This window comes from Somniosus microcephalus, chromosome 11 (genome assembly GCF_052327205.1).
Source record: "Somniosus microcephalus isolate GS21.2 chromosome 11, FLI_Smic_1.0, whole genome shotgun sequence".
NCBI classification, from domain to species: Eukaryota; Metazoa; Chordata; class Chondrichthyes; order Squaliformes; family Somniosidae; genus Somniosus; species Somniosus microcephalus.
In genome coordinates, this window is record NC_140997.1 from 172241389 (window position 1) to 172307742 (window position 66354).

General features: G+C 47.0%; 1 protein-coding gene across 1 annotated transcript; it reads right to left on the reverse strand.

Annotated features, from left to right (window-relative positions):
- Positions 1 to 23880: 23880 nt before the first annotated feature.
- On the reverse strand, positions 23881 to 59088 carry LOC147110987 (uncharacterized). Its single transcript, XM_085999990.1, has 2 exons — positions 58995 to 59088; positions 23881 to 24615 (listed from the first exon to the last, which is right to left on the reverse strand). Exons 1-2 carry the CDS (start codon positions 59086 to 59088, stop codon positions 23936 to 23938), a joined length of 774 nt encoding a protein of 257 aa, XP_085856116.1. The 3' UTR covers positions 23881 to 23935.
- Between the last annotated feature and the right edge of the window lie 7266 nt (positions 59089 to 66354).

Here is a 66354-nt window from a genome sequence, read left to right on the forward strand (position 1 = left end):
AGGAGAGAGGTGAGGCGCAGCTCACAGGGGTTCCACGATCCACGAAGAGACGGGGCGCCTGAAGGGATCAAAACGCAGACTGGTTCAAAACCTTGCACTTCCTAGTTGGATTGGTGAGCATGTTTCTGGCCCTTCACAATCAGATCTAGATAGGTTTAAGGTGGTGGATTTAAGGGTACAATTAACATGAGTTGTCGTCCCTCGATGTTCCGTGTGTTTCCTTATTTCATGATGATCTTTGTAGAGTATAAGATGCCTGTATTTGCCTTAGTTAGTATTGTGTCATTATGATTTGTTTGTGTTTTTCTCTCCCATGTACTCTCTTATCTGCTTGCATTTGATTTATTTTTCCTTATGCAATAAAATTTCATTTTGTTTCATCAAACTTGGTCTACAAGAGTTTTCTCTACATTGTAGTTCCTGCCCAAACTTCAGAGTATAGAATCTAAGGGACGAGTGGGTCGAACCACTCAAGGTTTTACTGTGCAAGAGAGAGAGGCCTCTAGGGAGAGAAACCTCTGCAATCTAAAACCCCTTACGGAAGGCTGATGCAGGCTGTCTGTAAACGTGTTTCCCAGTTGTTAATAAAGTACTCGTGTTAATTCTAACATCTAGCCTCTTTGAGTTCCTTGTTCCACTTTCTGGATTTATCACAGTTGGCGACAAGGCAACTAAAGGACCCTGCATAAAGAAGAAAAGTCTGCCGGGACGTTTAAACAACAAAATCACGAGCTAAAGTTAGCTACAAGCTGGAAGAGAGCATGGCTGCCACGGTAGGAACGGTTTCTGCTTTTGATATTCAAGCAGAAACCCGGGAAGAATACTGTGAAGTGTTGGGTTATTTTTTCAAAGCAAATGAAATAAATGATGCCGGAAAAAGGAAAGCCATTCTGCTTAGTTCAGTGGGAAGCCAAACCTACAGGTAGATGAAAAATCTGCTCAGTCCTGAAAAGCCTGGAGACAAATCATTTGTTGAATTAGTGGCTTTGCTAAAAGAACATTTCAACCTTAAGCCTAGTGAGATTGTACAGTGGTTCAAGTTTAATTCAAGGAACAGGAAAGAGGAAGAGAGCGTAATGGACTATGTAGGGGTGTTGCGTAAATTAGCACAAGATTGCAATTATGGGAACAACCTGAAGGAAATGCTGTGAGATAGGCTAGTTTGCGGAATTATGGACAACCGAATGCAGCGTAGATTATTATCCGAGACTGGGCTTACTTATAAAAAAGCATTGGAACTTGCTCAAGCCATAGAGACAGTGAACCAAGATGTAAAAGAAATACAGGGTTCAGACAGGGCTAATGCTACGCAAGTTGCAGGTCAGGTTGTTGTGCACAAGTTGAACATGCATCAGAAACCACAACGTGAGCATGTGAAGGCATGTTATAGATGCAAGGGCGATCACCTGGTGAGTGAATGCCAGTTTCTGGAGGAAAAGTGCTACAGGTGTGGGAAACAAGGACACATAAAACGAGCTTGCAGGGCGAAATCACCTGTGGAGGAATCCAAACCAAAAGGGGGAGGACAGCAAAACCAAGGGAGAGAAGTGAAAAAACATGGAGCACACCACATCAGCAAGGAAGCTGAGGAAGAAGAGGACATGTTCATAATGTATAGCATGTTAGAGAACATTCCAAAAGTGGCTCCTATCACATTGCAACTGACAGTAAATGACTCTAAGGTGAACTTTGAAGTGGATACAGGGTGCGGCGTGACCATAATGAACAAGGCAGAATATTCAAAATTGTGGAACCATGCAAAAGTTCCAGAGTTAAAGCCTTGCTCCCTGCATCTTAAAACATATGCAGGTGAATGAGTAGCGACATTAGGTACAGCTAAGGTAACTGTGCAACACAGGGACACAGTGGAACAGCTACCTGTAGTTATAGTATCGGGTACTGGACCAAACCTGTTAGGTCGGGGCTGGATAAAAGAACTTAAATTAGACTGGGGAGCAGTACATCAAATAGATGCGGGCAAACAGTTGACTTTGCAAGAAGTGTTGAGTGAACATGAGAGTGTGTTCAAGGAGGAACTTGGCACATTTAATGGCCCCCCAGCTAAGATTTATGTAGACAAGGAGGCACCGCCAAGGTTTTTTAAACAACGACCTGTGCCTTATGCCATGAAGCCAAAGGTAGAGGCTGAACTTGACCGTCTATTGAGAGAGAACATACTGGAGCCGGTGAAATATTCGGAATGGGCAGCTCCCGTAGTACCTGTTTTAAAACCGGACAATTCGGTAAGACTCTGTGGAGACTATAAATTGACTGTCAATCGGGTGTCCAAACTAGAGCAGTATCCTATTCCCAAAACAGAGGATCTCTTTACAAACCTGGCTGGAGGAAAGAAATTCACAAAATTGGATATGAGTCATGCCTACTTGCAGATTACACTGGATGATGAATCAAAGAAGTATGTCATCGTCTACAAGGCGGGCAAGTACCATGGGAACGTAGATGCCTTGAGCCGTCTTCCACTGCCAGGCACACCTATCCGTGCAGCTCCAGAGGACAGAGTTTTGATGTTGGAGGACACTGACACGGCACTTGTGACTGCAGAGCAAGTAAGAACATGGACAGGTAAAGATCCAGTACTGTCTAGAGTTCGAGAATATGTGGTGAGGGGATGGCCACAGCATCCGGAAGGGGCTGACTTCACACCCTACAGTGTCAGGAAAAGAGAGCTGAGTGTGCAGGATGGTTGCGTGTTGTGGGGAGCATGAGTGATTATTCCACAGCCAGCACGACAGTCTATCCTAGAGCAACTACATCAGTGTCATCCTGGGGTCTCGCGTATGAAAGCCTTGGCTAGGAGTTACTTGTGGTGGCCAAAGCTAGATGAGGAGATAGTCAAGACATGCAGCACTTGTCAGGAACACCAGAAAGCACCAGTAGCAGCTCCTGTCCACCCTTGGAGTGGCCGGATAAACCATGGAGAAGATTGCACTTAGATTATGCGGGTCCATTCATGGGGAAGATGCTCCTCATAATCATTGATGCACATTCCAAATGGATGGATGTTTATCCTGTAAATTCTGCTTACACCACTACTACTATAGACTGCCTGCGTCGGAGCTTCAGTAATCAAGGGCTACTGGAGATCGTGGTGAGTGACAATGCCACTTGTTTTGTGAGTACAGAGACAAAAGAGTTCTTGAGAAAAAATGGCATAGTGCAGGTGACCTCGGCTCCATATCATCCGTCCTCGAATGGACTTGCGGAGAGAGCCGTACAAACATTTAAGGAGATGATGAAAAAAAGTGCAGAAGGGAGTTTAGCAGCCAAAGTGTCACGGGTTCTGTTCAGCTACAGAATAACACCTCAATCCACCGCAGGACTCTCTCTGGCTGAGATGTTATTAGGTCGTAGACTATGCTCCACTCTTGACCTTGTCCATCCAGACCTAAAAAGGAAAATGGAAAACAGACAAAACAAACAAAAAGAGAACCATGACAAAAGAACAAAGAGCCGAAGTTTTGGAGAAGGAAATGCGATCCTTACCAGGAATTTCAGTTATGGACCAAAGTGGATTCCTGGCTTCATAGACTCAATGACAGGTCCAGTATCATACAAGGTCATGTTGGGAGATGGTAGGGTAGTACGCAGACATGTAGATCAGATACTTCCCAGACAAGGGGAAATTGAAGTGAAGGTTCCAGATGCAATGACTGAAGACAGGGTTGCCCCCAGTTATCCAAGTGCATCTGTGGTGCCACCACCAGGGACAGAGATAATTCCACAGGAACCTATCCGTCAAGAGGAAACCATCGTTGCAGAGTCAGATACTCTGAGCACTGCTCAGGAGCAGCTGGTGGCTTCACCACAAACAAGCAGGGACTTTACTGTTAGACATTCACAAAGGCCTCACAAGCCACCAGAGAGATTGATACTGAACTGTTAGATTCGTCAAGTATGGAACATGATGAATGGAGACTCCTTATGTGACTCTCAGGAATGGTTGTTTGTTAAGAAATTCATACTGAAATCTTAAGGGGGGAGGGATATAGTAATCTGGGATGTTATGATTAAGGTTATCCACCAGTTGGTGCTGTAGCCAATGCTGCTACTAAGGTCAGAGGTTTGCTTCCTGTTAAGGTCAGAGGTTTGCACAAGGTGGAATGCCAGGAGGCTGATGCAGGCTGTCTGTAAACGTGTTTCCCAGTTGTTAATAAAGTACTCGTGTTAATTCTAACACCTAGCCTCTTTGAGTTCCTTGTTCCACTTTCTGGATTTATCACACCAGGTGACCACACTACTTTCTGACTTAATGTTCCCATTGATGTGTGTGTATGTGCGCTGGCACTTGGTGTGCATGCATCCTGTAATGGTGCACCCTCAGAGTTAGCGACCTCCTCTAAGGAATCTTCTTCCTCCTCTGGCTGGACTGGCTGTGGGACACTTGATGGGCCTGTGGGAGAGTAAAGACAGGAATTAGAATTGTTAGGATAAGAATGTTTTAAGTGAACATTATGCACATGATCATATTTCACTGGCTGCTGACATCAAGTCAACATGAGTGACTGTTGTATGCCATGTGGCTGTGTGATATTTAATTCTATCACGAGGTAGCTGGGAGCTCTCCGTCTCCTCTTCTCCCACTACCATCAACTGTGCATAGACAGAGAGGGATGGGTGCACCTGCAAGGTAGGTTGGTGTGAGTAGTGTTGTGTGCAGGAGTAGGCTTGGGAAGGCAGAGTGAGGGGGTTGGGGTGACACGCACATATGAATGTAGTTGAATGTGGCATTGTACATACCTTTCCTGACCTCATGAGGTCATTAAGTCTCTTCCTGCACTGTACCCAGGAACTCGCCACCACACTCCTGCTGCTCACTTCTGACACTATCTGCAGCCATGTCTTCTTGGCGTCTCTTCCTCCCATCAGCAGGGAATAGGACCCCCCTGTGGGTCCTAACTCCTTGCAACAGGAGCTCCAGGGCGGCATCACTAAATGTAGCAGAAGCTTTTTGACGCTGAGCCTGTTTTGTTTTCTGCAACAAAACAAATCTCTGTACAAACAAAGCACTCTTTCTCCAACCAATGTCTCTCCAACTCCACCAACCTTCAACTGTCATCTTTGCATTGCTCCTTTAAACACCTGAGCTGAGTTGGACCCATGCGTGATGTCATCATGCCTGCTTCCATTAATTAGTCGGGAAACCCGTTAGTCTGATGCAAATACAGTGCCTTTGTTAAAAAGCCACTGTAAAATGTGCCACTTAAAATTTCCGTGGTCCCCACGTGACCCAGGGCTCCCCCGCTGCCAGCTCATCGGAAAGGCCGCAGAGTCAAACCCAGGAAGTATAAATTAGAATATTTAATTCATTGTAAAATCGTGTACAGAAAGCAAAATAAAGAGTGGGAAAGAAATATGGTATTAAGAGAGAGATAAACGAGATAGAATGAAAAAAAAAAATTTTTTTTTAATTCTTCAACAATAATTAAATTCTGAAGGAATGAGACTCCACAATTGTAAAATTGCATTTTCAGTGCCAAAGAGATTGTGTGGCAGCAATTAAGACTTATCATACCGTTAAACATTCACTTACACCTGAATGCACTTGCCCTAACTTTTTGTGGCGTGTTTAGTGGGTATCTAGTGAGTAAGTACAGCAACTTCACGCCCTTACGTGTATTTTAATGCCAGGTCTCTTGGCGAGGTACTGGTGTAGCGAAGCTTGTGGAGGAGCTGGGCAAATCGGACAGCAACTTCCTGATTTCCGCATTTAACTGCACATGTGCGGACTCCAGAAGTTGCTGTCCGATTTACTCCATAGTAACGGTAAGCACTGATATAGCCTCAGCTTTATTATTACCACAAAATAGGGGCCTATAATTATTTTATTAAATTATTAATAATGGAGCGGTTGAATCTAAAAAGTTACACTTCCATTCGATTGAACCCTCCCCGAGCTCTGGATGGTGAACGAGCCGTCACTTCAGCTCTTAGATCGGGGCCGAGTGCCTGATTTGCTGCTATGCTAATCAGAAAACCAGTAAAACTCTGAGCCAGTTAGCAACAGTGGGATCGGTGTGCTAGACGGCGAGATTTATGGTGTACGTCGCCAATCTAACCGTTGCAGGAATATCTGGGCTATCAACACCTTGTACCAAAGTAATAGTTCCATATTGCTGAGTACACTTTGGGAATGTAGCTTTGCACATTTTCCATTGATGTATGGAGCTTTGTAAACTACTGTTGTCTCGTAACTTTTTTAAAAGCATTTTAATTGTAATCATGAATTGTAGCCTTTCTATTACAGAAAGAATACTGGCACAGTTTTATTAGATTATTGCTATATAATATGCACATTACAGAATTCAAGAAAAGATTTTACACAAATTAATGTAATGTGAATAGGTACATTTTTGCTTTTCTTTTAATAGTTATATCCAATCCTTGGGCAAAATGCAAAAAAAAAGCAACCCTGCTTTTCTAATTTGTAAAGATGATTTTCTGCTTGCATCCGGTTCAGACTTGCGTGTCAAACAATAAAATCAGTCTTTAACGTTTTTATTATGCAGGCTCAAATCACAGTTTTCGTTTCTTGCCTTCCAGTAATGGACACCACTTTACATCATTACTTAAGAATCATGAGGTTCGTGAACAAAATGGCTCACAGCAAAAGGTGATACAACCCACAGAACATTCTCTTGTTCAGTTTTGAATCCGCATTGCTTTAGGCAAGTGACCTTTGAATGGAAAGACTGAAATAATATAGGGTTAATGCTGAACAAACAGTCTTACAAGTATTAGACAAACACTAAAGGATTTATTATAGGACTAACATGTTTCCTGTAATCTGCTGGAGGTCATACAGGAATTAAATTAGATCAATGCTCACACACTGAATTCTTGAATAATACAAATCAAACTTGCCCTCACTGAAGTCTCCCACAGGACTTCCTCTTCAGAATTCATACAGCCTTGCGATGTACTGTTTTTTTGGCTGAGCAATACTTACCTTTTTATATGTTCTGTGTAAGAAATGGGTTACTGTTATAACAATACAAAGAATTATGGAAAATATGAACATTTTGATGCAATCTTGGTGCATTTACATGGAGCATCAACTTGGTACACTGATGAGAAAAGTTTAATTAAAGGAAAAATTTTCTTGTTCATTTCATGCAATTGTCGGCTTGGCTCCGTGGTAGTGCTTTCACTTGTGAGTCAGAACATTTTGGTTTAAGCCCAATTCCAAGACTTGAGCATGTGCACTTGGCTGACACTACAGGGCAGTACTGAGTGAGTGCTGCATTCCTGGAGGTTCTTGTCTTTTGAACGAAATGTTAAACTGACCCCCGTCTGCCTGTTCAGATGGGTGTAAAAGATCTCTGCACTATTTAAAGAAGGGCATGGAGTTCTCCTGGTGTCTTGGCCAACATTTACCTCTAAATCAACATCACGAAAAACAGATTCATCTCAATGCAGTTTGTGAGGGCTGCTGAATGACATCAAGGCAGCATTTGATCAAGTGTGGCATCAAGGAGCCCTAGCAAAACTGAAGTCAATGGGAATCAAGGGGAAAACTCTCCATTGGTTGGAATCATACCTAGCACAAAGGAAGTTGGCTGTGGTTGTTGGAGGTCATTCATCTCAATCACATGACATCACTGCAGGAGTTCCTCAGGGCAGTGTCCTAGGCCCAATCATCTTCAGCTGTTTCATCAATGACCTTCCCTCCATCATAAGGTCAGAAGTGGGGATGTTCGCTGATGATTGCACACTGTTCAGCACCATTCGAGACTCGTCAGATACTGACGCAGTCCGTGTCCATATGCAGCAAGACCTGGACAACATTCAGACTTGGGCTGACAAGTGGCAAGTAACATTCGCACCACACAAGTGCCAGGCAATGACCATCTCCAACAAGCAAGACTCTAACCATCTCCCCTTGACATTCAATGGCATTACCATCGCTGAATCCCCCACTATCAACATCCTGGGGGTTACCATTGATCAGAAACTGAACTGGACCAGCCATATAAATACTGTGGCTACAAGAGCAGGCCAGAGGCTGGGAATTCTGCGACAAGTGTCTCACCTCCTGACTCCCCAAAGCCTTTCCACCATCTACAAGGCACAAGTCAGGAGTGTGATGGAATACTCTCCACTTGCCTGGATGAGTGCAGCTCCAACAACACTCAAGAAGCTCGACACCATTCAGGATAAAGCAGCCCGCTTGATTGGCACTCCATCCACCTTCAACATTCACTCCCTCCACCACTGGCGCACTGTGGCTGCAGTGTGTACCATCTACAAGATGCACTGTAGCAACTCGCCAAAGCTCCTTCAACAGCACCTTCCAAACCCGCGACCTCTACCACTTAGAAGGACAAGGGCAGCAGACGCATGGGAACATCACCACCTACAAGTTCCCCTCCAAGCCACACACCATCCTGACTTGGACCTGTATCGCCGTTCCTTCACTGTCGCTGGGCCAAAATCCTGGAACTCCCTTCCTAACAGTATTGTGGGTGTACCTACACCATATGGACTGCAGCGGTTCAAGAAGGTGGCTCATCACCATCTTCTCAAGGGCAATTAGGGATGGGCACTAAATGCAGGCCTAGCCAGCCAGCGACGCCCACATCCCATCAATGAATAATAAAAAAAAGTAACAACAATGAATACGCTTCCAAAGTAATTGATTGGCTGTGAAGCTCTTTGAGATGTCCTTGGGATGTGGACTGTGCTGTATAAATGCAAGTTCTTTCTTTACCTGTTTCCCCTCTTTTTGTTTCCTTGCTGCTCCTCTCCTTGAGTTCCCCACACATGCTGAACTACAGTTCCATGCTACCCCACCCAAAAGGCCATTCTGCAAGAACCAGCACAGTTAAACAATTCACCATGATTGGGTGGGGTGGGGAGAGATGCTCTATTGTGCTCAATCCTGTTCTTACCTGATGTTTACAGAAGCACTTTCTTGGACAGATCAATGAATTACCAATCAGCAGTGGGAACCTGGGCTGACTTCTTGGCCGCTCCCGCCAGTCCTGAGGCATTCAGATTAATTTCAATGCCCACAACTACCTGGACCGATAACTGAGTCCAGTCTTCTGACATTTTATCAGTTTTGTAGTATGTGCAGATAACTCAGGGTGCATTGGGGAAGAGTAGAGATGACACGGCAGTGGGGGGGAAATTCCTGTTGGGGCTCTCCTGCCATAACTTCAGCAGAAGATTGGTGGAAACCCCGGCGAAAACAGCGTAAATGGCCATTAATGCTGTTTCTCTGAGGATACTGCGTTACCCACGTTATGGTGGGAGGTTGCAAAAGCGCCTGTGGAAATTCCAGATGCATCTGTATTGGAGAAGAGGAGAGCTGGTGGGGATTTAATAACATGAACAGTGAGCTAGAGCTAGACAAAGCTGAAACCTTGATTTACCCTAGACCCTCAATAGTGCGGGTAAATGTAATGGTTATGGTGCTGGTCTAGCAACTCAGAGGTCAAGTTCAAATCCCACTGTGGCAAATTTTGAAATTGAATTCAATAAATGACAATGAAAGCTGCTGGATTGACATAAAAAGCACAATTAATTTATTAATGCCCTTCAGGGAAAGGAACATAGCCTGTATGTGACTCCAGTTCCATAATACGTGGTTGACTTTTAATATTCTCTGAAAAGGGCTAACAAGTCACTCATTGTAAACCAGCTGTTACAAAAGAGAGCTTCTTCTTGGGAGTAACGTGCCCACTAGGACTACTGCGCTTTAAGTCCCAGTAAATGTAGCTTTCTCAGTCCTGCCAACATCTTGAGAACAAATGTAAAAAAAAATCCGGGAAATAGCGCTAGGCTTGCCGAGCAGCATCAGATAATCCTTATGTTTTGTTAAGTTTAGCATATTGTATTCTCAGCTGTGGTTAGTTATTTTCCACTTGTGTTATAATTTGACATTGCTTAATGTGTAACCTCTGACTTGAGCAGAGAAACATGTACTCTTTTAAATTCGCTGATAAGCCCTTGTGATGTAGAAATCGACTTATACATTTTTTTAGGAGGTGACCTCGTATTGTTTACAAGCAGTTGAGAATATGATCGCTGTGGTCTGTACCCACTCTAGTTTTGCGCATGGTTTTACCAGTTTTATCTGCGGTCGGTACAAATTGAAACAGTGACATGCTACATGTGTTAGCAGTGCGCAGTAATCATGTAATATTCATTGTTATGGTATGTCCCATTTTATACAGTGTTTATAACCACAGCTTGTGCCGTCCAAGGATAGAACATGATGGCTCCCTAGTGGCTCAGCTAGTTAAGGTGTTGATTAGCTGAGCCACATAGACAAGAAAGGAACCAGGTTTTGATCTGGGCTTGTGCTGGCTTAGCTATCTCGGCCAGGGCTAGGGGGGGGGGAGGCAGGGGCGGCTATGTTTAGCTGTCTGAGTTACAGAAGGGAACATTTGCCAGGGTTCGAGCTCCTTCCTTGCTGGCTCGGGTGAGGAATGTATTGGGCTCATTTGCGACAGCCCCTCTGGTCAAATAGCCTGGTGACAGTCACTGTCCAGGTTCACCTATGAAGAATGGTCACTTGAGCGGAATTACCAGAGTGAGAACAGTGACTGTGGAACCAAGGAGTCAAGGACTTCAGGGAATGAAAAGCCGGAGGGGGAAAGAACAGACATAACAACCTAGAAAACAAGCAAAAGCCAAACCAACAGCTTCAGAAAAGCTGACAACTCAAGAAAGGCACTAATTATAAGCCTGTGAAGTGTGAAAACAAGCAGTTCCATGCCTTGTAATCTAGCCTGTAGGTATATCCAACATTCCTTCACTTATATTGGAGCGAAAAAAAACATAAGTACATGAAAGCCTAAAGGAGGTAGTACAAGGCATAATTGTTGGTACATTTCTGGCAGATCCTGGAACATACCACACAGAAAATTTTGAATGTTTTTATTTAAAGAAAAATCATTCTGTGAGATTCTGCCTTTTAAATAAAAATGACCTCACCAATCGCTTTCCCATAGCCAACCCACCCTTTTCTGCCCCAGTTCACAGAGTCATTCTACCACCTCCAACTCCTCATACTTTCACAGACACTAGCTTTGATATTAATGCTGCACGATGGGCAGAAGAGGGTCGGGGGGGTTAAAGAGTTATATACGGGGAACACGACCCCGACTTGCCGCGCACACACCGCTGTGGATAGGCGGGGCACTCAATTAATATATTTAAATCATGCTCACCCAGTGGAATTTTAAAAGTTACTGTTGCTGCACAGTGTAAAGTCTGTGTGTTATATGGCGAATTAATACACAGACTACAAGAGTAACTTTAACAGGACTTTACTATTCGAAGGTCAGGGCGAATCTGCCCAATCACTCATTACACAGCACTTATATACCGGTGTGGTCACCACCGGTATTACAGTATACCGCAGCCAAGATAAAGTAGTGCAACACCTAAAATAGTTCTCTTAAAGGTGGACGGTTACATACAATAGTTCTCTTAAAGGTAGAATGGTTACATACACTACAATCCTCCCTTTTTAGCTTACAACATACTTATTCCCCATTAAACATAACATCATAACATATATCCAACTTCATGTAAAAACAGTTCACAGATGTAGTCTCGGTGGTGTAGCAGTTCCCTGTGGTGTAGTCGGTTCACTTTGCTGGGGTGACTCATCCAATAGTCCTTCACTGGACTTAACAGCTTGAACTTCCGTCACTTCTGAACCAGCATTGCTGACTTCTAAAAGCTTGAGTACCTTGGGAAGTTTTTCTACTTCCAAACTGATTTGGTTCCGTTCGGAGGGACCACATGCGTGATCTGGTAGGGGTGATAATGGTTCAGATGGGTCATCTTCTTCTGTTTCATCTTTTCCTTTCCTGCTTCTTGGAGACTCTCTGTGCTCCGCTGCCAGCCGCATGCACAGTTCCTCCTCCTCTTTCTCCTGTTGCCTTAGCAGCGCCACCATCTCCCGGTGTTTCTTAGACTTTTTGTGATTCTTCAGGGTTTTTGCACTTCGGAAGATTTCCCCACAAGCTGGGCAGAACAGGTCATCGTTATATTCAGTGTTGTTCAACAGGACGTGGTAATAATCGGTGTCGTCCTGAGCTAGGCCAGCGAGAGGGTCTTTTATTTCCTCCATGCCCAGCTGGACGTTAGTCAGCTTTTGTTCCAATTCCAGACATCTCTCCTGAAGAGACTTCTTCATGTGTTCAGCTTCCTCCAGCTTTTTCTGGGCTTCCTGCAAGTCTTTTACTAATGACCTCATTCGTGATTTCAATACTTCAACTTCATTCGGAGATTGATTGATCGTATTATTCAATCCCTCTACTGGAGCAGTTGTTTCAGCATTCTGTTGTTCAACATTGACGTGAGTCAGCGTACTTTTGGCATCCAAGGGTTGCTCTGCTGCCATCTTCTCAGTCTGTGTTGCAACCTCAGCTATTTCAATAACTTTTGAGAGCTCCAAACCCCTCTCCTTTGAAGATTTAAGCTCATGTTCAAATTGTTCCCATTTCAGAGTCTTGTCCCTCAGCATATGAAGGAGTTGGCTGACCGTTAACTCTTCTGACATCATCCGTTTCCCAGTAGCTGCAGGGATGTTTATAACCTTGCCCTGGGGCTCCTTTGCTGTTTCTACTTCGCCATCATCCGCAGCCTCCACCATTTGAATTTCCACAAATGAATTGTCCGGTGATGCTGCACCCAACTTCAGTAGGAGCTCGGAATTCATGGCGACCAAATATGCCTTTTCTGCCTGCAACCTGCTAACAAGCGCCTTCAGTTGCTGAACATCTTGCTCCACCAGATTAGAGCACGCACCTTCAGAAACCGAATCAGCTTTGATTCGTTTGGCCTCCTCGTGCAGACGGTTTGTGTGCTCCTGCTCCCTTTTCTCCATCAGCTGCTTCTGTTGTCTTTCCAGATTCTCCCACTCTGTGTCAAAGAACTTTTTCATTGCTTTCATCTCTTGCTCAAGACGGCAACTCAATTGTTCTAATTGCTGTTGTAATTTGAAATGGAGTTGAGTTCGAGCCCGGTGTTCCTCAGAATTGTGCATGTCTGTAAACTGGACAGACTCAGAATTCTCTGCCAAACTATGTTGTTGTTGTTCAGTGGAATTCTGTTCTGAAACTTTGTTCTCCTCTGAAGCATAAGCATTTATGCACTCCTTCGTTTTTCCAACCTTAGTCAGCAAGTCCATTTTAGACTTGTCTTTCGCACCTGGGCTGGTCTTATCGTCATCAGTTTCAGAGTCTGAGCTGATTGTCTTCACCGAGTTCTCACTCGTTATTGCTTTTAGGTAGTGCCATTCCATGTTTATTTCCCTGATCCACTCCCGTCCCAGAAGTGGTGGACCTCCCTCAGGTAGTACATATAAGTCCATTCCTTGGTGTTCTTTGCCCTTGTCTCTCACCTTGACTTTTATCTTTCCGATGGGGTATACTTTATGCCCCGTGTATGTCTGCAATACGATCTTGGTATCTCTCAAGGGTATATGTGAGAATAGCCGGTTGTAATCCCTTCGATTTATGACTGATAGGGCTGATCCTGTGTCCAATTCCATTTTTACTTGGACTCCGGCTATTTTTAGCATGACCCAGATAGTTTGTAGGTCAGCTTCCTTACTCACATTGTGAATTCTCACACTACCCAGTTCCTGGCCGTTTGGGTCTGAATCCGAATTCTGTTCATCCGAACTCTTCTCAGCCACCTTGTGTACCTTGCTGTACTTTTCCTGCGGTGACTTTTTTTTGTTGCTGGTCTTCTTTCCTGACCGGCATACTTTAGCTATGTGACCAAGCTTGCCACATTTTCTACATTCCTGGTTTTTAAACCAGCATTGGTTCTGGTCGTGAGTTGTCTTCCCACAATGATAACATTTCGTTGTACCCGAAGTCATTTGATCCACGCTGAGTACCGCTGCCTTCAGCTGCATTTCTGCAGTGCCTCTCGCTGCAGCTTCGTGCGATGCTGTAATAAGGACAGCCTTATCAAGTGTAAGATCGTTCTCTTCGAGCAGTCGCTTTTGTGTTTCTTCCTTCGACATCCCACACACGAACTTGTCTCTCAGTGCCTCTGTCAGATTTTCCCCAAACTGACAGTATTTTGCTAGCCTACGCAGTTCACCCAAGTACTCCGCGTTGCTTTCCTCTTTTAGTTGCGTTCTCACGTAAAATTTAGATCGTTCCGCTAACATCAGCGGTGTGGGGTTCAAATGATCCTTCAGGACAGCAACAATATTAGCGAAAGTCTGATCTGCCGGTTTAGCTGGTGATAGAAGATGCTTCAATAGCCCGTATGTCTTCGCCCCCATTGAGTTTAGTAAGGTTAGAGCTTTATCATCATCTGCTATTTTATTGGCCTCACAATATATCTCGATGCGTTCTACATACGTGGCCCAATCTTCCACCTCGGAATCGAAGTCGTTGATGTTACCATGCTTAGGCATCTTCACTATCTTTCTGAGAAACAACAACGAATTTGTTCGTTACTTTTTTTTTCCCAAAAATGGCGGTTTCCCGCGCTTGTCTTCTTCCCCGCCCACTTTCAAAATGGCGGTTTCCCGCTCCTGTCTTCTTCCCCGCCTATTGGCGGCTTCCCGCGTTTCTTCCCCTGGCGGGAGGGGTAAGCTTTGCTCTCGGGTGACGACCGCTGGCTTTCGGGGTTCGCAGCCTGCGCGCCGGCTTCAGTGCGTTCCTTGTTCCCTTTTCTCGGCAGGGCAACCGGCGCTGGGGACAACCCGTTGGCGGCGAACAGTTCCAGCCGCTGGGCGGAATCTCGCTCGGTCTCCCTTGCTCGGTCCCGTTCCCCCTCGCTCGGGCTCTGTCTCTCCTGCTCGCTCGGGCTCTGTCTCTCCCTCAGCGGCTTCCAATCGCGCCTCCCAGCCCTCTCGCAGTCCGGTCCTTTCCTCCCCCGGCTGCGGCTGAGTTCTCCGCGGTTTTATTTATTTATTATTTTTTTATTTCTTCCCGCGCCTTACGATCCCGGTTGCAGCGCCTCGCGGCCTCGGTAGCTGCCCGGCCTTTTTCGCCGGTCGCAGTCGAGCTGTCTCACGATGCTGTTGCATCTCCCAGCCCGCTTGTAGCCCGGTCTCTCACACCGGCTGCGTTCCCGCTTGTAGCCCGGTCTCTCACACCGGCTGCGTTCCCGCTTGTACCGCGGCTTCCGTGCCCTACGCTGCCCCAGTCTCAGCGTCTCTGGCCCCGACTTCTGTCCGGCTCCTTTCCCCCGACCGTGGTCGAGTTCACCGCCCTTATCCTCCGTTTCTTTTTATTTCCCCCCTACTCACAGTCAACGTGGCCGACTTGCTTCTCGTGGCTGATCGGCTCACTCACCACCGTGACAGAAGGGACGATCACTGCCTGTTGCTGATGGAAGGCTTCGTGTCTGAATTCTTCCTTCTTCCTTGCTCTGCAGACTCGAGTCTTCTCTCAGCAGAACGACGAGGGCGGATGCCTCTTCTCGACGCTCGTTAACTGTTTCGGATGTATCGCTGCCGCAGGGTAAGATCGAACTTGTCGCCACTGTAAAATCTGTGTGTTATATTGCAAATTATTACACAGACTACAAGAGTAAACTTTAACAGGACTTTACTATTCGAAGGTCAGGGCGAATCTGCCCAATCACTCATTACACAGCACTTATATACCGGTGTGGTCACCACCGGTATTACAGTATACCGCAGCCAAGATAAAGTAGTGCAACACCTAAAATAGTTCTCTTAAAGGTGGACGGTTACATACAATAGTTCTCTTAAAGGTAGAACGGTTACATACACTACACACAGGTCTCCCAGGGGTCAGGAAACCCAGCAGTGAAAGGAAGGCGGGAGCTGCTGGCTCCACAAGGTAAGTGCCTCTTTCAGCACTTGTAGGCCAGGAGGAGCAGGGGAGTGCTCCCTCACCAGGTCTTTCCAGGAAGCCTTTGGCCTCCCCCAGCCCCAATCGGCAACCTCCCCGCAGCCCTCCCTACCGCGGGCCTGTATCCCCCACCCGCACCCCCCAATCGGCCCCACTGCTCCTCTGACAATCTTTTTACTGTTATTATGCCTAAAGAAGACCTTTGGATTTCCTTTTATGTTAGCCGCCAAAGGTGGATGGTTGTGGTTGCTGGAGGCCAATCATCTCAGCCCCAAAACATCACTGCAGGAATTCCTCAGGGCCGTGTCCTAGGCCCAACCAACTTCAGCTGCTTCATCAATGGCTTTCCCTCCATCATAAGGTCAGAAGTGGGGATGTCCGCTGATGCACAGTGTTCAGTTTCATTCACAGCTTCTCAGATAATGAAGCAGCCCATGCCTGCATGCAGCAAGACCTGGACGACATTCAGGCTTGGGCTGATAAGTGGCAAGTAACATTCATGCCACACAAGTGCCAGGCAATGACTATCTTCAACTAGCGAGACTCTAACCACCGCTCCTTGACATTCAATGGCATTACATCGCCAAATTCCCCCACCAACAACATCCTGGGAGCCACAATTGACCAGAAACTTAACTGGACCAGCCACATAAATACTACAAGAGCAGGTCAGAGGTTGGGTATTCTGTGGCAAGTATCTCGCTTCCTGACTCCACAAAGCCTTTCCACCATCTACAAGGCGCAAGTCATGGAATACTCTCCACTTGCTTGGATGAGTGCAGCTCCAACAACACTCAAGAATCTCAACACCATCCAGGACAAAGCAGCCTGCTTGATTGGCACCCCATCCCCCACCTTAAACATTCACTCCCTCCACCACCAGTGCAATGTGGCTGCAGTGTGTACCATCTACAAGATGTACTTCAGCAACTCGCCTACGCTTCTTTACAGCACCTCCCAAACCCACGACCTCCACCGACAAGGGCAGCAGGCACATGGGAACACCATCACCACCAAGTTCCCTCCAAGTTACACACAACCCTGACTTGGAAATATATTGCCGTTCCTTCATCGTCTCTGGGTCAAAATCCTGGAACTCCCTAACAGCACTATGGATGTATCTTCACCACACGGACTGCAGCGGTTCAAGAGGATGGCTCGCCACCACCTTCTCAAGGGCAATTAGGGATGGGCAATAAATGCTGCCCTTGCCAGCAACACCCACATCACATGAACGAATAAAAACAAATCTATCCTACTACTCCGTTATCACCACTACATCATAGTCCCACGTGGCTATTTGCGCCTGTAACTCATCAACCTTATTAACCACACTTTGTGTATTTACACACATGCACTCCAAACCTAACTTTAGACCACTTTGTGTTTTCTACGATCCTACCTAATTCTGTATTATTTCTAACTCTAACTGTCTCTACCAGTCCTCTGTGCACCTTGTTTCTACTTTTAAATACTACATCTTGGTGCCAAACCCCTCGTCGAATTAGTTTAAACCCTCCCCCACAGCACTAGTTAACCTGCCTGTTGCAACCCGTCCATCTTGAACAGGTCCCTCCTGCCACAGAACTGGTCCCAATGTCCCAGTAATCTGAAGCCCTCCCTCCTGCACCATATCTCTAGCCACGCATTAACCTGTCATATCCTTCTAGTTCTCCTCTCACTAGTACTGGGAGTAATCCAGAGATTACTACCTTTTGGGGTCCTGCTTTTTAACTTCCTCCCTAGCTCCTTAAACTGTGACTCCAGGGCCTCAACCCTCTTTCTCCCTATGTCGTTCGTTCTGACGTGGACCAGGATTTCTGACTCTTCTCCTTCCCCCCCCCTTCCCCCCCCACCCACAGAATGTTCTGCACCCTCTCTGTGATGTCCTTTACCTTGGCACCAGGGAGGCAACATACCATACGGGACTCATGTCGATGGTATCAGAATTGCCCTCTGTCCCCCTGACTATCAAATCCCCAATTACTACTGCTACGAGGTATTCCCTTCTTCCACATCCCAAAACACCATTCCTACCTTTTGTTTCTTCTCTCTTCCTTCCCTCTTCCCTTCATTGATATCCAAGCCGCCCTCTTTAGTTCTTCCTTCCGTGCTTCTCCTACTTGAGTCCTTCATCCAATGGAATGGATTCTAACTGCTCAATACTATAGGTGAGAACTCCCATTCCTGTGAGAATTCCTACCTATAATACACTGCAGCTGGAAACCACTCTAACAGCTGCTGGACGTGGATGAGGGTGAAGTTTGAGGGGAGAGGAGCCTGGCGCACTCTGATTTTTGTCAGCAAACACTGATTGTGGACTGGGCCCCCATAATGCTGAGTGTCAGTGTCAAATGCTGATGGTTGATATTTATAAGTATGGTATATGTATATAGGATGGATGGAATTAGGATACAGATCAGTCATGATCTCATTGAATGGTGGAACAGGCTCGAGGGGCTGAATGGCCTACTCCTGTTCTTATGTTCTGGCAGAAAAAAGGGAAAACAGTGAAATAGAATTGCACTGACTAGATTTTCCTCAATGGCTTTACTTGTGTCCTTTTCACCTCCTGAATACAATAGTAAAGTGGTACATCAATTGAAAAAGGCGTTTTCTGTATTTCTTTTTAAAAAGACAATGGGTAATTGGTGCAATCTATACATTTGAGAGCAAATTTTGTAATGCTCCATTTCTTGTGTGTAGCCTTGCTCGACAAGAATAAAGGTCTCAATTATTCACTTAACTCTAAGGCTGGTTCTGCGACCCGTGCTCCCACAGCACAAAGCTCCATGCTGGGAATGAAGCCTCGCAAAATTTGTCCTTTGGTCTCAATTTGCAATAACTGGCATTAAGAGGACAACACAGAAACCGAATAACTGCTCCTAAAAAAGTTGAGGGCTTCAAGGAAGGAAATGGGAGGAAGGGTATTATTTGTGTATTTGAACCTTTTTAAGTAGCTTTCTGACCTTTTTGAAATGGCAATACTATAGGCACTTGGATTAGCTTGCCACTGGACTTTGAGTCTATTATTAATCGATGTGCCCTTACAAGTAAATGTGAATTTGTGGATGCAATTAACTTCTATACAGCTGATGTTTATTTAATTTCTCTGTGTAAAATGGCAGGCAGCCACCAACAAGTCTACCATGTATTATTGTATTAGTCATTTAGTCATATTACTGCTGTACTGGTCAATTGAGCAAATCAGTACATCTGTTTTCCAATGACCCAGGATCAGCAAGAGCAAACACAAGGTAATTTTTGTAATGAGCCTGGTTTCCTCAGGGTCATGGAGCAACTGACTGGCTCTTCACTAAATTAAATTGCTAACTGTAACAATTTCATGCGATGAACATACATGTAGATTGAAATGCTCAGAATATTGCATCATATTTTGCTCCTTACTCCAAGTTATGCTTTCAATTAATCATTAGCATCTTACCGGAGATATGAGACAGAGCTAAGTCTTCAGATGATGATAATTGGGTAATAGTAATTATAGACTGGAACGCCACCTGAGAAGAAGCACTAGCTCTGTGGCATAATGATGCAAAAGGCAGTTTATGCTCAGAAAGATCCCAGAAACAGCAACTGAGATGAACGCCCATCTAACCTACTTTTGGTGGTGTCGCTTTGAAGGAGGGATGTTGGTCAGAATACCGGGAGAAATCCCTGATCTTCTTTGAATTTATCATTGACTTGAACAGGCAGATAGGACCTTGGTTTTATCCACTACATGTTTAGAAAAAATAGTAAGACTCTGGACAAGAAAACATAGAACTCCTGATGGCTTGACGTTCTCCAGAAAGGTCTGGAGCTATTAACACTGCAGTGATAAAGAAGCATTTAAGTAAAGATAAGTATTGTAAATCTATACTCATGCTTTTAAAACAATTCAGGGGCCAATACTTCCAAATTTATCACCTGTTCCTAACCTTTTCTGTTCTCAAAGACCATTTTCCTTGTCTGATTTTATTCAGGTAGCAGTGGCGTGCACTGTCATCTATGTTTCCCAAGGAGTTTTTCATTATTTTATGATTGCTATACCCAGGGTGAATGTGTTCAAGCTTTAAGTAATTACTTTGCCCATAAGTTACCGCCAAAAAACAAAGGATGACTGATGCTTATTAATTTGCTATTCATTTTTCATCTAAATAAGCTTTCTACTTTTCAGTCTGGATTCTATCTTTGGACTCAGGACACCAAATTCCCATGGAGTGATGTTTGTCATTGCGCTAGCAGCAATTCATGTGAAATGTTCTTTGAGTCTGTTTCTACAAGACCAGCTGCAAGATAAAAAAAAAATTGCATTTTTAAAAATAAAAAATCCAAACTTAATTCTTTTGATGGGCTGGGTGCATCTAATACCATATGTATTTACTCAAGTCATGTGTCCAGATTTTCTTGATCACTTCTTCCCATTTAAACTCCAGTAATTTGAGACAATATCAAACTCGGTCTCCCATATAGCAATGCAAGCAGTTACAGGAAAGAACTTGCATTTATATAGCATCAAGAGATATGGAGATCGGGCGGGAAAGTGGAGTTGAGGTCAATGTGAAGGGATAATTACTAGTCCTAGCCCTTTTCGGGCTACCCCAGATCAGGCGTATTCCCCAGACGTTCACCTTCAACTAAAGTTAGAGATAGCCGAATTCTAAAAGACGCTTAATTGGGTCTAAAGTTTCAGACTATCTCTCCTTAAAGGAAAGAAATGACTTGAAGATGTTACCATCCTCTGGATAGCACTTTTAATAAGTTTAACTAGACTGTAACCTTCTGGATATTATGAGGGTCCGGAATACCCCCCAAAATTCTGCAACTCCTTACAAAAGAGTGTACAGAAATTGAGTTTGCGAGATTGACACAGAAATACTATTTGAGACAATTCTAAAAATATATAGATTTATTTAAGAGCTTTTGAGTCAATCGCAACATTAACAGTTCAAAAACAAATAGCTTACATTTCTTATCCTCAGAGATCCTTATTCTCAAATCTTAACTTCGTACATTTTTACATTTCTTAGCCTTAATTCTAATCCAGGATATCCACCAAAATCAAATACCTTGATTACCCGAGACTCAGAGTTGTAGGCTTACAGAGTGGTTCTGAAGCCGAGAATCGCTTGCCCGTTTCCAGCGACTTCTGACTGTCTATCTGAAAAAGCTCTATTTTATACCTTTTTTTAGTGGTCTATCCTTTGAAGTTTTCTGCTGATGTAAGTTAATTATCTCTAGTCATCTCTCTGTTGACTTTTTTATATTCTTACTATCAGTTCAACTGTTAGCTTTTAGAATCCTGTCTCTGTGTTTAGGTGTTTCAAAACTTATCATAAAAACAATATGACAGTAGTATTTATTTGATGTAATTCTTATCGAAGGCCTTCCATTCAATTCTTAATATTGGCTTAACTGGTTATTAGCAGACTCCTGTCTTCGTGGTGTTCCAAGTTCAATACAAACACAATGTAATTACTTGGTGCATCTATTGAAGCCATATCTTCAAAGTGTTCTGTTGGTATCACTTAAAAACACTTCAACTAGGGTGTTTGCATGTTTTCTAGCTATCTCAATGGTTGTATTAAGAATTATGTCTCCTGTCTTCCAAGTTTAACATAAAGACTATTTGACCAGCTGGTGTTTCTTTTACTTGATGTCATCTTTTCAAAGGCACATGCCTCTTTTAATGTTTCTGTGTTTCTGTTCAACTAACAAAATGTTAGTTTATAACACTTTACTTGGGTCATTCCATTGTGTTTCTCCCAAACTCCAGACCTTCTGGAAGCACCAAACTGCTATTTCAATAGGGCCATTGTTTTAGTATTTTTAACCAATTTCAATTTCAAAAGCTTGTGGTGTTTACAGCTTTTGTTTTAACACTTCATTTTATCTCAGAAGCCTGTATTGACACAGCCTGTGTTGCCGAGGCTTTAGATTTTTAAACCCAGTATATCATGTATTAATAAAATCAGAATTCTGTTCATATGATGGTGTATTTTTCTGAAATATGGCTTATTCCTTTACAGATGATCAGCCATGATCTTATTGAATGGCAGAGCAGGCTCAAGGGGCCTTATGGCCTACTCCTGCTCTTACTTCTTATGTTCTTATGTTCTTTAAAGTGCATTCGTTGTTATGCAGGCAAATGCAAAAGGCAATTAATGAACATCAAGATCCCCCAAATGGCAATTGAGATGAACGACAATCTAACCTTCTTTTGGTGGTGTAGTTTGAAGGAAGGATGCTGGTCAGAATAATGGGAGAAATCCCTGATCTTTTTTGAATTCAACATCGGCTTGAACAGGCCGACATGACCTTGGTTTAATCCAAAAGACAGCACTATTGACAATGCAGCACTCCCTCAGTAATGCACAGAAGTGTCAGCCTAGATTATATACTCAAGTCCTGGAGTGTTTGTGGAACCCACAACTTTTTGACTCGAAGGTGAGAATGTACCTAATCTAATGTACACTAGTGTCAATTTGGCTCAGTCAGTAGCACATATTTGCTATGATGCAATTTAATAGCCAACTGCACTGCTGAAATAAAACTATTCTAATTCTAGATTACAAGGACTGAATCCAAAATCTGGAATAGTTTGTAATCTGTTTGCTTTGTGGTGAGTGCTTGCATTCTAGTGTTAAACTGTACGAGTGCTGATTCTTAATGCAATCAACAACAACAACAACTTGTATTTATATAGCCTTTAACATAGTAAAACATCCCAAGGTGCTTCACAGGAGTATTAAAAGACAAAAAATTTGACACCGAGCCACATAAGGAGAAATTAGGGCAGATGACCAAAAGCTTGGCCAAAGAGGTAGGTTTTAAGGAGTGTCTTAAAGGAGGAAAGAGAGTTGGCGAGGCAGAGAGGGAGGGAATTCCAGAGCTTAAGGCCTAGGCAACAAAAGGCATGGCCACCAATGGTTGAGCGATTATAATCAAGGATGCTCAAGAGGCCAGAATTAGAGGAGCACAGATATCTCGGGGGGTTGTGGGGCTGAAGGAGATTACAGAGCTAGGAAGGGGCGAGGCCATGGAGGGATTTGAAAACAAGGATGAGAATTTTGAAATCGAGGCGTTGCTTAACCGGGAGCCAACGTAGGTCAGCGAGCACAGGAGTGATGGGTGAACGGGACTTGGTGCGAGTTAGGACAGGGGCAGCCGAGTTTTGGATCACCTCACGTTTATGTAGGGTAGAATGTGGGAGGTCAGCCAGGAGTGCATTGGAATAGTCAAGTCCAGAGGTAACAAAGCCATGGATGAGGGTTTCAGCAGCAGATGAGCTGAGGCAAGGGCGGAGATGGGTGATGTTACAGAGGTGGAAATAGGCATTCTTAGTTATGCTGCGGATATGTGGTCAGAAACTCATTTTAGGGTCAAATATGACACCAAAGTTGTGAACAGTGTGGTTCAGCCTCAGACAGATGATAGGGAGAGGGATGGAGTCAGTGGCTAGGGAACGGAGTATGTGGTGGGGAACCAAAAACAATGGCTTCAGTCTTCCCAATATTTAATTGGAAAAAATTTCTGCTCATCCAGAACTGGATGTCGGACAAGCAGTCAAACAATTTAGAGACCATGGAGGGGTGGAGAGAAGTGGTGGTGAGGTAGAACTGGGTGTCATCAGCGTACATGTGGAAACTGACGCTGTGTTTTTGGATGATGTTGCCAAGGGGCAGCATGTAGATGAGAAATAGGAGGTGGCCAAGGATAGATCCTTGGGGGACACCAGAGGTAACGATGTGGGAGCGGGAAGAGAAGCCATTGCAGGTGATTCTCTGGCTACGATTAAATAGATAAGAATGGAACCAGGCGAGTGCAGTCCCACCCAGCTGGACAATGGTGGAGAGGCGTTGGAGAAGGATTGAGTGGGCAACCTTGTCAAAGGCTGCAGACAAGTCTGTAGGATATTCGGAATTACCCTTCACCCCGTCCAACAGGTTATAGAGTTCGGACTTGAGGCTTATGAGAAATTACACCAGACACACCGGTTCTGTCTTTAACCTTTTATTGTTCCTAAGACAGATTCAAAACCCCAACCACTATTCGAGCAGTTCACCAATAATGTTACAAGAAATCATACAACCGCCCTCCGATGATCAGTCCAGCGATGATTGTAGGCCACTTCCTTTCAACTGCAGCTCCTCACTTTCCGACTGCAGCTCTTCACCTTCCGACTGCAGCTCTTCACCTTCCGTCTGGAGCTCTTCACCTTTTGACTGCAGCTCTTCACCTTCCGACTGCAGCTCTTCACCTTCCGACTGCAGCTCTTCACCTTCCGTCTGCAGCTCTTCACCTTCCGACTGCAGCTCTTCACCTTTTGACTGCAGCTCTTCACCTTCCGTCTGCAGCTCTTCACCTTCCGTCTGGAGCTCTTCACCTTTTGACTGCAGCTCTTCACCTTCTGACTGCAGCTCTTCACCTTTTGACTGCAGCTCTTCACCTTCCGACTGCAGCTCTTCACCTTCCGTCTGCAGCTCTTCACCTTCCGACTGCAGCTCTTCACCTTCCGTCTGGAGCTCTTCACCTTTTGACTGCAGCTCTTCACCTTCCGTCTGCAGCTCTTCACCTTTTGACTGCAGCTCTTCACCTTCCGACTGCAGCTCTTCACCTTCCGACTGCAGCTCTTCACCTTCCGTCTGGAGCCCTTCACCTTTTGACTGCAGCTCTTCACCTTCCGACTGCAGCTCTTCACCTTTTGACTGCAGCTCTTCACCTTCCGACTGCAGCTCTTCACCTTCCGACTGCAGCTCTTCACCTTTTGACTGCAGCTCTTCACCTTCCGACTGCAGCTCTTCACCTTCCGACTGCAGCTCTTCACCTTTTGACTGCAGCTCTTCACCTTCCGACTGCAGCTCTTCACCTTCCGACTGCAGCTCTTCACCTTCCGACTGCAGCTCTTCACCTTTTGACTGCAGCTCTTCACCTTCCGACTGCAGCTCTTCACCTTTTGACTGCAGCTCTTCACCTTCCGACTGCAGCTCTTCACCTTCCGTCTGCAGCTCTTCACCTTCCGACTGCAGCTCTTCACCTTCCGTCTGGAGCTCTTCACCTTTTGACTGCAGCTCTTCAACTTTTGACTGCAGCTCTTCACCTTCCGACTGCAGCTCTTCACCTTCCGACTGCGGCTCTTCACCTTTCGACTGCGGCTCTTCACCTTTCGACTGCGGCTCTTCAACTTCCGACTGCAGCTCTTCACCTTCCGACTGCAGCTCTTCACCTTTTGACTGCAGCTCTTCACCTTTTGACTGCAGCTCTTCACCTTTCGACTGCAGCTCTTCACCTTTCGACTGCAGCTCTTCACCTTTTGACTGCGGCTCTTCACCTTTCGACTGCGGCTCTTCACCTTTTGACTGCGGCTCTTCACCTTTCGACTGCGGCTCTTCACCTTTCGGCAGCGGCTCTTCACTTTTCGACTGCGGCTCTTCACCTTCCGACTGCGGCTCTTCACCTTCCGACTGCGGCTCTTCACCTTCCGACTGCAGCTCTTCACCTTTCGACTGCAGCTCTTCACCTTTCGACTGCAGCTCTTCACCTTTCGACTGCGGCTCTTCACCTTTCGACTGCAGCTCTTCAACTTTCGACTGTCGCTCTTCGAGTTGAGACGATCAGCCAGGCCCCTCCTTCCAACTACAGTGCCGATATTTTTTGTCACTGGTTTTTTATACAGTTTTCCTTGCCTTTTTCAGTAAATCAATCATTCAGAGATGGTGAGATGTTCCATTAATGTTCGACCTAAGTTGCTTGAGCTGTCAAACTTTCACACTCACACATCCTGTGGTGCTATCCATTAGTTGCCTTTATCAAAGCCCAAAATTGTTCATTTATTCATAGAAGTTTACAAAAGTGGCAGAAAACCACTTGGTCACAATTCATGTGTTATGTCGCATCCTGCATTTCAAAACTTCAAAGGTTTGACTCCTCCCCTTTTGCCACCAAAAGTTCTGCAATCTGGTAGCCTGTTTTGTTGCAGACACGAAGTCTGCAAATCTAAGGGGGTTTGTTTATTTCTGTCATCTATGACTATCCCCTGCCGTCACAACCATTTGTTCTGTCAGTATCTGCTTATCCGAAACACAGCTCTTGAAATATCTCCATCACAAAGCAGCTTCCAAATACAATAGTTCCTTTTGAAAGCACATTTGCTCCCAATGTTTGCTGCCTTTTAGTAAAGCACATCGAAGCACATTCCACGTCCACTTATTAGTGAACGACAGTCTGTTACAACTTTATTTTACTTCGAAAAAACCTTTTGGCCTGGCAAAGCATTTTAATATTTACCAAAATTAAAAATTAATGGTCTGTGTATGCCTACAGTCAAGAAGGACGAGGAGGGATAGTTTACCTTTGTCACAGTTACAAAGGATGTCACTTGTGACTTTGATGAGAGCTGATTCGGTACTGTGGCATGGGTGGAAACCTGATTGGAGGGATTCAAACATGGAATTGCGGGAAAGATGGGCACAGATTTGTTATTATTATTAATTAATCATTATTTTTAACTTCAGTGAATCCAGCAGTCTAAAGGCAATTGGAAGGTCTACATTAACCTCAGATTTACATTAATGCTTGAGGTATGATGAACATGCTCTAAATATCAGCTGTAAGATTTTCTAAAATCTGATTATGCAGCAATGGAGCAAAGTTGCCCATGCAATGAGAAGTCATTACACTTTAGTTGTCTGGAGGTGTTTCGAGAGGTTGTAGACACCTTTCAAATTGATAGAGTGCTGTTGATGACAGATGTGCAGATCTCTTGCTGTTGACTGCACTCGCTGTGGATCTCTACAGGCATTTGACATCAGAAACTCACATTTTGGTTGTTCCAATGAGTTGCCATCAGTCTCCTACACCTGTAAAGGTGGCTTAGTTCTGGAAGAACAGTAAATAGGAGGGTATAGTGCACGGATAACATGGGTCTCTGCTTTTTGAGCGCAGAGCTTTTGGGGCACTCACTAGTTCAATAAAAAAGTGCCTTTAAAGTTCTTGGGGGAGAAATTCAGTATCGCCCCGTTTGGGGCGCAATTATCGCCGGGCGCAAAGTTTAGCGCCTGGTGCAAATTATTGCCTCCGACTGCAAACTTGGCTTCTATCGCCCCTGGAGGTGATTGGAGCGCTAAATCAGGCACTACACACCTCTCTTAAGGCGCTAACGCCGAGGAGCAAGGCGCTAACTCAGAGCGCTGGCGAAGCTCAGGTGATGTCAGTTAGCAATGGAACACAGACACACTGGCGCCGGCCAGTTCTAAAAGGGGAGGGTCGATCTTGCTCTCCAGCCACACCCTGCTCATTGCAGCCTTGAATCTCGGCCTGGACAGACCTCAACTTTAAATCTGCTACAAAGAACAATGGAGAGGCCCAGGGAACAAGCTCAGCGCTTCAGCGACCAGGCCTTGGTGGCTCAGGTTGGCGCAGTGGAGTGCCGAAGATCAATACTCTACCCACAGAGTGGCAGTAGGCCATTGCCCCGTGACTATAGAAGAGTGTGGAGGGAGGTGGCTCAGCACGTCTTCTCTAGGAGCATGGTGCCCGGGACCCACACACAATGTTGGAAGGAGTTCAAAGACCTCACTCGGGTGGTCAGGGTGAGTGGCTGCTTTTCAATACCTCTCCATCCCTCCATCTCAACCTCACTCTGTGGCCAGAGGGTGTAAAAACCCCAAATGCCCAACACTCATCGAAGACCTATGGCCATCTCATAAAATACACATGCACATTCCACACCTTACATACATTAAGGGTTGTTCAACTATGGGAGGCACATCAGGCAAGCACATGGCTGCACATTTACTCAGACGCCGTCCTTTTTCTTGCAGGTCAAGCTATCTCATAATAGGCAGCAGAAGCAACGGACGGGTGGGGGGTTGGCTCAGCTGCAGACCCTTAGCGATTTGGAAGTGCATGTCCACAGGATCGTGGAGAGGTCAACCCCCTTGGGGACAGCAATGGTAAGTTCATCAGCTTGCTCTCCACTCTCATTCCACTTGTCCCTCACAACACCAGCCTTTTACACTTTGAATCCAACTTACCATATGTCTCCAGCCCTTGCTCCCTTACTACCCCCCTGTCCTGACGCTAAAGCCACTCTTGTACCTCCCTGCTTTCAGATGGTGAACCACCAACTGAGCAGCCTGGCCCTCAACCAACCAGGACCCAGCAGGCTGTAGCAACACGATGTGGCTAGGGAAGCTGGGGGGCCTTCTCCCCGGAGGGAGAGTAGGCCAGCGAGTCCTGCTGCACTGGACGCAAAGGAGGAGTGGCTCATCGTGGAAATGAACACCCAGGCAGTGAACATGCACACTCAGCTCATGGCTGCAGTGGGAAGGGTGCCCAAAAGCATTGATGGACTGGCAAGGAGTGGAGCACTCTGTTGCGGCACAGGCTGATGCAACACAACGGCTTAGTGCTGCAATTCAGTTATTTGCTGGTGCCATCTGTTGTGTATGTACCTTTAAGAGAATAACTGGTCTCAGACTGCAGTACCGGCAGTGACCACCCCTGTATAAAAGGCGCTAGTGAGCCTCTGTGTTTTTAGTTTCACTATTGACTTCCACCAGTAAAGACTTATTTTGTTCACTCCTGCTGTCCGTGTCTCAATTATTCATGGACGTAACACTGGCGACGAGTAAGAAACAAACTTACCTGCAACTCGGCAGCACCTCAGACGACGTTATTGAAGGTCGAAGCCAGAAGAAAGAAAAAAAAAAAAAAAAAAATAAAATCCAAAGAAACTCGAGAAACGGGCGTCGACCGTGGGCAACCGCCCTCCAAATCGTCGGATTGAAAACTTGCAGGAGAGACTGTCCAGAGCCAGGCTTGGTTCCTCGGTCTCTGGTTTCCCAGCTAATCGGGCTGGTGGCAGGTAGTGCACTGATCCTTCCTGGGCTGCGGCGGGCTAGAGCTCGATCGGGTGGCTTTTCAACGGGGCCGGGCAGCGAGCCGGGAAGCAAAGAGAGAGAGAGAGGGTGGAGCACACAGGCCGGTGCTTCGAAGCCGGGCAGCGTTCGGACCTAAGAAGAGGGAGGGAAGTGTCCCAGAGGGTCCGCTCCACGACGGGAAAATAATAAAAGAAAAAAAATCAATATTAAACGCGCAAGAAACCGTGGAAAGCAGCGCTAACAACAGCGGGGAAGAAGGCAAAGCGCGGGAGGCGCCATTTTGTTAAATCGGGGAAGAAGACAAAGCGCGGGAGGCGCCATTTTAGATTTGCAAGATGCCGAAGACTGGCTGTATCACTGCTTTTGATAATACAATAGAGGACTGGACCACGTATGTGGAAAGAGTCGAGGTATATTTCGAGGCAAACGAAATAGCGGAGGGGAAAAAGGCATCGATATTGCTAAACTTAATGGGCACTAGAACGTACGGCCTATTGCGGGACCTGATTACTCCAGCCAAACCGAAGGCAAAGAGTTTTAATGAAATTGTTGCTGTCCTACAGGAACACTTAAACCCTGCACCACTGTTGATAGCAGAAAGATTTAAATTCCACAGGAGAACTCAGCACAAAGATGAGAGCAATGCTGAGTATCTTACGGAACTACGCAAGCTATCGAAGCACTCCCAGTTTGGAGCAGGACTGGCAGATACCCTACGGGACAAATTTGTCTGTGGACTCCTGAGTGAAGGAACACAGAAGAAGTTACTCTCAGAGAAAGAGCTGACGCTAGATAAGGCTTTCAGCATGGCAGTATCATATGAAGCAGCAGCCAGGGGAGCTGCAGAAATTCAACAAAAACCACAGGAATATGGCACCCACGAAATGACACGGGGATTTGCAAAATGTTATCGCTGCGGCAGAACTAACCATGACCAGAAGGACTGCTGGTCCAAAGACAAAATATGCAGGCAATGCGAGAAGATGGGACACATTGCACGAGTTTGCAGGTCTGGGAAGAAGACCAGCGACAACAAAAAGGCTACTAAGGAATCGTACAAGAAAGTACAAAAGATGACGGACAGTAGTTCCGAAGACCAGATGAGCGATAGTGAATCCGGGAACAGGAGACTAAGCTGTCTCAAACTTCACAATGTAATCGCAAAAGAGGATCACCGAACCATTTGGGTCACCCTCACGATAGCAGGGTCCCAAGTTAAAATGGAATTGGATACAGGATCAGCACTAACCGTCATGAATCGACGAGACTACGAGTGGCTATTTTCACACATACCCTTGAGAGAGACATCCATCGTCTTGACGACGTATACGGGGCAAAAAGTATACCCCAGAGGAAAAATAAGGGTGCCTGTCGAATACAATGGCAAGAAAATACGGAAATTGTATCTCTACATGCTGCCAAATGGTGGACCACCGTTATTGGGATGGGAATGGATCAAGAAGATAAACTTAGATTGGCATTCCATTCATGCAATGACGGTGGACAGTAAAAAAGATGAAGACGTCACTCCTGGACGATTGTCAACAATCTTAGCTAACGCCAAAGAGGTAATTCAACAAGAACTGGGCACGCTTAAAGGCGTAACCGCCTCGATAAAAATAGAAGAGAATGCAGTTCCCAAGTTTTTCAAAGCAAGACCGGTACCATATGTAATTCGCCCAGCCGTCGAGGCAGAGCTGGAGAATCTGGAGAAGGCGGGCGTGTTGTCTAAGGTCGACTGGAGCGAGTGGGCGACACCCATCGTTCCTGTCATGAAGAAAACGTTAAGCAATAAGTCCGGGGAGCCAAGGAAGATTCGCATCTGTGGGGATTTCAAGGTGACGGTGAACCCAGTCCTTCACACAGTATAATATCCTCTTCCAACGATAGAAGACATCTTCGCCTCACTGTCTGGAGGGAAGCGTTTTACAAAAATTGACCTAGCACAAGCATATTTGCAGATGGAGGTTGAAGAATCCTCTAGGAAGTATCTCACGATAAACACTCACAAAGGTCTTTACCAGTATCATCGATTGGTATTCGGAGTAGCATCGGCTCCGGCGTTATGGCAAAGAGCGATGGAACAAGTCCTGCAAGGGATTCCGGGGACTCAGTGTTACTTGGACGACATCCTTGTAACAGGTGAAGATGACAGTGAACACCTTAACAACCTAGAACAGGTGCTCACTAGACTACGGGAACATGGGCTGCGAGCCAACCGCCCCAAGTGCGAATTTTTTAAGAAACAGATATCGTATTGTGGCCACGTGATTGATGAAGAGGGGTTACATAAGTCCCCTGACAAAATTGAAGCGGTTGTTAAGGCACCAGCGCCTGAAAATGTGTCGCAACTCAGGTCATTCCTCGGATTGGTGAATTACTATCATAAGTTTTTGCCGAATTTGTCGACAATTCTGCACCCACTGAACGCCCTGCTACGAATGGGGGTAGCATGGAAATGGAGCGATGATTGTAAGCGTGCTTTTCAGAAGAGTAAGGACTTAATCACTTCAAGGGAAGTTTTGGCTCACTACAACCCAGCACAGCCAATCAGGCTGGCGTGTGATGCGTCTCCCTACGGCATTGGGGCGGTACTGTCACATAAATTCCTTGATGGTTTAGAGAGGCCGATAGCTTTTGCGTCACGCTCGTTAACTTCAGCCGAGCGTAACTATGCCCAGATTGACAGAGAGGCCCTCAGCCTAGTATGGGGGGTGAAGAAGTTCAATCACTACCTGCACGGTCAAAAATTTACTCTACTAACTGATCATCAACCTCTTGTCTCCATTTTCAACCCTCAGAAGGGCGTACCGATAATGACAGCACAACGGCTACACAGGTGGTCCCTTTTCCTAGGGGCACACCAATATGACATCGAGTACAAAGGAACTAAACAGCATGGGAATGCTGATGGATTGTCGCGCCTACCGTTGCCGACGGTGGAGGAAGAACTTGCAGTGGATCCAATGGAGGTATTCCACTCGACCATAGTCGAATGTCTCCCTGTGACGAATGCAAACATAGAAAAGGAAACACGAAATGACCCGACACTATCACGGGTCTATGATTTAACGGTGAAGGGATGGCCAGCACATGGCGAACCACTGCTGCCAGCATTCTCGCCGAGAAGAGAACAGCTGTCAGTGTGCAGAGGAACCTTGATGTGTGGATCCAGAGTAGTAATTCCACCTAAGTTGACGGATAGAGTGCTCAATGAGCTTCATGAGGGTCATCTGGGTGGGGTAAAAATGAAGAACTTAGCCAGAGCGTTTGTGTGGTGGCCGGGAATCGATAGAGAAATCGAAGAGATGACCAAGAGCTGTGCAGGATGCCAGAAGGTCCAAAATGCCCCACCACAAGCTCCTCTGCATCCATGGGAGTGGCCCTCATCTCCATGGCAAAGGGTGCACATTGATTTTGCTGGTCCCTTCATGGACTCGATGATTTTAATTGCGGTGGATGCACATTGAAAGTGGCCAGAGGTAATAAAAATGTCCTCAACCACCACGGAAAAAACTATCACAGTTTTACGAACCATATTCGCCAGGAATGGGCTGCCTGAACAGATTTGCTCTGACAATGGACCACAGTTTGTGTCTGAAGAGTTCCGGAGGTTCTTAAAGAACAATGGTGTTAAGCATTACACATCTGCCCCATATCATTCAGCCACTAATGGATTGGCCGAGAGGTTTGTCCAAACATTCAAGAAGGCTATCAAGGCAATGTGTAATGAAGATATACCCCTACAACACAAGGTGGACAACTTCTTGTTTGCCTACTGGAATGCGACACATGCGGTTACCAACCAAACTCCAGCCATGATGTTCTTCAATCGAAGACTACGATGCCGCTTGGATTTGGTTAAGCCAAACGTCCGAAGAGATGTGGAGAACAGGCAATTTCAGAATATGAATGAAAGGCCGACCAGGAGTTTTAAGATAGGTCAACCAGTTTTGGCCCGGGACTACCGCACTGAGAAATGGCAGCCAGGAACGATTTGTACACGACAAGGACCTCTCATGTATACCGTGGACGTTGGGGAGAGCATTGTAAGACGCCATGCTGACCAGATTCTAGAGTCACTGGAAAACGTCAATGAAATCGACGTTCCAATTACAGCTACCACAGAACCGGTAATATTGGAAGCAGATGAACCAAACAACGACATTGATCCCAACTCAACATTGCCAGAAGAACCTGATACCCCAAACAGGCGTTGTCCAGAGAGAATCAGGAAGCCTCCTCAAAGACTGAATTTATAATTGCTTAAACTTAACCAATATATCTAGCAACAGTAATTGTGATTGTAATTAGTTATCATTTAGTTGTTAAATGAATGTTATGTACTGTTTATCTAAAAGGGGAGGAATTGTTGTGTATGTACCTTTAAGAGAATAACTGGTCTCAGACTGCAGTACCGGCAGTGACCACCCCTGCATAAAAGGCGCTAGTGAGCCTCTGTGTTTTTAGTTTCACTATTGACTTCCACCAGTAAAGACTTATTTTGTTCACTCCTGCTGTCCGTGTCTCAATTATTCATGGACGTAACACCATCCAGTCTCAGACTGCTCTCATGCAGTCTCCGATTGAGGTAACGGAAGCACTAACTGCTGCCATCGTCGCTGGTTCGGCCACCTTGCCCCGGGGCTCTCACTGCGCTGCAGCAGGCCAGCATGCTCGAGCAGATTGCTCCGGATGCTGAGGTGCTGCCCCGTGGGAGCGCCAGGGAGTGTCGGTCGAGCAGGGAGGTGCTGTCCTCTCTCAGGATGACAGCATTCCTGCTCCCACCACTGGCACTTCTCCATTGCACTTGCCACCGCCTGTAGCCCAGACTGCTGCCGCCCATGCAGAATTGGTGCAGTCTTCAGCCAGGCCCTCCAGGCCCAGAGCTGGTCGAGGGCATCCTTCAAGGGCATCTGTAGTCTCAGCATCTGACATTCAGCAGCCTTCCACCAGCCTTGCTGCAGCCACTGGGGCCCCATTACGGAGGAGCAGTAGGGTGGGAAGGGGGGAAGTGCGCAAGGGATGGAGATCACCCTCGAAGGGCAAACAGTAGGAGGTGTAAAGAAATGGTGGGAATGTTTTTATTAAAGGTCGAGGTTCATCTGATAACTTTTGTTTAGTGTTTTGGCCATTATCCCCAGCTTGTGAGAACCAGTTATGTTAATTAATGATTTGTTGTGTTTGTTTCTATTAGTTTGTCATGAATAAATGACACACAGAGTTTGTTAAAAAAAAAGTTGTTGTATTCAAAATGTACATGTTTGGCCTTTGGAATCATTGCTGCTTTGGCCAGCTATAGGGGCTGCGGGTTGCTTTCCATGATGTTGTTCTCCATGCCAGAAGCCATCTTCTGAGTAGGGGCCTTGAAGCGGCTTGTTATTAACCGTTGATGGATGGCCCTTGCAGTGTCAACATTGTGGGCCTCCCTCTCACCTTGGTGCTGCTGCTGATCATCCTCCTCCTCCCCTTCCTCCTCCTCTTCCTCCTCCTCCTCCGGTGCTGTACCAATCCCTGGTGGCATTGGCTGGGTCCTCAGGATTGCCAGGTTGTGAAGCATGCAGCATACAACTATGAAGAGGGAGACTCGCTTAGGAGAGTACTGCAGGGCTCCTCCTGAGTGGTCCAGACTGCGGAACCGTTGCTTAAACACGCCAATCGTCTGTTCAATGATGTTCCTGGTGGCGATATGGCTCTCATTACACCACAGCTCAGCAGGGGTGTTGAGGTTACGGAGTGGTGTCATCAGCCAGGTGCAGGGTAAATAACCCTTGTCCCCGAGGAGCCAACCACTTGGGTGATGCGGTGCCTGCAAAAGGTCTGGCACACCAGTCTGGCGCAGGATGAAAGCATCGTGGCTGCTGCGAGTATCAGCTGTCTGTGGTCACAGACCAACTGGACATTTAAGAAGTGGTAGCCCTTGCGGTTTCGGAAAACCTCTGCATTTTTATGCGTTGCCCGCAATGCCACATGCGTGCAATCAATGGCACCCTACACCATAAGGAAGCCCGCTATCCTCGCAAAGCCAAATGTGCGTTCATGCTGTTTGGCCCGGGTCATTGGGAAAGAGATGTACTGCCGTCTCCTTTTATAGAAGGCATTTGTCACCTCCCGGATACAGCAATGGACAGCGAACTAGGAGATATTGGTGATGTCCCCAGTTGCTGCTTGAAAGGAGCCGGTAGCATAAAAATTCAGAGCCACTGTCACCTTCACTGCCACCGACAGTTGAGGCTGCAGATCTGGTTGCAGCAGGTGGCAGAGCTCAGTGACCACCTCCTTGCTGAAGCGCAGCCTGCGCAAACACTGCTCCTCAGACAAATGAATGTAGGAGAATTGCTCCCAGAATACCCTGGGAGGGTAAGATCTCCTGTGCAGAGGCCTATTGGCCCTCCTCCCTCTGGCCATCTCTGCGCCTCTGATGCCCCCAATTCTGAAGGTGCAGAACGACGCCCCGAATCAGTGCAGCCCCCATAGTGTCTTCTAAATCGATGCAAGGAAGGTCAAATCAAAAAGAACCTGCAAAGTGCTGTTCAGTAGCCAAAACTCCTTCACACAGCATTGAATCTCTCCAGAAGTCTCTCTCTCTCTCTCTCAGAATGCGTGGTGCAAAAATGTCTCAGACAAAAAAAGGCAGGAAGAGGCCGCCTTTAAATAGCGCTCCCCCAGCCCCTTCCCGACTGCAAAACATTCCCCTCTACCTGTCGTTGCTAGTGGCAGGCGGAAAGGAAAGGGGCACCACTCAATATCCGGTCTGGGGTGCTACCGGGGCGTTGCACGCTTGACTGACATCATGATCTGCGGGTGCAGGAGATCATGGCAATAGAATTTAGCGCCGCCGCAAAAACTCTGGCCAATTTCGCGAGCGGCGCAAACATTGCCGCGCCCGGGCGCTAGTTGCTTTGCATCCCGTTAGCGCCCTCTTAGGGTAGCCACTTAACTTTGGATGAGACCATCTGTTTCTCCAGTGAGATTTCTAAACTATTCACTGGACACAAACGTTTTGGTGTTTAAAAAAATAAGAATATGGAAACATTTTAAAAATGTTTTCAGTGAATTTTCATTAGCTGAGTAAACAGAACTGAAGTGGGGGAATAGGCGTCATACTGGTGAACTTGATATTATAAACATGGTACAAAGTGAAGTAGTTGCTGATGGCCAATAGTCTCCCCTAGTTACACTTGGACTGTTGCCACCACAGACAGATGTGGTGGCATCAGCCATTGCTGAGTGAGGACACATCTCTGCCCTGACACCTCCCCTTACCTGGCTGTACATAACCTAAATCAGAGATACGTACACCGTCTGTTCAGCTTCCATCAGCAGGTTCCCGAAAGTCCAGAATGCCTCTCAGTCTGAGCTTGCACAGCATTGATTGATGCATCCTTCTTGGGATCAAGCTACTTGCACTTGTACATTTTTTTTCTCACTGGAGGCAGTCCAGGGGTCTGGCTCCGGTAGTGTTTATGTTGGAAGTCTGGCAATGTGCATTCTATATTCTTGCTGGAGTAAAAAGCTTAAAGGGGCTTAACTTGGTTAACATCAGGCTGTAAACTTGCTGGTAATCCACTGATTCTAACCCAGTCAGAAATGTAATCCTCCACCCGTAAGGTTTCATTATGGAACCACAAGTATCCATATATGTTCAGCTTGCACAGACAGGTAATCTGACTAACAGTAGGCTTACATGCCCCATGATACATTATATTAATGACTGTATTTAGAATATCTAGCGACACAACAGTGTGTGCGGCAAAATAGAGGAGTGTTGTTTGTAGTATGTGTAACACAGTGGCCTAGAAATTGGGTTGGGGCGCCAAAGTGGCGCAAAAGTCGGCGGAGCGCAGGATTTAGCGCAGCGATCGGAGTGATACCGATCGCCAGAAATTCAGTTTCAGTGCCCCTCGAGGGACACGGGGCGAGGCTCGAGGCGCTCCGCGTCCCTCTTAGGGCGCTGAAACTGATTATCGCAGCGCAACGTGCCGCAGTGCCACATGCTGCAGCACGGCACGCTGCGGTACTGCAGGCCTTCCTCCCACTGTTAAGGGGGAGGTGCCTGCAACAGTGCGATCCCCGATCGAGTGCCGGCAAATGAGCCCGGCACCAAGGAGAAGTGCCGGGCTCTTGGGAAACAGCCAGCAATGCCGCGGGGGGGCGGTTAGGAGGCCGGGGACGGAGGTGCTGGCAGGCGGCCGCCGAAAAAGCGGCCGTCCCGCACCTCCACCCTAACTTGCGCCGCTGCCGGCACAGTAAGGCCCCGTGAACCGGGCGCGGGTAGCGAGCGGCGCAACTGCGGCGTTCGCTACCAAATATCGCGAACGGGGCACGAATGGGGCGCTGCGCACACCGATGACGTCATTGGTGGCGGCGCAGCGCAAATGCCTAACGCCACCATTAGCGCCCCTACTGAATATCGCCACAGACGCAGCCAGTGGCGCTACAGCCACTGACTGCCTCTTTAGGCGCTAACAGGTGGCGCTACTCACCCAATTTCTCCCCCATAGATTCATAGAATAGTACAGTACAGGAGGAGGCCATTTGGCCCATCGAGTCTGCGCTGGCTCTTTTGAAGAGCAATCCAGTTTGTCCCCCGCTCTTTCCCCATATCCCTGCAATTTTTTCTCCTTCAAGTATTTATCCAATTCCCTTTTGAGGTTACTATTGAATCTGTATCCACCGCCCTATCAGGCAGTACATTCCAAATCCCAGCCACTTGTTGCGTAAAAAAGTTTTTCCTCGTGTCGCCTCTGGTTCTTTTGCCAATCACCTTAAATCTGTGCCTTCCGGTTATCGACCCTTCAGCCATTGGAAACAGCTTCTCTTTAGTTACCCTATCTAAACCCGCCATGATTTTGAACACCTTTATTAAATCTCCTCTTAATCTTCTCTGCTCTAAGGAGAATAAACTCACCTTCTCCAGTCTATCCACATAACTGTAATTCCTCATTTCTGGAATCATTCTAGTAAATCTCTTCTGTACCCTCACCAAAGCCTTTATATCATTCCTAAAGTGTGGTGCCCAGAATTGGATACAATACTCCAGCTGGGGCTGAACTAGTGTTTTATAAAGCTTTAGCATAACTTCCTGGCTTTTGTACTCTATGCCTCTGTTTATAAAGCCCAGGATCCCGTATATTTTATTAACTGCTTTGTTAACCTGTCTTGCCATCTTTAAGGATTTGTGCACTACCACACATTAACAAGAGAGGAAAGGAAATGGAGCAAATTAATTCAAATCTGTTCTAATTGGAATCAGGAAGCCAATTTGTATATTCAGTCCTGTGACTTGCTCTGCATACGGAGAACAAGCATGACACCTGACCCTGAACTTGTCCATACTGAAATTCCACAGCAACAGAAGTTTGCATTTGTCTGGCATTGCAAACTGTCCAAAGGTGCTTCACAAGCCAGAACAGACACCAAGTAGGAGTTGGGAGAAGAGTTGACTGAAGACATGGTCAACGAGAAGTTATGAGGAAGCTTTTGATGAGATGTAGCAAATTGCAGGCATTTAGGAAGAGAATTTGAAGTATTAGGAAGAGACTATAGGCATGATGTATGAAGGCTTTTCTACTGATGGTGAAGTGAAGAATGTTAATGCATCGGAGCAAGTGTAAAGGCTGGGGTGCAGGGTTGGAGAAGGTTGGTAATGTAGGATAGAACAAAGCCATGGATGGATTTGTAAATGAGGACAACGATTTTGAAGAGGATATGCTGAGGAATGGGAAATAAATGGAGGCCAGGGAGGATGATAGATCAGTGAAGACTTTTTATAAAATAGGGATTGTATGGTCATCCAGGAGATTGGAGGTCAGGAGACTGGCGACAAGACATTGGATAAGTCAAGTCTGGAGGGGAGAGAGAGATGAATGAGAGTTCTATCAGTGTTGATGAAGTAGGGATGAAAGTAAGCCAAATTATGGCATCTTAATAATGGACTGGCTATGGAGGTTGCAACTCTGCTCAGGATCAAACAGGACACTGAAGCTGTGCACCAATGGGTTAAATTTGAGGAGCAGATGTGAAGGAGGCGGGACTGAGGTGTTTCTGGTGCGAGTTGAACAAGATGGCTTCAGTCTAGCCAGCATTGAGCTGGCGAAAATTCTATCTCAAATTGATTGATTAGATCAAAATCATTCCAGTGTAAACAAGTTCTTGGTAGTAAAAGTATTTTAAAACAATTCTTTCACTTTTATATTAGGTTGCTAATGGTTTCAAAGAATGGGAGTGTTTTGTTACTCAGGAATACTGAGTTGACCCATAGAATCATACAGCGCAAGAAGAAGGCCATTCAGCCCATTGTGCCAGTTCTTTGAAAGAGATATCCAATTAGTCCCACTCCCCTGCTCTTTCCCCATAGCCCTGCAAATTTCTCCTTTTCAAGTATATATCCAATTCTCCTTTGAAAGTTACTATTGTGTCTACTTCCACCAACCTTTCAGGCAGTGCATTCCAGATCGTAACCACTCACTATGTAAAAAAAATTCTCATTTCCCTCCTGGATTTTTTTCCAATTATCTTAAATCTGTGTCCTTTGGTTACCAACCCTCCTGTCAGTGGAAACGGTTTCTCCCTATCTACTCTTATCAACACCCCATATGATTTTTCAACACCTCTATTAAATCTCCCCTTAACCTTCTCTGCTCTAATCCATAGTAGGGATTGAGTATTTACTGGTAAATAAAACTTGGCCATTATCATCACATTAAACATGCCTGTATTTAGCCATAGAATGCACACTTAAAGCCTAAAATTGCAAAAGTATTAAAAAATTCCAAGTAATCTTAATGGTACAGTAGTAAAAGTCTGTTTGAAGTGTGTTTAGGAGGACTCCTACTGTGATTGCCAGCACCTACTGTGATTGCCAGCATTTTGCCTCCAGCTGTGATTTTGACAGCTGACGTATGTTCTAAACCAGTCATGCAAAATTAAGTAAATGTGTGCAGCATTCCTGCTGCTTTGCTCGTTTAAACATACTAATTTAGGATTATTACAAACACATGAAAAAGATTAGGGATTAGGAGTGTGTGTTTTCAAATGGAAAAGTATGGGTCACATCACAAGACTGAACTCGTCAGTATCACAGTAGTGGTCTCTCACTGCCTGTATTTACCATATTCGTATGCTTAATATTTCTGTTTATCTCTACTGGTTGGGGATTGGGGACATGCTGACAACTACTTTATGTGCAAAATAATCCGATAAAGTTCTCAACCTTTCCTTCCCACCACAAATAGAATCATAGAAACTTACAGCACGGAAAGAAACCATTCAGCCCATCGAGCCTGTGCTGGCTCTTTGAAAGAGCTTTGAAATAGAATAAAGAATGAAATGCATTTTCACAACAGTAGGAGAACTCCCCTGCTCGTTTTTGAATAGTGCCTAGGATCTTTTACGCCTACCTGAGAAGGCAGACAGAGTCTTGGTTTAACATCTCATCTGAAAGATGACACCTCCGTGAGTGCAGCACTCTCTCAGTATTGCACTGGAGTGTCAGCTTAGATTAGGTGCTCAAATCTCCGGAGTGGGGTTTGAAACCTTGACCTTCTGATGAGAAACTGGCCCTTTGCACACGCAAAGAGGGGGCTGTTGTGTATGTACCTTTAAGGGAATAACTGGTCTCAGACTGCAGTACCGGCAGTGACCACCCCTGTATAAAAGGCGCTAACAGCCTTCTGTAGTTTCAGTTTCCCGATTGTCTCCATTCAGTAAAGACTTGTTATAATCAACTCCTGCTGTCCGTGTCTCAATTATACACGAACATAATATTGGCGACGAGCAGATACGAACTTACCTGCAGTCTGCACCACCTCATGGGATCCATTCCTGAAGTGAAGTGAGCAGAGGTCGAGGCCAGAAGGAAGAAAGAAGCAGTAGAAATGGGCGTCGACCGTGGGCATCCGCCCCTGAGTCAGCGGAGTTGAAGATTGCAGGAGAAGCTGTCGAGAGCGGGGCTTGGTTCCTGTCGACGGTGCTTCAGCTAATCGGGCTGGTGGCAGGTAGTACACTGATCCTTCCTGGGCTGCGGCGGTCTAGAACTCGAGCGGGTGGCTTGCAACGGGGCCGAGCAGCGTTGTCGGGAAGAGGAGAGAGAGAGAGGGTGGAGCACACAGGGCGCGGCCGGTGCTACGAAGCCGGGCAGCGTACAGACCCGAGAAGAGGGAGGCAAGAGTCCCACAGGGTTGTTCCACGAAGGGAAAATAATAAAAAAAATATTCGCAGAAAACCGCGAGGAGCTGCAGGTTGCAACGGAAACCGCGGAAAGCAGCGCTAGCAACAGCGGGGAAGAAGGCAAAGCGCGGGAGGCGCCATCTTAATCCAGCGGGGAAGAAAGCAAAGCGCGGGAGGTGCCATCTTAATCCAGCGGGGAAGAAGGCAAAGCGTGGGAGGCGCCATTTTGTTAAATCGGGGAAGAAGGCAAAGCGCGGGAGGCGCCATTTTAGATTTCCAAGATGCCGAAGACTGGCTGTATCACTGCCTTTGATAATGCAATAGAGGACTGGACCACGTATGTGGAAAGAGTCGAGGTATATTGCGAGGCAAACAAAATAGCCGATGAGAAAAAGGCATCAGTACTGCTAAACTTAATGGGCGCAAGAACGTACGGCCTATTGCGGGACCTGATTACTCCAGCCAAACCGAAGGCAAAGAGTTTTAACGAAATTGTTGCTATCCTACAGGAACACCTAAACCCTGCACCGCTGCTGATAGCAGAAAGATTTAAATTCCACAGGAGAACTCAGCATAAAGATGAGAGCAATGCTGAGTACCTTACGGAACTACGCAAGCTATCAAAGCACTGCCAGTTCGGAGCAGGACTGGCAGATACACTACGGGACAAATTTGTCTGTGGATTCCTGAGTGAAGGAACACAGAAGAAGTTACTCTCAGAGAAAGAGCTGACGCTAGATAAGGATTTCAGCGTGGCAGTATCGTACGAAGCAGCAGCCAGGGGGGCTGCGGAAATACAACATAAGCCACAGGAATACGGCACCCACGAAATGACACGGGGATTGGCAAAATGTTATCGCTGCGGCAGAACTAACCATGACCAGGAGGACTGCTGGTCCAAGGACAAAATATGTAGGCAATGCGGAAAGATGGGACACATTGCACGAGTTTGCAGGTCTGGGAAGAAGACCAACGACAACAAAAAGGCTACTAAGGAACCGTACAAGAAAGTACAAAAGATGACGGGCAGTAGTTCCGAAGACCAGATGAGCGATAGTGAATCCGGGAACAGGAGACTAAGCTGTCTCAAACTTCACAATGTAATCGCAAAAGAGGATCACCGAACCATTTGGGTCACCCTCACGATAGCAGGGTCCCAAGTTAAAATGGAATTGGATACAGGATCAGCGCTAACCATCATGAATCGACGAGACTACGAGTGGCTATTCTCACACATACCCTTGAGAGAGACATCCATCGTCTTGACGACGTATACGGGGCAAAAAGTATACCCCAGAGGAAAAATAAGGGTGCCTGTTGAATACAACGGCAAGAAAATACGGAAATTGTATCTCTACATACTGCAAGATGGTGGACCACCGTTATTGGGACGTGAATGGATCAGAAAGATAAGCTTAAACTGGCACTCCATTCAGGCAATGACGGTGGATGGTAAAAAAGATGACGACGTCACTCCTGGACGATTGTCAACAATCTTAGCTAACGCCAAAGAGGTATTTCAACAAGAACTGGGCACTCTTAAAGGCGTAACCGCCTCGATAAAAATAGAAGAGAATGCAATTCCCAAGTTTTTCAAAGCAAGACCGGTACCATATGCAATTCGCCCAGCCGCCGAGGCAGAGCTGGAGAATCTGGAGAATGCAGGTGTGTTGTCTAAGGTAGACTGGAGCGAGTGGGCGACACCCATTGTTCCTGTCATGAAGAAAACGTTAAACAATAAGTCTGAGGAGCCAAGGAAGGTTCGCATCTGTGGGGACTTCAAGGTGACGGTGAACCCAGTCCTTCACACAGCACAATATCCTCTTCCAAGGATAGAAGACATCTTCGCCTCACTATCTGGAGGGAAGCGTTTTACAAAAATTGACCTAGCACAAGCGTACTTGCAGATGGAGGTTGAAGAATCCTCTAGGAAGTATCTCACGATAAACACTCACAAAGGTCTTTACCAGTATCATCGATTGGTATTCGGAGTAGCATCAGCTCCGGCGATATGGCAAAGAGCGATGGAACAAGTCCTGCAAGGGATTCCGGGGACTCAGTGTTACTTGGACGACATCCTAGTGACAGGTGAAGATGACAGTGAACACCTTAACAACCTGCTCACTAGACTACGGGAACATGGGCTACGAGCCAACCGGCCCAAGTGCGAGTTTTTTAAGAAACAGATATCGTATTGTGGCCACGAGATTGATGAAGAGGGGTTACATAAGTCCCCTGACAAAATTGAAGCGGTTGTTAAGGCCCCAGCGCCTGAAAATGTGTTGCAACTGAGGTCATTCCTCGGATTGGTCAATTACTACCATAAGTTTTTACCGAATTTGTCCACAATCCTGCACCCACTGAACGCCCTACTACGAACGGGAGTAGCATGGAAATGGAGCAATGACTGTAAGCGGGCCTTTCAGAAGAGTAAGGACCTAATCACTTCAAGAGAAGTATTGGCTCACTACAACACATCACTACTGATAAGACTGGCGTGTGATGCGTCTCCCTACGGCATTGGGGCGGTACTGTCACATAAATTCCTTGATGGTTTAGAGAGGCCGATAGCTTTTGCGTCACGCTCGTTAACTTCAGCCGAGCATAACTACGCCCAGATTGACAGAGAGGCCCTCAGCCTATTGTGGGGGGTGAAGAAGTTCAATCACTACCTGCACAGTCAAAAATTTACTCTACTAACTGATCATCAACCTCTTGTCTCCATTTTCAACCCTCAGAAGGGCGTACCGATAATGACAGCACAACGGCTACAGAGGTGGTCCCTTTTCCTAGGGGCACACCAATATGACATCGAGTACAAAGGAACTAAACAGCATGGAAATGCTGATGGATTGTCGCGCCTACCGTTGCCGACGGTGGAAGAAGAACTTGCAGTGGATCCAATGGAGATATTCCACTCGACCATAGTCAAATGTCTCCCTGTGACGAATGCAAACATAGAAAAGGAAACACGAAATGACCCGACACTATCCCGGGTCTATGATTTAACGGTGAAGGGATGGCCAGCACATGGCGAAGCACTGCTGCCAGCATTCTCGCCGAGAAGAGAACAGCTGTCAGTGTGCAGAGGAACCTTGATGTGTGCATCCAGAGTAGTAATTCCACCCAAATTGAAGGATAGAGTGCTCAATGAGCTTCATGAGTGTCATCTGGGAGGGGTAAAAATGAAGAACTTAGCCAGAGCGTTTGTGTGGTGGCCGGGAATCGATAGAGAAATCGAAGAGATGACCAAGAGCTGTACAGGATGCCAGAAGGTCCAAAACGCCCCACCACAAACCCCTCTACATCCATGGGAGTTGCCCTCATCTCCATGGAAAAGGGTGCACATTGATTTTGCTGGTCCCTTCATGGACTCGATGTTTTTAATTGCGGTGGATGCACATTCAAAGTGGCCAGAGGTAATAAAAATGTCCTCAACCACCACAGAAAAAACTATCACAGTCTTATGAACCATATTCGCCAGGAATGGGCTGCCTGAACAGATTTGCTCTGACAATGGACCACAGTTTGTGTCTGAAGAGTTCCGGAGGTTCTTAAAGAACAATGGTGTTAAGCATTACACATCTGCCCCATATCATCCAGCCACTAATGGATTGGCCGAGAGGTTTGTTCAAACATTCAAGAAGGCTATCAAGGCAATGTGTAATGAAGATATACCCCTACAACACAAGGTGGACAACTTCTTGTTTGCCTACCGGAATGCGACACATGCGGTTACCAACCAAACTCCAGCCATGATGTTCTTCAATCGAAGACTACGATGCCGCTTGGATTTGGTCAAGCCAAACGTCCGAAGAGATGTGGAGAACAGGCAGTTTCAGAATATGAATGAAAGGCCGACCAGGAGTTTTAAGATAGGTCAACCAGTTTTGGCCCGGGACTACCGCACAGAGAAATGGCAGCCAGGAACGATTTGTACACGGCAAGGACCTCTCATGTATACCGTGGACGTTGGAGAGAGCATTGTAAGACGCCATGCTGACCAGATTCTAGAGTCACTGGAAAGCGTCAACTCCACACCACGATCTGATACACCTGATAATGAAATCGACGTACCAATTGCAGCTACCGCAGAATCGGTGATATTGGAAGCAGGTGAACCAAACAACGACATTGATCCTGACTCAACCTTGCCAGAGGAACCTGATACACCAAAGAGGCGTTATCCAGACAGAATCAGGAAGCCTCCTCAAAGACTGAACTTATAATTGCTTAGCCTCAACCAATGTATCTAGCAACCGTAATTTTGATTGTAATTAGTTATCATTTAGTTGTTAAATGAATGTTATGTACTGTTTATCTAAAAGGGGAGGAATTGTTGTGTATGTACCTTTAAGGGAATAACTGGTCTCAGACTGCAGTACCGGCAGTGACCACCCCTGTATAAAAGGCGCTAACAGCCTTCTGTAGTTTCAGTTTCCCGATTGTCTCCATTCAGTAAAGACTTGTTATAATCAACTCCTGCTGTCCGTGTCTCAATTATACACGGACATAATAGGGGCCGAATGCTTGTTTGAGGCCCCCTTTGTACAATTGGATTGCCCAAAACACAGCCAGCGTCAGGGCCAGCTGTGTTCAGGAAAACATGGCCTGCATGTGGCCCAACCAACGGTCCTTAAAGGGATTGATGCAGGTTGCTGCCAAAAAGGTAAGTTTAAAAAAAAACTTAGCTGAATGAAGAGCCGGGTTGGGATTCCCTGAGTCTTGGCCTGATCCGATACCTTGACGGTTGTCAATAGATCAGTCTGACATTTCTCTTATTGTTATTATTTGTAGCGGTTGTTTTACAACTGAGAAGCTTGTTAGATGAACCACATAATGTGGGACTGGAGTTGTAGGTACACTTCCCTGAAGGATATTAGCAAATAGTTGGGTTTTTACAAATCTGGCAGCTTTCAAGGTCATTTCCTGGTGCTAGCACATAAATTACCAGATTTATTGAATTCAGTTTCACAACTTGCCTTGGTGAGATTTGGACTTACAACCACTGTGCTGCTAGTTCAGCACCTTAATGACTACACTACTGTACCCACCCACTGCCACGCTCAAGTGGACGAGGGCGAAATTGGGCACTGTAACACCATTTTTTGGGTGCTCGGAGGCCTCTTAAGCTACCAAAATGGCGTCCGCGACGCGTGCACCCACTTCCGATGGGAAGTGCGCCGGATGCCATATTTGTAAAGCAGTTTGCAAGTGCACACCTAATGACTGCTGGCAGCATGCAAAGCAGGCAGAATCATGACATCAGTCATCGTGTAACATTCCAGCCTACGCCCTCTCTTAACCTCGCATAGCTGAACATACGTTCAAAGGCATGAAGGACCCCCCACCAGCGCTATTTAAAGGGATCATGAACTACTTGCAGGTGATTTCTTCTGGCTGTTGCTGCAACTCGACGCATTTTGGGTGCTTTTCCATACTTGTTTAAAGTTTCAGTAGTCCACAATGAGTGGTCTGGCTGGTGCTGAATTACTTTTTTGGTATCCCTTCATCTTCACTTTCTTCTTGCTCTTCCTCCACTACCTGGGCAGCTTCTAGTTCTTGAGTATCTGAAATGAAAAATGGACAAGGGTTGGGTTATGGTGATGGGATAGGAGAAAGTAAGAAGTGCATGTTTACACCATGTGCAGCTTGTACATCAGAAGAGATTGAGGGATGAGGGAGAAGTGGGATGAGAGAAGGAGGTTTAGGTATGCGGATACGCTCATCTTCAATGGCTTGAGCCCCACTGGTGCCCATGGCCTCAGCAATGGCCCTTCCCATAATGGCCAGCACTGTCTCCTCCATGGGGGTTAAAACATGCAGGCGCGACTCTCCCCTTCCCGTTAGTTCCTGCTGCCTCCTGTTGTGCGCCAGCTTCTGCTGCAAGAAAGAGGGAAGTGTGTCAGTGAGTGTGGTGCAATATGTTTAGGTGATGCGGTTGTCATGGTTGAATAGCTGCCAGTATGTGTAAGCTTTGAGATGTAGGTGCGAGGCTTGAAACATAGAAACATAGAAGATAGGAGCAGGAGTAGGCCATATGGCCCCTCGAGCCTGCTCCACCATTCAATGAGATCATGGCTGATCAACCAAATTCAGTAACCTGTCCCTGCTTTCTCCCCATATCCCTTGATCCCTTTAGCCTTAAGAAATATATGCAACTCCTTCTTGAATATATTTAATGAATTGGCCACTACTGCCTTCTGTGGTAGAGAATTCTACAGATTCACCACTCTCTGGGTGAAGAAATTCCTCCTCATGTCTGTCCTAAATGGCTTACCCCTTATCCTTAGACTGTGACCCCTGGGTCTGGACTCCGCGACCATCGGGAACATCCTTCCTGCATCTAGTCTGTCAAGTCCTGTCAGAATTTTATAAGTTTCAATGGGATCCCCTCTCATTCTTCTAAACTCCAGTGACTATAAGCCCAATCGACCCAATCTCTAATCATACGTCATTCCTGCCATCCCAGGTATCAGCCTGGTGAATCTTCACTGCACTCCCTCCATGGTAAGAACATCCTTCCTCAGATAAGGCGACCAAAACTGCACACAATACTCAAGATGTGGTCTCACCAAGGCCCTGTACAACTGCAGCAAGACATCCTTGTTCCTGTACTCAAACCCTCTCGCTACGAAGGCCAACATACCATTTGCCTTCTTAACCGCCTGCTGCACCTGCATGCTTACCTTCAGCGACTGGTGCACAAGGACACCCAGGTCTCATTGCACTTCCCCTTCTCCCAATCTATGGCCATTCAGATAATAATCTGCCTGCCTGTTTTTGACACCAAAGTGGATAACCTCGCATTTATCCACATTATATTGCACCTGCCATGCTTCTGCCTAATCACCCAATCTGTCCAAATCATACTGGAGTTTCTTGGCATCCTCCTCACAGCACACATGCCCACCCAGCTTTGTGTCATCTGCAAACTTGGAGATTTTACATCTAGTTCCCTCGTCTAGATCATTAATATATATAGTGAATAACTGGGGTCCAATGACCGATCCCTGCGGTACTCCACTAGTCACTGCTTGCCACTCGGAAAAAGACCCGTTTATTCCAACTCTTTGCTTTCTGTCTGCCAACCAGTTCTCTATCCAAGTCAATACCTTGCCCCCAATCCCATGTGCCTTAACTTTACGTGCTAATCTCTTATACAGGACCTTATCGAAAGCCTTCTGAAAGTCCAAATACACCACATCCACTGGTTCTCCCTTATCTATTTTACCAGTTACATCCTCAAGAAATTCCAGTAGATTAGTCAAGCACGATTTACCTTTTGTATTTACATGTTGACTTTGTCCGATCCTGTCACTGTTTTCCAAGTGCTCTGCTATTACATCTTTTATAATGGACTCTAGCATTTTTCCGACTACTAATGTCAGGCTTACCGGTCTGTAATTCCCCATTTTCTCTCTACCACCTTTTTTGAATAGTGGGGTAACATTAGCTACCCTCCAATCCATGGGTACTGTTCCAGATTCCGTCAAATGTTGGAAGATGATCAGCAATGCATCTACTATTTCTAGGGCCACTTCCTTAAGTACACTAGGATGTAGATTATCAGGCCCTGGGGATTCAATCCCGTCAATTTCCCTAACACCATTTCCCTACAAATACTGATTTCATTCAATTCCTCCCTTTCATCAGACCCTATGTTCCCTGACATCGCTGGGAGGTTATTTGTGTCCTCCTTTGTGAAGACAGAACCAAAATATATATTTAATTGGTCTGCCATTTCTTTGTTCCCCATTATAAATCCCCCTGATTCTGACTGCAAGGGACCTACGCTTGACTTCACCAATCTTTTTCTCTTCGCATATCTATAAAGGCTTTTACAGTTAGTTTTTATGTTCCCTGCAAGCTTACTCTCATACTCTATTTTCCCCTTCTTAATTAATCCCTTTGTCCTCCTTTGTTGAATCCTAAACTGCTCCCAATCCTCAGGTTTACTGTATTTTCTGGCCAATTTATATGTCCTCTCCCTGGATCTTATGCTATCCCTAATTTCCCTTGTTAGCCATGGTTGAGTCACCTTTTTTGTTTTATTTTTATGACAAACTGAGATGAACAAATTCTGTAGTTCATCCATGCTGTCTTTGAATGTTTGCCATTGCCTATCTACCGTCAACCCTTTGAGTGACATTCCCCAATCAATCCTACCCAACTCGCGCCTCATGCCATTGTAGTTTCCTTTATTTAAAATCAGGACCCTAGTTTCTGAGTCAACTACTTCACTCTCCATCTTAATGAAGAATTCCATCATATTATGATCGCTCCGACCCAAGGGGCCTCGTACAACAAGATTGCTAATTAATCCTCTCTCATTACATAATACCCAGTCTAAGATGGCCTGATCTCCAGTTGGTTCCTCAACATATTGGTCCAGGAAACCATCCTGTAAACACTCCAGGAATTCCTCCTCCACAGTATTATTACTAATTTGGTTAGCCCAATTTATATGTAGATTCAAGTCACCCATGATAACTGCTGTGCCCTTATTGCACGCTTCTCTAATTTCCCTTTTAATGCCATCCCCAACCTCCGCATTACTGTTTGGTGGTCTATATATCACTCCCACTAACGTTTTCTGCCCCTTGGTATTTCTCTGTTCTACCCATACAGATTCCACATCATCAGAGCTAATATCCTTCCTTACAATTGTGTTAAGCCCCTCTTTAATCAGCAATGCTACCCCACCTCCCTTTCCTTTTTGCCTATCTTTCCTGAATATTGAATACCCCTGGATGTTGAGTTCCCAGCCTTGGCCACCCTGGAGCCATGTTTCCGTAATCCCAATCAAAGCATATTCGTTTACCTCTATTTGCACAGCTAATTCATCCACCTTATTACGAATGCTCCTCGCATTAAGACACAAAGCCTTCAGGCTTGTTTTTTTAACGCTCTTAGACCTTTTAGAATTATTATTTACTGTGGCCATGTTTGATTTAAACTGTTGATTTCTCTGACTGCCACTTTTGTTTTTCTCCTTCCTGTCTTTTGCTTTTATCCTTGTTTCCCTTTCCTCTGTCTCCCTGCTCAGGTTCCCAACCCCCTGCCATTTTAGTTTAAACCCTCCCCCAGAGCACTAGCAAACACTCCCCCTAGGACATCGGTCCTGGCCCTGCCCAGGTGCAAACCGTCCAGTTTGTATTGGTCCCATCTCCCCCAGAACCGGTTCCAATGTCCCAGGAATTTGAATCCCTCCCCCTTGCACCATTCCTCTAGCCATGTATTCATCTGAAATATCCTTCTATTTCTACTCTGACTAGCACGTGGCACTGGTAGCAATCCTGAGACAGTGCTAAGTGTGTGAGGGTGAGGTAAAGCATATGAATGTAAGGTATGATTCCTGATTGATAGGGATTGTTAATAAGTGAGTGATGAGGGCGTAGTTTATTGATCAGTGGATGAGGCTAGAGGTGCAGTTGGTAGGATATGGCATTTGAAGATGCACTCACTGACCTTGACAATTTGTGTGAGATCATTAAACTTCTTCCTGCACTGCACCAAGTTCTTGGGGCTACACTCCTGGCATTGACCTCCGCCGCTATCTCTTGCCACTGCCTTCTGAGCATGTGTTTGGAGGGCCTCTGGCCCCCCTGAAGTTACAAAACATCTTCTTTCCACCTCTTCCACAAAGACCTCCAGTGTAGCATCCAAAAATCTTGGTGCAGCCTCCCTCCCATCGTCAGCTATTGAATCTTCTACAGCACAATATTCAGAATGATCTCAACACCACCAGCAGCCACAATGCACCTTCCCTTTAAGAGGTGCAGGCAAGCTTTAAGTATTGTGGCCCCCTGCTGCTGCGAGCAGCCAAAGAACAGCGTGCAGAGCACTGGCTGCATGCAGAGATCATGGAAATGAGCGGGCAGCACCAAGTTGGCCTCCTGCCTGCAGTGCAATCAACAGGCGCGGGTTAATCGCGCATCGCGATCCCCATGCCGTTTTCGGGGTTATCCAATTTAATCCCCAACATGTTCTGCAGCCAGCAGCAGACTGTGTGGGCTGCCGACACACACAATTTGCCAAAGTTGCCATCTATAATCTGGCAGGTAGATTTCAGTGCTTAGAACGGTTTTCCTGCATTAAGTGAGAAGCCAGGAATGGTTTCTTGAGGTCAAATCTGCTATTGTTCACAAGCCAGCCTGATAGCTTTTCATTTGTCTCAGACTTTCAGGTCACGGGTGCTCAAACCAGAATGAAGGAATTGTGTGTGGAGCCAGGGCAATTAAGTTTTTTTGGCATTGTGCACTATTTCAATATTCATGAATGAAATCCTTTAATATTTATACGTGCCAAGGCTTTGTGGATAGGTGCCCACACCTTGAATGTGCAGCTGAAAGCACCCACTACCCTTTATAACCCAGCAATAGAATAAAACTACTGAATTTCTAGTTGCTGCTCTGGGAAACATATATAATAATGTGCCCTCTTGAACTAAACATCTATGATGTGCTGTATCCAAGGCAACATGGTTTTACTGACTGACTCTTGCATAATATTGGCAAGGTGTTTGAAAGGAGCTCACAACTTAGAAGCCAGTGCCTGCTGTGACCTACATGGCTACTGGTAATGTGGCTGGAATTACAGAGTTTATTTCAAAGCCACTTTTTGGCTTGCTGATGCAGGTCTGTTAGAACTTGTCTTCTGAGTCTAAAGGTCTTCAGGCATTATCTTTCAGAAAATGCCAAATTAGTTTTTAATTGGTAAATTCTGTTGCAAGTTTCAACCCTTCTCCTACATTCCAGTAGTTATGGAGCTTCTGCTATCTGTAAAAGTATGAATCCTGATCATAGAGGCATTGCTGTAAAAGACTGTGCTGTGAGCACTTTTAGGCAAGTTTGGTAATATTAAGGTCAACTTCTAGTTGTCCTAAACATTAGCCCTCTTTAGTGCTGGTATTCAAGTCTCAAAATTGTAAATGGGCAGATTGCCCACTGTCCTGCTCCTTAATTATTTGATTTGGTCTTAATGAATTTGGCAGTAAGCATTACTGCAAGTCATTACAATAGAGAAGAATTGATATACCGTGACATCTTCTGATTTTTGTATTACAGAAGCAGCCATAGGTAAAACTAGCCTGGCAGTATCTCTGTTCTGATTATTACTCAGACTTGTTGCAGAGGATCTTATTAATTGTAAAAGGCAATTAAAATGTCATTGACCTTGAACCAGATGCCTCATGTTTGGGCTTGCCTTTCATGTACACGACTAGAAGGCCTATCCTCAGGCAAAAATTGGGTATTGCCCATTTTGGGGCGTTAATATCGTCCGGGTGCAAATTTTAGCGGCCGGTGCTAATTATTGCCGCCGACCGCAAAATTAATCTCTGGCGCCCCTGGAGGCGATTGGAGTGCTAAATCAAGTGCTACACACCTCTCTTAGGGCGCTAATGTCGGGGAGCGAGATGCTACCTCAGAGCGCTACTCAAGCTCAGGCGATGTCAATTACCTTGTACTCAGACAGACTGGTGCCATCCAGTTGTTAAAGGGGAGGGTCCATCTTGCTGCACAGCCACACCCTGCTCATTGCAGCGTTTGACATTCAGCCTGCAAGCAGTTAAAAATCTTCATCCAAGATTTATAATGGATACTCAGAGGCCCAGGGAGAGAGCTTGTCGGTTTAGCGACCAGGCATTGGTGGCTCTGGTTGGAGCTGTGGAACGGCGACGGGCGGTGCTCTTTCCAGAGACTAGCAGGAGGGCATTGCCCCGCGAGTTTACAAGGGTCTGGAGGGAGGTTGCCCAGCATGTGTCATCGAGGAACCTGGTCCAAAGGACGCATACACAGTGCTGTCAGAAGTTCAATGACCTCACTTGGGTGGCCAGGGTGAGTACCTGCTTGAAAAATCTCTACAGCTCACCAGCTCAACCTCACTCTGTGCACAGACGGTGTAAATACGCAAATGCCCAATACTCACCCAACAACTATGCCCATCTCATAAAAGTCACATGCACATCCCACACCTTGCACACATTAACGGCTATTCAACTATAGTAAGCACATCTGCCAAACACTTGGCTGCACACTCACTCACACACTGTCCTTTTTCTTGCAGGCCAAGCTTTCACATAATCGCAGGGAGCAGCAGCGGACGGGAGGAGGACAGACGGAGCTGCACCCCCTCACACAATTGGAGGAGAGAGTCCACAGACTCATTGCCAGTCATGTAGTCATGTGACTGTTGGAGAGGTCGACCCCCTTGGGGGCAGCAACGGTATGTTAATCAGCTTTCTCTCCTCTCTCACACAACTTCCCCCTCACAACACCAGCCTTTTACACTTTCAATCTAACTATACTGTCTCTAATCCTTGCTCCCTTCCTGCCCCCCTGCCCTCATGTTAAAGCCACTCTTGTACCCTCCTACTTTCAGATAGTGAACCAGCAGCTGAGCAGCCTGTCCCTCAGCCTGCCAGTTGCAGCGATGCGGAAGAGGAGGAGGAAGACATCTCCCGAGGGTGACATTCCTGACACTGGGGCTACACGTTCACTGGAGAGGATCAGGGGGTTTGCATCTGATCTGGGTGAAGCTCCGGGACCCAGCGCGCTGCAGCAATGCCATGGGGGAAGGGAAGCTCGTGGGCCATCTCCCCAGAGGGTGAGTGTGCGCACGAGTTCTGCTGCACAGGATTTGGATGAGGACCTCGATATGGTAGCCCTGAATACTCAGGCTATGAGCATGCATATGGAGCTCTTGGGTGCAATGGCAAGGGTGCCCGACAACATGGATGCACTGGCTAGGAGCGTGGAGGAGTCCGCCGCCAGCACAGCTGTCATCTGTGTGCAAACCCTTGAACCCATCCTTGCCTTGTTGCAGAGGATGGTTGAATTGCAAGGAGACCGTGGGGACCCAGAGCCCATGCCGCGTGTAATGGGTCAGGTGGCAGGATCTATTGCAGCACAGGCTGACGCAACGCAATGGCTTAGTGCTGCAATTGAGTCATTGGCTGGTGGCACCCAATGTCAGACTGCTCTCATGCAGTCTCAGATTGATGCCACGCAAGCAAGCGCTGACTGCTGCCATCGTCACTGGGTCGCACACAGTCCACCGGGGATCTCACGGTGCCGCAGCAGGTCAGCAATCTGTGCTCGAGCAGATTGCTCCGAATGCTGAGGTTCTGCCCCGGGGGAGTGGCAGTGTGTCGGTCAAACAGGAAGGTGCTGTCCTCTCTCAGGATGACAGCATTCCTGCTCCCACCACTGCCACTCCGCCATTGCCCTTGTCGCAGCCTGTAACCCAGCCATCCCAGACTGCTACCGCCCATGCAGAGTTGGTGCAGTCTGCAGCCAGGCCCTCCAGGCCCAGAGCTGTTCGAGGGCGTCCTTCAAGGCCATCTGCAGTCTCTGGATCCAACATTCAGGAGCCTTCCGCCAGCCTTGCTGCAGCCACTGGGGCCACATTATGGAGGAGCAGTAGGGTGGGAAGGGGGGAAGTGCACAGGGGATGGAGATCACCCTCGAAGGGTGAAAAGTAAAAATTCTCCAACAAATGGGGAGAATATTTGTGCCAAAGTTTGATGTTCATGTTAATGTATTGTTCAGTCTGTTTACGCTTATCTCGATGTGGTTAAAAACAAGTTTTGTTAGTTAATGAATTGTTGTGTTTGTTTGTTATTGGTTGCGCTGAATAAATAAGACAGTTTGTCAGATAAATAAAAATTTTTATTGGAACTTTACAACTTTGCTCATTTGACTCATTGGAGCTTTGCCCAGCAATAGGGGCTGCGGGATGGTTGCGATGATGTGCTTGTTCATCCCAGAAGCCATCTTCTCCGTCACTCATCAGAAGTGGTGTCTTATCAGGCGTTCACGGATGGCCCTTGCAGAGGCAACACTGAGCGCCTCCCTCTCACGTTGGTGCTGCTCATCCTCCTCCTCTGCCTCCTCCTCCTCCTCCTCTCCCTCTTCCTCCTCCTGAGGTGGTGCACCAATCCCTGGTGGCAATGGTTGGGTCCTCATAATTGCGAGGTTGTGAAGCATGCAGCACACAACAATGAAAAGCGATACTCGCTCGGGAGAGTACTGCAGGGCTCCTCCAGAGTGGTCAAGATACTGGAACTGTTGCTTCAAGACGCCGATCGTCTGCTCAATGAGGTTCATGGTGCTGCTATGGCTCTCATTGTACGTGAGCTCAGCAGGAGTGTTGGGGTTACGGAGCGATGTCATCAGCCAGGTGCAGAGTGGATAACCTTTGCCCCTGAGGAGTTAGCCACGAGGTTGACGCGGTGTTTGGAAGAGGTCTGGGACACCAGTCTGGCGCAGGATGTAAGCATCGTGGCTGCTGCCAGGATAGCGGGCATTGACGGCGAGGATGTGCTGTCTGTGGTCGCACACTAACTGCACGTTCAGAGAGTGGAAGCCTTTGCGGTTGCAGAGCACTTCTGCATTTTCATGAGGTGCCGCAATGCCACATGCATGCAGTCAATGGCGCCTGAACCATGGGGAAGCCTGCTATCATAGCGAAGCCACATGCGTGTTCACGCTGTTTGTCCCGGGTCATGGGGAAAGATATGTACTCCCTTCTTCTTTTGTAGAGAGCATTTGTGACCTCCCGGATGCAGCAATGGACAGCGAACTGGGAGATATTCGCTATGTCCCCAGTTGAAGCCTGGAAGGAGCCGCTGGCATAGAAATTCAGAGCCAGCGTCACCTTCACTGCCACCGACAGAGACGTCCTGGTCCTGAGCTGAGGCTGCAGATCTGGGTGCAGGAGGTGGCAGAGCTCAGTGACCACCTTCTTACTGAAGTGCAGCCTGCGCAAACACTGCTCCTCAAACAAATGAATGTAGGAGAATTGCTCCCGGAATACCCTGGGAGGGTAAGGTCTCCTGTGCAGAGGCCTGTTGGCCCTCCTCCCTCTGGCCACGTTTGGCACTCTCTCTCTGCGCCTCTGCTGCCTTCGCACGTGAAGCTGGAGGACGACGTCCCAAGTTAGTACAGCTCCCATTGAATCTTGTAACTGTGGTAAATATGAAGCTCAGAGAAACAGGAACCTGAAAAGTGGTGCTCAGGATCAAAACTCCTTGTAGGGCAGCGTTAAATGTCTCCAGATGTCTCTCTCCCTCTCTCAATCTGCATATGTCAAATATTTTGCCTACAGGAAAAAGCAGGAAGCGCACGCCTTTAAATAGCACTCCCCCAGCTTCTTACTGACTCTAAAAGTCCCTCTCTACCTGTCATTCCTAGTGGCAGGCGCTAAGGCAGGGGGCGAGATTTCAATTTTCGGTCTGGGGCGTTGCACGCTTGGATGATGTCACGATTTCCGGGTGCAGGAGATTGTGGCGGTAGTGTTTAGCACCACCGCAAAGCGCCAGGCCAATTTCACGGGCGGCACTAAAATTGCCGCGCTCGGGTGGTGTGTCATTAGCGCCCCCCCTGGAGGCGCTAATGGGAGGCACTAACCATCAACATGTCTGGATCCAGAGGCTCTAGAGATTATAAGAGGACATGAATACAATCCAGCAAAATTACTAAAATTATGTATCCTTTCCTGGTAGGCCCTCATCTAGAAATGTCTAGCTGAGCACATGGAAAGAATATGGGCCAGAAATTCGGGTCCCCACGGGTGAGTACGCACTGGGTACTCACGCATAGGGCCAACGAAAGTGCCGGTTTCGTGCATACAGTGCGCATGCGCTGGAAACCGGAACTTCCGTTCCCTTGAAGGAAGGGGTTCACAGGTCGAACGCGTACGCCTGGAACTTCCGTTTTTTTTACAGGTTTCTCCGGGAGTGTAAGTCTCTAGCAGCTGCGCGTTTAAAAAGCAGTCGCAAGGCCTGCTTTTAACAAGGTAAGTGGTGAATTAAGTAAAATTAAAACATTTTTTCCACAGGTTTATTTTTTAAAATATTTAAAGAAAGGTAAGTTTATTTTTAGCCTCGTTAAAAACTGTAATTAATTTTTCAAAAATTTAAATTATTGTTTAAAATAGTTATTTTATATAATTTATTGTAGGTGTCTTCACACTACTACGAAAATACTGTGGTTGAAACTGATAGTTAAACAAATGTGGTTTAATGTACTGAAACAGCTGTTACCGCCGAATTGGAGCCTGAACGGACCCAGTGATATACAGGGTCGACGTATACCCAACTTCGACTTATAGAGCAATAAACGCAGACTACTGCGGACCTTGCTGGAATGTGCGAGTACACTTTTATTTACAGAGCGCTCTGGGAGAAGTGCTACACACCCCCTTGGTGCAATCGCCAGCTTCTCAGCTTTACAATAGCAGCCGCGCTCCTTTTATACAATTTAAAAACAGGAAAGATACCATATTACATTAATTCCTTAGCCCATCTGGTACTTTAGCATCCTTTAACTTTGGCCAATCCGATACCTTAGCAACCCTTAATCACATTCTGTCAAAAACAAGTTGATTATATTATTATACCGTTAGCAAACAACTTAATTATATTACTGTTCTGTACAAGTGACATCACACATTTGGTGTAAGCAGATCAAGTCAGCTGTCTGTTATGCCAGTGTCTGCAAAATGTCAATGAATGTCAAGTATTTCAGCAGGCACTACGGTGCCATTTTAAAATTTCCTCCAACACCGTTATAAACAAAAGAACGCAGGAGAAACTCCAAACAGGCCTATACACAAGCAGGGTCCACGCCCTACCCCCCTGACGTCATGAACAGAAATGCCCTACCCCCCTGACGTCATGATGTCATCACGTTTCCCACCATTGGGAACGTCACGTGACCCGCGTGAGGACGTCATCGCGTCAGGTCGCGATTTTATCGATCCTGCGCTGTTTAAACAGCGCACACACTTAAAGGTAACAACTATGATTAAAGACAATTATAAACGTTACTGCAAGAGTCTCTTGATGGCTTTGCCACATACGCCCCCCCAGAATTGTCTTTAACGAGGGACGTCAATCGCAGAGGAGGTCGGACAAGCCTGTTTGACCAACTCCTAAATTCCCGGAGAGGAAAATGCTGAGCAGGTGGCGAACTGGCAGGTAGCACGGTGTGGGTAGGTGCGGCGGCAGCCGGCGGCCGGCCCTGGCGCAGGGGCTGAGCAGGTTCGACTGGCTGTTCGAGGTCCAGGTGCGCAGGCTTGAGGCGATCGACGGAGATGTGCTCCGGCTTGCCCCTGAAGTCAATCACGAAACTCTTGTCCCCGGCCTGTAGAACCTGGAACGGACCCGCATATGGAGGTGCGAGCGGGGTGCAATGGGCGTCTTGGCGTACAAAGACGAATTTGGCCTTTGACAGCTCCACGGGGACAATGGAGGAAGGCAAACCATGCTGCGAGGTCAGAACAGGCCTGAAGCACTGAGCCGCGCCCCGGTGGGCCTCCCGCTGACCGGCTGCAGACCACGGCCACGTAGGTGATGGCAGGAATTCGCCCGGAACCCGAAGTGGCTGGCCGTAAACCATTTCCGTGGCAGAAGACTGTAAATCCTCCTTCGGATCTGTGCGCAGTCGCAGCATAACCCACGGCAGTTTATCGACCCATGCTGCATCCAGAAGGCTGGCCCTGAGCGACGCCTTCAATGAACGGTGGAACCGCTCGCACAACCCATTTGCCTGCGGGTGGTAGGCCGTAGTGTGATGGAGTTTAGTGCCTAATGCGGAGGCCACCACATTCCATAGTTCCGACGAGAATTGCGGCCCACGGTCAGACAAAATATCCGCCGGAACACCGAAACGGGCTACCCATGATGAAATGAAGGCTCGAGCGACATCCGCAGAGGTGGTAGACGTCAGGGGAACCGCCTCTGGCCACCTCGTGGTGCGGTCCACCATCGTCAGAAGGTGTGTAAAACCATGGGACGGTGGAAGTGGACCCACTAGGTCGACGTGAATGTGGTCGAACTGCCGCTCTGGCACCGCGAAGGTGGCCAGAGGGGCCCTGACGTGCCGTTGCACTTTGGCCCGCTGACAAACCACACAAGTGTTCACCCAGTCGCGGACGTCTTTGCGTATCCCTCTCCATATGAATTTGGAGACCAGCAGCTTCTGCGACGCACGCACCCCGGGATGCGACAGCCCGTGAATGGCATCGAAAACATCGCGGTGCCAGGTCAACGGAACAATTGGACGTGGATCACCCAAGGAGACATCGCAAAGGAGAGTGGTACTTGCCGAATGGAACGGTACATCTCTCGGCTGAAGGCTGGCGGGGTCAGAACGAAAAGCTTGAGTCTCCGGGTCGGCAGCCTGGTCAGCTGCCATTCTCACATAATCAATGCCTAATTGAATGGCCTGGATGGCGGCGCGGGAGACGCAATCCGCTACGACATTGTCCTTGCCGGCCACGTGCCGGACGTCGGTGGTGAATTCGGATATGTAGGTCAACTGTCTTTGCTGCCGAGCCGACCACGGTTCGGCAGTCTTGGCCATCGCGAACGTCAGCGGTTTGTGGTCGACAAACACAGTGAAGCGGCGCCCTTCGAGGAGGAATCGGAAGTGGCGGATGGCCAAAAACAAAGCTAACAGCTCTCTGTCAAAGGTACTGTACTGGCGTTCGTGCCGCCGCAGCTGGCGGCTAAAAAATGCCAGTGGCTGCCACACGCCGTCGACCCATTGCTCCTGGACGGCCCCAACGGCATAGTCCTATGCGTCCGTCGTGAGGGCGATAGTAGCTCCCGGCAGGGGATGTGCCAACATTGTCGCGTTCGCGAGTGCGGTCTTCATATCCCCGAAGGCGCGATCCATTTCTTGCGACCAACCCACGGGCTCCCTTCCCGTCTTGCCCCGGAGAGCCTCGTAGAGCGGCCGCATGAGTTGTGCAGCCCTGGGGACGAACCGATGGTAGAAGTTAACCATCCCCAGGAACTCCTGTAAGGCCTTCACAGATTGCGGCTTCGGGAACGCCGTGATCGCCTCCACCTTAGCTCGAAGCAGCATTGCTCCCTCGGAAGTTATGCGGTGTCCTAAAAAGTCGAGTTGCGACAGGCCAAAACGGCATTTGGCCGGGTTTACAATGAGGCCATGCTGCTGAAGATGACAAAAAAGAACACGGAGATGCTCGAGGTGTTCCTCCGTTGTGGTGCTGGCAATCAGAATGTCATCCAAGTAGACGAACAAACAATCGAGATCCCGCAGAACCGAATCCATAAGGCGCTGCGGAGGAACTCAAAACAGTCCAAAAAGGGTGATGACGGCCATCTTTTGGACATCCTGGGAATGCACCGGTACCTAATGGTACCCACGGACGAGGTCGACCTTAGAGAAGATCGACTTCCCCGCCAAATGCGCGGAAAAGTCTTATATGTGCGGGATGGGGTAACGGTCGGGCGTCGTTATATCATTGAGGCGACGATAGTCGCCACAGGGCCGCCATCCCCCGCCCGGCTTGGGGACGATGTGGAGTGGCGAAGACCAGGGACTACTGGACCGGCGAATAATCCCCATCCTCTCCATCGCGGCGAACTCTGCCTTCGCCGCCGCGAGCTTGCTGGGCTCTAAATGTCGTGCCCTGGCGTAGACGGGAGAGCCAGTCGTCGAAATATGGGGCTCCACCCAATGCTTGGCGGTCGAAACTGAAAAGGTGGGCTTGGTCAGTTCGGGGAAATCCCCGAGAAGGCGGGAGAAGTCGTCGAGAGGTGGCTGAGCGCAGGAGACCGAGTGCGGCGTGGCCCTGCTGCGCGCACATGAAATACTGTCGAGCACGGCGGTGTGAACGAGGCGACGATTCTTCACATCGACCAACAGGCCGTTGGTGCCGAAAAAGTTGGCACCCAAGAGAGCCTGCGAAATTTGAGCGGTGACGAAATCCCAGCTAAAACGTTGGCCACCGAAACAGACTTGTACCCGCCGGTTCCCGAAAGTGCGAATCGCACCCCCGTTGGCAGCTTGGAGGGGGGAACCCCGTCTGCCAGACTGAAGGTCGAGGACCGAGGCGGGAAGTATGTTGCACTGTGCCCCCATGTCGCACAAAAAACGATGGCCCGAGATGGAGTCGGTTAAATACAGAAGATTCCCGGAATCGCCGATCGCCATCGTGGCCGCGGGGCACGCCCCGGTTCCGGTGTTCTTGACTCGCGGCGGTCTGTTTGACGGTTTGGGCGCGAAACTGCAAGGCGGGCGGCAGCAGCGGGCTTTCAGGCCAAAACGAGCATGGTAATAACAGTAACCGGTCGTCGGAGGTGTCGAGGCGGGGCTCTTCGGGGCTGGGCATTGCGCAATGGCGCAGGATTGCTGTCGGACTGCGTATATTTTATCCGCCTCTTCGGCGAGCACGATGCAATCCCCGGCGTCCGACCTGGCGAGGGCTGCTTGGACCTGTTCGGGAAGCTAAGAAACAGCTCGCGAAACAGGAAACATTGGGGTTCGGACCCCAGGAGCGTTAGCATGTGGCTCATTAGTTCCAAGGGTTTGGAGTCGCCTAACCCGGGTAGTGTAAGTAGACGGTGAGCGCGCTCCGCCTTTGTAAGGCCAAATACCTGCAGCAGCCGTGTCTTGATGGCAACATACTTATCAGCGGTTGGGGGGTTCTCCAGAAGGCTGATGATCCTCGACGCCGTCGAGCTGTCGAGGGCGGAGACCACGTACAAATATCGGAGCTGGTCCTGCACGATGTTGCGGAGCTCAAATTGTGCCTCAGTCTGCACAAACCAGGAGGCCGCCTGTTGTTCCCAGAATTGGGGGAGCTTCAAAGCCACTGCGTTGGCTTCCATCATTGGCCTGCGTTCCGTGTCCACTGCGAAAAATGTTCGCGAGGTTTCGGGGTCACCAATGTAGGTGTCTTCACACTACTACGAAAATACTGCGGTTGAAACTGACAGTTAAACAAACGTGGTTTAATGTACTGAAACAGTTATAAACAAAAGAACGCAGGAGAAACTCCAAACAGGTCTATACACAAGCAGGATCCACGAGGACTGAACAGAAACGCCCTAGCCCCTGACATCATGACTTCATCACGTTTCCTGCCGTTGGGAACGTCATGTGACCCGCGTGATGACGTAATCGCGTCAGATCGCGATTTTATCAATCCTGCGCTGTTTAAACAGCGCACACACTTAAAGGTAACAACTATGATTAAAGACAATTATAAACGTTACTGCAAGAGTCTCTTGATGGCTTTGCCACATTATAGTTATTTTTAAAATGTGATTTAAAAAAAAAATTATTTGAAGTTTTAGTTAGGTTTTGGGGCCGATCTATTCATAGATTTGACAGGTCTTCCTGTCAAATCTATGAATAGAGATTCCCTGCTACGATTGGCTCTCCATGGCCCATGTGATCCCAGGGGACGCTTCAAACTAACTGCGCCCCTGGGATACGCAAGCACTGTGTGCCGGCAGCTGGAGGAGGCCCAGGATCGGAATCCCATGTGGGCCCACAGCACAACGGCAGGCGCGCTAGGTAAGTGCAGGTCGGGAGCTTGCACCCGCGGGAAGCCTCCGACCTTAATTTCTGGCCCAATATCTTTTATTTGGAGGATTTGGGCTCCTATTTCCCTCTTCCTGCCACACAGAGAGACATAAACACACTTCATTCTCTTACTTTTGTGTGGAAACTGATGAATTATGTATGTAGTAATAGTAAAATTGTTAGGGCCGATGTTACCGGAATACATTATTGAGAGGGGTTATTTTCCTACCTTCTGATATCCCTATTAAATAAATGTGACTGAATTTTGGAAGACAATTGTTATAGGTTTTGGGTCTGCCTTAAATATTCTCTCAGATACAGCAATGCTGGTCACTTCGGTAAGTGGTCCGAGTATCTCATGTTCAGGAGTGTGTCCGTCCTGCCCAATATCTCATTTTGAAATAGCGTAATCTGGGTGTATAACAATACGATTCTTGTGATCTGAACTGCATATTATGTCTTTCAAAGATGCTTTCATGCTTGTTTCTTCAATCTTTCCGAAGGCAGACTGAAAGACTTAGTGAGACAAAGCTGCATGTGGATAGTGAAAATGCTTTATTTTACAGACAGCTATTGACTGTGCAGAGTAACAGATCTCCCCTCAGAAACATAGAAACATAGAAGATAGGAGCAGGAGTAGGCCATTCGGCCCCTCGAGCCTGCTCCGCCATTCAATGTGATCATGGCTGATCATCCAAATTCAGTACCCCGTCCCTGCTTTCTCCCCATACCCCTTGATCCCTTTAGCCTTAAGAAATATATCCAACTCTTTCTTGAATATATTTAATGAATTGGCCTCTACTGCCTTCTGTGGTAGAGAATTCCACAGGTTCACCACTCTCTGGGTGAAGAAATTCCTCCTCATTTCTGTCCTAAATGGCATACCCTTTATCCTTAGACTGTGACCCCTGGATCTGGACTCCCCGACCATCAGGAACATCCTTCCTGCATCTCGTCTGTCCAGTCCTGTCAGAATTTTATAAGTTTCAATGAGATCCCCTCTCATTCTTCTAAACTCCAGCGAGTACAAGCCCAGTCGACCCAATCTCTCCTCATACGTCATTCCTGCCATCCCAGGTATCAGCCTGGTGAATCTTCGCTGAACTCCTTCCATGGCAAGAACATCCTTCCTCAGATAAGGCGACCAAAACTGCACACAATACTCAAGATGTGGTCTCACCAAGGCCCTGTACAACTGCAGCAAGGCATCCTTGTTCCTGTACTCAAAGCCTCTCGCTACGAAGGCCAACGTACCATTTGCCTTCTTAACCGCCTGCTGCACCTGCATGCTTACCTTCAGCAACTGGTGCACAAGGACACCCAGGTCTCATTGCACTTCTCCTTCGCCCAATGTATTGCCATTCAGATAATAATCTGCCTTCCTGTTTTTGTCACCAAAGTGGATAACCTCACATTTATCCACGTTATATTGCATCTGCCATGTTTCTGCCCAATCACCCAACCTGTCCAAATTATCCTGGAGTTTCTCGGCATCCTCCTTACAGCACACATGCCCACCCAGCTTTGTGTCATCTGCAAACTTGGAGATATTACATCTAGTTCCCTCGTCTAGATCATTAATATATATAGTGAATAGCTGGGGTCCAAGGACCGATCCCTGCGGTACCCCACTAGTCACTGCCTGCCACTCGGAAAAAGACCCGTTTATTCCAACTCTTTGCTTTCTGTCTGCCAACCAGTTTTCTATCCAAGTCAATACCTTGCCCCCAATCCCATGTGCCTTAACTTTACACGCTAACCTCTTATGCGGGACCTTATCGAAAGCCTTCTGAAAGTCCAAATATACCACATCCACTGGTTCTCCCTTATCTATTTTATCAGTTACATCCTCAAAAAATTCCAGTAGATTAGTCAAGCACGATTTACCTTTTGTCAATCCATGTTGACTTTGTCCGATCCTGTCACTGTTTACCAAGTGCTCTGCTATTACGTCTTTTATAATGGACTCTAGCATTTTTTCCACTACCGATGTCAGGCTTACCGGTCTGTAATTCCTCGTTTTCTCCCTACCACCTTTTTTGAATTGTGGGGTAACATTAGCTACCCTCCAATTCATGGGTACTGTTCCAGATTCCATCGAATGTTGGAAGATGATCAGCAATGCATCTACTATTTCTAGGGCCACTTCCTTATGTACCCTAGAATGTAGATTATCAGGCCCTGGGGATTTATCGGCCTTCAGTCCTATCAATTTTCTTAACACCATTTCCTTACAAATACTGATTTCTTTTAGTTCCTCCCCTTCATCAGACCCTATTTTCCCGACATCTCTGGGAGGTTATTTGTGTCCTCCTTTCTGAAGACAGAACCAAAATATGTATTTAATTGGTCTGCCATTGTTACCCATTATCAATTCCCCTGATTCTGACTGCAAGTGACCTACGTTTGACTTCACCAATCTTTTTCTCTTCACATATCTATAAAAGCTTTTACAGTCAGTCTTTATGTTCCCTGAAAGCTTACTCTCATATTCTATTTTCCCCTTCTTAATGAATCCCTTTGTCCTCCTTTGTTGAATCCTAAACAGCTCCCAATCCTCAGGTTTACTGCTTTTTCTAGCCAATTTATATGTCCTCTCCTTGGATTTTATGCTATCCCTAATTTCCCTTGTTAGCCACGGTTGAGTCACCTTTTTTGTTTTATTTTTATGCCAAACTGGGATGAACAATTTCTGTAGTTCATCCATGCAGTCTTTGAATGCTTGGCATTGCCTATCCACCGTCAACCCTTTGAGTGACATTCCCCAATCAATCCTACCCAACTCGCACCTCAGACCATCGTAGTTTCCTTTATTTAAATTCAGGATCCTAGTCTCTGAGTCAACTACTTCATTCTCCATCTTAATTAAGAATTCTATCATATTATGATCGCTCCGACCCAAGGGGCCTCATACAACAAGATTGCTAATTAATTCTTTCTCATTTCATAATACCCAGTCTAAGATGGCCTGATCTCTGGTTGGTTCCTCGACATATTGGTCCAGGAAGCCATCCCGTAAACACTCCAGGAATTCCTCCTCCACAGTATTGTTACTAATTTGGTTAGCCCAATCTATATGTAGATTAAAGTCACCCATGATGACTGCTGTGCCCTTATTGCACGCTTCTCTAATTTCCTCCCCAACAGCACTAGCAAACACTCCCCCTAGGACATCGGTCCCGGCCCTGCCCAGGTGCAAACTGTCCAGTATGAACTGGTCCCACCTCCCCTAGAACCGGTTCTAATGTCCCAGGAATTTGAATCCCTCCCCCCTGCACCATTCCTCTAGCCACGTATTCATCTGAAATATCCTTCTATTTCTACTCTGACTAGCACGTGGCACTGGTAGCAATCCTGAGATTACTACCTTTGAGGTCCTATTTTTAAATTTACCTCCTAACTCCCTATATTCAGCTTTTAGGACCTCATCCCGTTTTTTACCTATATTGTTAGTGCCTATATGCACCACGACAACTGGCTGTTGACCCTCCCCTTCCAAAATGTTCTGCAGCTGCTCTGAGACGTCCTTGACCCTTGCACCAGGGAGGCAACACACCATCCTGGAGTCTCGTTTGCGGCCGCAGAAACGCCTATCTATTCCCCTTACAGTAGACTCTCCATTACTATAGCTTTCCCGTTCTTTTTCCTCCCGTCCTGTGCAGCAGAACCACCCCTGGTGCCAGGAAGTTGGCTGCTGCTGCCTTCCTCTGATAAGCCATCCCCCCCATCACTATCCAAAGCGGTATATCTGTTTGAGAGGGGGATGTCCACAGGGGACCCCTGCACTACCTGCCTGCGCCTACTACTCTGTCTGTTGGTCACCCCTTCCCTTTCTGCCTGTCCAACCTTTGCCTGCGGTGTGACCAACTGCTCAAACGTGTTATCCACGAATTCTTCAGCATTGCGAATGGTCCAGTATGAATCCAATCGCAGCTCCAGCGCTGCAATGCGGTCTGCCAGTAGCTGCAGCTGGATACACTTCCCGCACACATGGTTGTCAGGGACACAGGAAGTGTCCCTGAGTTCCCACATAGTGCAGGAGGAGCATGCCACGAGGCCAAGCTCTCCTGCCATGACTTACCCTTTAATTAATTGATGACCAATGGTGAAATGCTTGGA

Excerpts from the sequence above, each read along its gene's own strand:
- LOC147110987 (XM_085999990.1), bottom strand. The coding sequence starts at position 59,088 with ATGGCAGCTGACCAGGCTGCCGACCCGGAGACTCAAGCTTTTCGTTCT. Across the intron at positions 24,616-58,994 it reads TGTACCGTTCCATTCGGCAA|GTGAAGAGCTGCAGTCAAAA; the intron begins GTACCACTCTCC and ends TGCAGTCGGAAG.